Source organism: Lepisosteus platostomus, chromosome 6, assembly GCF_059453375.1.
Source record: "Lepisosteus platostomus isolate fLepPlt1 chromosome 6, fLepPlt1.hap1, whole genome shotgun sequence".
Taxonomy (NCBI): Eukaryota; Metazoa; Chordata; class Actinopteri; order Semionotiformes; family Lepisosteidae; genus Lepisosteus; species Lepisosteus platostomus.
Window position 1 is genome coordinate 52569792 of NC_142616.1, and position 66259 is coordinate 52636050.

At 38.4% G+C, this 66259-nt stretch overlaps 1 long non-coding RNA gene across 1 annotated transcript; it reads right to left on the minus strand.

Annotated features, from left to right (window-relative positions):
* Positions 1-16339: 16339 nt before the first annotated feature.
* LOC148661884 (uncharacterized) lies at positions 16340-46080 on the minus strand. The gene is made up of 4 exons (XR_015939638.1): positions 45558-46080; positions 36963-37054; positions 36618-36693; positions 16340-19061 (listed from the first exon to the last, which is right to left on the minus strand). It is a non-coding gene; the product is annotated as an uncharacterized LOC148661884 (long non-coding RNA).
* Between the last annotated feature and the right edge of the window lie 20179 nt (positions 46081-66259).

Genomic DNA, 66259 nt, shown 5'->3' on the forward strand with positions numbered 1-66259 from the left:
ACAACTTGTCCGTTCCTGAGTGCCCCATCCACAGAGCACGAACAAGAAGCACCGAGCCTGCTTTGCTAAAAGACTTGACATCTGACCAGTGGGGGGGGGGTTAACCTCTGTGTTTACAGTTACTTTAACAATCACGTTTTGCAATGAGAGAACTGCTACAACTGTAGTCATTAACAAGGGGTATATCATTCAGAACATTAACAGGCGGCCAACGCAACAGTGCCATTGGTAGATTCTGCGTTGACAAAGTTGTGCTTCCAATGCAGTTTGCTTAATATTGTACTCTCAGTGAGGGATTAGGAAGAAAATCGTGAATGTTATCTGTGTTAGGACAGATCACTGTGTAATAACATGTATAATTATAGGCACTTGTGAACACTGAATTTCTAATCAGTAACCTGAAGGCTGTTCTGAAATCGTTCATTTCAAGGATAAGATCATCTGGAAATAGTAGTAGTCTCTTCAAGTGGATTCACAAATGTGAAACACAAAGGTGAAAGATAAGTTTGACGAGTACCTGGGCACAAGGAGATCGCAGGTTTATGTGTCTCTCATAAGTATGCCGAAAATGTGTAAAACATTTTGTGATGTAACTGAAAAAAGCTAGTGGCTGAACAAAAAGGTTTGCAGATTATTACTTCTAACAAATTGGGCAATCAGAGGGCTGTACAAACAAAAAGAAATATCTTATGATATTAGTACTGACACCAGGATATTGACAATTTAAATAAGTGTAGAAATTTACATAAGGTCTGATAGAAGATCCTGGACTGTTCATAAACCTTTATGTAATATAATTGTAGTTGGGTGAAATCAACACTGAAAATGTTGCTTATTTCCCTTTTAACCAGTTTATATCAGAAATTTACATGGGTTTCACTGCAGCATTTATTTAACCGATTATGATTGCAAATTTCTAAGCTTACAGCTATGAACTTGTTTTGACTTCGCTGGACAAATCTCAACATGCTGAGACCAGGGAACTCTGAACTCTGAACTTAAATTAACAACTGTTTTCCTGTGTGCTACATTTTGTATAGTACAGTATGTCATCCTAGTTGAATTTATAAATGTAATATTTTGAAAGGATGTTTCTGTAAGTATATATTAAAGTGTTGAAGAACACTTTGACTCTGGCTTTAATGCCTTATTTAAAATTAAATGTATCATACAGTTTTTGGAACATTTGTAAGCATTACAATAAGTGTCATGATATAGTGGTTTTGATAGCCTCTGTATGCTTGCATGTACTGTAGCTTCCAAATTTATTAATACTCTTACATAAACTTTAACTGAAGGTTCATGCTTGCAGTAAAGACAGAATGTTAAAAATAAGTAGATTTAAAAATCAGCATTTTGGATTCTTCTTATCTATACATGACAGATTTCAAGAAACGATCAAATGCTTTTTTGTATACCTTTATATACAGTATGTTGAGTTGTGGACTTCTGCTCTAATTAATCCCAGCTCCAATGTAGTTGTGCTCTGTTGATTGTGCACTGCTGCTTGGGGAAAGCCAGCTAGTGAGCAACAAATCCCAGACATGGATTAACAATGTCTGGATCACAGAGATCTTCCAGCACTCAGAGTGAGCACCTTTGAAGATGGAGCCATTTGGGGGCATCCAAGTGCTGGCTGATAGGAAAAAAAAGCTGCTTATCCCTTCAAATCACTTTTAGAGAATTCAATAACTATCTTTCCACATTAGTATTCCACAATGCAGGCATTGAATTTTGGAGCATTCGCTCCTGGTGTGAAACATTATTTTTGTTGAAGGATGAAACTAAGGATAAAGAGCTTTTTGATGGCAATAAAAAAATCTTCAGTTGAATGCACAGTGGAATGTTCAGTCGAGGAATACGTTCTTTATGTGGCTGTTTTCAAGGTTTTGTGCCCCATTTCTTATCTCTTGTGTCCAAAATGTTAATTTAATTCAAAATTTATAGGATCATGGGAGTGAGAAACATTTGAGTTAAAAAAGGTATTTTAATTAGGCATAGCTCTAAATAATGGCTTCAATATTACATATTTAGATGACGGTGAGCATAAACAGTTCTGAATATAACATTGTACTGCACAGCATTCTTTCAGCTCTCTTCATTAGAATGTTTTGGATGCAAGGGACAAAAGGTCATTTACACTGGAATTTCTCTCTCAAACATGATTGTAGCTTGGCATCTACAATATTGTAATGTTTAATGTTTTGCTGTACTGCATGAACAAACTGTGGATACCTTTTATTAAAAAATCCAATGAAGCATCATTAAATATTACTTACAAACCACCCCTTCTTTAAGAAAATGGTAGGGCGTGTTCATTATTTGGCTGGGTAGAATAGTTTAAACTTTTTTGCCATAAGAGTATTTTGACATTTGAAAATATATATTGCATACAAATCTGTAAACAGATTTCATTCATAAGATAGACTTGCAATATTAACATGCTTATCAATAATTTAAACGTCAGTGAATAAATTAATTGGGCAGCATAAAATGTATCTACTTTTACATAAACATGCATACAGTACCTTCTGTATATGAGGTATACATATTACGGTATATAATGTAAATGAAAAAAGAACATTACATGATATATTGTCTCAATGACAGACTTGTTTTTGTGTAATCTTCTCTATTCACATGCAGGTTTCGACTTCTCACCTCTCTTCACCTCTCTCCACTTCGCATCACCTGAGTGGCCTCTCTGCCTCTCCCCTGCTCCCTCCTCCTCCACTCTCCTAGTTTTTGTTCTCCTACAGTATGCTATTTAATCTTAGCTGTCTGCCCTGTCTTTCTCACACCCGAGAAGGCTCCACAGCCGAAACGTTGTGTTTTCTTTCTTCTCTTTTCAGCATGCAATAAACCTATTACTTGTTCCTTTGCAGCCTACACATGCTGACGCAGCTACCCACCTGAACTACTTCAATATTAAATGCTTCTGCAGGAATCCTTTAAGACATTTGTTAATGCATAGCAGTTTACCATAAAAATGAACGATAAAGTGAAAAAATATCATATATAATGTAGATTATAGTTTTTCTAGTTGCTAAAACAACTGCAAAATTGCTGTGGTCTTTAAGAATGACAGACACAATATATAAAAAATAGGTATTACCTACAATACATTCTGATCTTCATATTCTTCATGTACAGAAATTATGATTTTGCCTAATGGTATTGATTGGCTGTTTCCTGTACAATACTTATAATATAAAAATAAATATGACATATTGCTGGCTGACAAGCTAATAACTCATATTAGAAACTCATATTTTCAATGTGCTCTGAGTCAGTCAATGAAATTGTAATTAAAAGGCTATAGTTGTTCATAGTAAATGCAGATAGAATTGTTTATTTAAAGACAGTACAGTAAGAATAAGAAAACCCCCAGAATCCAGGTCCAGTATACTTTCAATAGAGTAAATTTTAAAATTCATTTTCTTGAACTTCCATTCTGAAGTACTGTACTGGAAACATGTAGTTCTAATATAACCCCATAAAGTGTTATCATCAATACTACTACTTCTAATTGCTACTAATAAAAATAATTGGGGGTTTTCTGGACACTCAAAGCGCTTTACAGGTAATGGGGACTCCCCTCCACCAGCACCTGGATGATGCAACAGCAGCCAAAGTGCAGCTATACGCTCATCACACATCAGCTATCAGTAGGGAGGGCAACAGAGTAATGAAGCCAATTCATAGCAGAGGATTATTAGGAGAATATTCTTGATAAAGGCCAGTAGGAAATTTGGCCAGGACACCACGGTTAATACCGCGACTCTTTTTTCAGAAACACTCTGGGATTTCTAATGTCCATGGAGATTCCAGACCTTGGTTTTACTTATTGTCTGAAGGATGGCACCTTTTTACAGTTTAGTGTTGCCATCACTATACTGGGGAATTAGGAGCCACATAGACCAGGGTGAGCACTCCCTACTGGTCCCACTAGTTTAAGTTCAAGTTCATAGACAGGTATATGGTATAACGAAATGCTATTTAGCTAGCTCTCAATAGCTAGCTAGCTCTCTAACACCTCTTTCAGCAGCAAAGTTTGCTTTCTTAGGGGGTCTCCCATCCAGGTACTTGCCCGGCACACACTTGCACGATGATATGTGTTTAATGCTCAAGAGCACATATGGAATACAACATTTACTGGCATATCCCTAAGGATTCCACTTTCAATTTCTATTTGTGTCACTTAATTGATGCATTGCAGCAGCCATATCACCCTGCAACTCACACCTGGTAACCCACTGAAGCTAAGCAGGTGTGAGCCTTAGTCAGTACCTGGATGGGAGACCTCCTGGGAAAAACTAAGATAAGGTATAGTGACAGGGACACTATACTGTAAAAAGGCACCTTCCTTCGGATGAGATGTAAAACCGTGGTCCTGACTGTGGTCATTAAAAATCCCAGGGCGTGTAGACTAGGGAGTGTAATCCCGGTGTCCTGGCCAAATTTCCCATTGGCCTTTACCAGTCATGGGCTCCTTATAATCCCCATCTATGAATTGGCTTCGTTACTCTGCTCTCCTCTCCACTGATAGCTGATGTGTGGTGAGCGTTCTGGAGCACAATGGCTGCTGTCGCACCATCCAGGTGGGTGCTGCAGATTGGTGCCGGTGGAGGGGAGCTTTGAGTGGAGTGTCCAGAAAAGAGCTCTATAAGTGTATGTAATCATTATTATTTTTATCATGGTGTGTCAATCATTTTTAAAATTTAAAATGCTGTGAAGTGGTTGATGAGGCAGAAACAGTCTACCAAATGAAAAGAGCAAGACTATGTAATGGAGATTTTATATGAGACGATAAAAAAGTGTACAATGGACAGGACACAAGTCCAACACAGGTAACAAGCTATGTCTGGCTCTGAGATATCAGTTAACCTTCTCTAAAGGATCTTCAAAAGGAGAGACCTGGAGAGAACACATACTGTACACATATAGGAGGGACATACAAATTCCACACAGAAGGCACCCCAAGCCACAACTGAATCAGTATTGTGAGGCAAAAGTGCTGATGGTCATACCATCCAGTTTTGTTGTCTTGTAGCATTGCATCTCTTGAAATACTGAGAATAATCAAGTTGAACATATTACTCTACAGTTGTTCCCAAACCTGATTCTGGACAGAAACAGTCTCTTGTGTTTTTTGCTCCAGGCAAGATCATAATCTCATGCTGTTTGATCTCAGTTTTCTGTCTGGGACAGACTTTTAAAAGCTAGCTGAGGCTGAATTGGATTTGTGATTGGTAACAAGCCTGTACTAATTTCTGAGTTACTCATTTGGGTTTGTTGCCTGAAATGCAACCAGCTGGACCTCTGCAGAACCAGTCTGATCTTCATCAATTGATTAACTAGTAAGAGTAGTTTAGTTAGAAATAACAGTTAGCAAATTGAGGAGAGGCTGTATGAGGTTCTGTGAATTGATGCTGTTTGAACCAGTACCCCGAAGTCAGGTATTTTTTTACACCCCAGACTGCCTGAAGAAACAACTTAAATAAAAGTCTAAAGAAGCAAGCAGAATTTAGTCATCATTTAGAACGGGAAATTTAGAGCTCAGGAAGAATTAAAATGAACATAGTGTACATACTGTAGTGTTCCTGTGGGATCACTGCACTATGAGTTGAGAAATCCTCGACAAAAGAGAGACATGCTCTCTTTGTATGTACACTGGAGTCATTTCCTATTCAAACAATTCCAGAAACTATTTTCTGTGCAATGTAGTTAAATTGGGGATTTTCTCTGCTTGACCTCTGCCTGACAGGAAAATGAGCTATAATGTCTCCTATATCAACCCCTGTCTTGAAAATACAGACCATCTCATAGCACTCATTCAACAAAACTAAAAAACCTCAACAGCAGAGTCAGACAGAATGTTTTTACAATATGAATCTGCAGAGTACAGGTATGTAATAATGTCTAAAAAGTCAGGTGTACAAACTATAGAATTACACAATTTGTGTTTGCTATTGTTGTGGGAAATTCTTCATCAGAGGTGCTTATTCAGTTTTATTGAGCTCGATAAGTCCAACAACGCTGCCCCAGTTGGGTCTGCCCCAACTGCAAGGGTTTCCCAGCTCTTATATACAATCAGAAGAAAGTTTGTTTCACGATCTGAGTGTTTGTCCTGTTCTTTGATATGTAATTACTACTTGTCCTACTCTGTCTTGCTCTAGGTTCTGTCCTTTGATATGCAGTAGACATTGGTCTGCTTTATCCTGTTTGTGGGTGTTGTTCTTGTCTTTTACCAGGGGCGCCGTACAATGGAAGACCCTGTGCTCTGACCCCAGGCTCTCTCCCTATTTGTGTGTCTGTGTGTCTCATGGAGAGCAAGCTGGGGTATGCGAAAAGATAATTCCTAATGCAAGAAATTGTAAAGGGTTAATTAAGTGATGTTATTATAATTATTATGTAGTGTTGTCACTGGGGCTGCTAAAGCAAGTCAGCTTTATGGCATCTTAGCGTAACTTTTGGTGAAGGCTAAATTAACAGACCCCATCAACACCTCTCACAATGTGCTTAAGTGGTGACATTGTGATGCTGGATAAGTGAGATATATACATGTCCCACTTCACTATGTAGAAGGTAGAGGTATAGAAAAAAAATATTTAAAGGTTAATCCTGATATTAAGTTCTAAAAAGGCAGAGGGACTACAGTCTTTACATATATACAATACTGCAATACTACTGTTGAACAGATTTTGAAGGTATTGCTACAATTAAAATAAATTGCAAAAAAGGTACCATTCCAAACAGTTACACAGTTCCAGACTGCTACAGAAGGCAACTGATGTTAAAATTAGAAACATATGGAGACATAATAACAGAAATGAGTATCAAAATTAAACCATGAAAATACCATCTGAAATCACTGATCAGTTGGTGCTCTTCTAATTATACCAGTTTAGACTATTCTTCATATAACTCATGTTTACATTGTGGTTTTTAGGAAGTTATTGTGAAGAAAAGCCAAAACAAATTTAGGTCGCTGGAAATGTGGTTTTTAACATACCCTTCCTGCATTGAATCCCACTTAATGGGATTAAGTGGGCGGAGCGATGGCTCTGTGGCTAAGATCTGTGCCTGCGGCTGGAAGGTTGCCGGTTTGTATCCCGCAACTGGCAGAGGAATCCTACTCCCCTCCAGGCAAGGCCCTTAACCCCAGCTGCTCCAGGGGCGCCGTATAAATGGCTGACCCAGTGCTCTGACCCCAAGCTTCTCTCCCTGTCTGTGTGCCTATGTGTCTTATGGAGATCAAGCTGGGGTATGCGAAAAGACAAATTCCTAATGCAAGAAATTGCATATGACTAATAAAAGTGATCTTATCTTAAAATATGGAATAACTCCCATTACCATGGCAGAAATAGGATTTGAAAGTGCCTTTTTTAATAATAAAAACTTACTACCAAACAGTTCAAATACAACATGCACATATGTTGTGTACTTTGTATGTCAGCACAGCTGAAGAAGGAGCTTTGTGCAGAAGAATCCTAGGGAGGCTTTCTTCCAGGTTTTTGTTTAATGATTTATAAAGGGTGAAGGTGTGAAATCAATCTGTCCTTTAGAATACAAAGCCTCTTATCACAGTGAAGTTCAAAATAAAGTCAGTTATAAAGTCAGCACAACACCAGTCCATCCCAGGGACATGTGAATAATGATTAAAACACCCACTCAAACTTGTCCAGCATATCTTGGGGAGATGGAAAGAAACTGGAGCGCCTGGAGAAAACCCATGAGATTACAGGGAGAAGAAGAATAAAAATGATAATAATAATAATAATACCGCAACCCTCACTAGGAAAAGCGGAGTGAAAATAGATGGATGGATAATTATTATAATAATAATAAATAATCAATTACACAGCAGTTTTCTGGACACTGAAAGTGCTTTACAGGTAATGGGGACTCCCCTCCACCACCACCAATGTGCAGCATCCACCGGCAGCCATAGTGCGCCAGAACACTCACCACACATCAGTGGGGAGGAGAACAAAGTGATGAAGCCAATTTATAGATGGGGATTATTAGGAGGCCATGGGTGAAGGCTAATGGGAAATTTGGCCAGGATGCTGGGGTTATATCCCTACTCTTTTCGATAGGTAACACCCTGAGATTTTAAATGACCACATAAGTTTAAAGTCTCATCTGAAGGACAGCGCGTTTTTATGGTATAGTGTCCCCATCACTATACTGGGGCATTAGGACCCACACAGACTACAGGGTGAGCACCCCCTGCTGGCCCCACGAACACCTCTTCCAGCAGCAACCTTCAGTGGGTTGCCAGATGTGAGTTACAGAGTGATATAGCTTCTGGCTACATCATTCAGAGAACATTCAGACTTTACAAATTAAATTAAATGCATGCCACAGTGTGGGCAGTTCTTTAAAAAAACAATGCAACGATTAACAAGAACAAAAAAATGAGATGTTAAAGTCCTCAATGAAAGCAGCAGGGCTCTATTAAAACTACTTGCAGCGGTTTTCTTAATGGGGTGAAGTACTATATGAAAGAAAGTAGAAAGCAAAATGAAAATGGAATCAAAATTCACAACAGTAGCAGCATGTAAAGGACTGCGATTATTGCGGTATTTTATCTCTCACTGGGGATCTTCTTACAGGAATTAAACCCTCATCTTATCTCTGCCCATTAATAACCTCAAATTTGATATCAATGACAAAATCCCCCGTGACAGAGCGAAAGGAAATCAGCTCAGTCCTTGTAAGTTTCCACCTGCTGTGATAATGCAGTTAAAAGGATTAGGTGAGGAGTAGCGGATAATGCAAATCCATTTCTGAAGGGTAATGCAGCCCTAGGGTTCCCTGAACTTGCATATCATTTGTTAATTAATTACCTGGGTGTTTTTTGGGGGTGAGGAACAGGGCAAAGAATCTGCCTCTCAAGGTCTGAACCCCCTGAGAGGCACAGACACACTTCTCTTCAAGGACAAAGACCGTGAAGGAGCTGCTGCAAAGCAGGGGCACTAACCATCCAAGATTCAGATTTGAAAAATCGTCAGGAGAAATAAAAGTAGAACAAATATTTTGCTCATTACAGAGAGGCAGTGCACCATTAGTATCTGGTGTAAGCAAATAAAGTATATGGTGAACAGAATGGGTGATGTAAAATATATCAGATCCTGAGGTGTAGTTTACATTTTATGCTCATTAATATATACAAAACTGAAATGACCTGAAGTTGGTCATATAAATATTTCACATATCCAGCACAACAATGTTACTATTTAGCCACATTGGGAAGGTCTTAGAATAATTGCTGGGATCTGCTAATTTATCATTTATCAAAAAGTATGTTAAGACAGGATAAAGGTGTTTCACTTTAACTGCTGCAGCAGCTAATTTCCTTCTATAAGGTTTTAAGAGTAGGAGCAATTGCATCTAAAAAAACAGGATTCAAACGTAAAGAGTGAAACACCAGCTCCTTTCTGAGACTTTATATGAAAAATTGCAAGTGTGCACCCAACACAGTATTGCTGTACTTATTGAGCTCAATACAAACTGAATCTGCACGACGGTGTCATGCTCATCTGACGAATGCTTTCCCACAACAATAGCCAACCATTGAGAAGCTCCTTATCATTTTAAGACTCAAGAGACTGGGGGTAAAAAAAAAAACATTGAATCCCGAGTTGTGGCAGAGATTAGTATTTAAATATTGTCAGGTATAGTATAACATAAACCTTAAACTTCCACAACAATATATTTGTACTACTCCATGTAAACACCTTTGTATTCATAACTTGGAAACCCCCCAGGAACATATAAAGGCAATAGAATATTGGGTGGTCCTTAAGTGAGTCTTTAATGCTTATTATGGGCTCTCTTTTTCCCTGTACTTGTGCAATGATGTTTAGTTTTCAATAAAAGTGAAATACTGTAAACTGGATCCTCAATACAGATATACAGTAGTTGTGTCTAGAATGTATTTTTGTTATTTAAAGAGAAATCAACATTTTGAATGACTTTTCAGTTTTTGTTGATCTTTTTGATAAACACGCTATTACAATAAACTCAAATAATGGCTTTTTATATAAAATTGTAAAAAATCTTTCAATATTTCTCCTGTAATGTAAAAGGTGTTCTATGTATTACTGATAGTATAATGCATTACCCAATGCTTTTTTAGTTTTGCATCAGGTAGGTATAAGATAAAAGCACTGTATACAACAACACAGTTTTCACTTAGTGGTGCTATATTAATTAATTCTTCCTTTGAGTAATATACATGCTTACAATTTACGGGTAATGAGTGAAAATACAATAGTGAAGAGCTATGCTTGGCTAAACATGGCCTTTAATTAAGTTTCATAAGGTGACCCCAAAGGACAAATAAGAATCCCTTTTTAATTTACAGTACAAGTGGAAACTCAAAGTGCCTTTGCATTAGGTGGTAGGGTTCACATTCTTTATGACCGTGTTAATCATGTTCAGCTAGGATGAAGCTACTCTATTTAGCATAAATTCAAAGGGAGGCATACTGGATAATTGTAACAGTAAATTTAAAATGAGCTCTAGCCTAAAACATTAACCAGAGCTGTTGCTGTTTAACACTCCTGAAGGTCACCGTGTTGATAGTTTTCATTAATAACTTCTAAGAGTGAGCTTAAGCTTTCCAAATCTTATTTTGGGTCTGATCACACATCAGGTGACAGGTGTGAACAAGCCCGAGCCACTTTCTTTCTCATCTTCTGAAACTGCCCCAGGCTGAATTCTTAATTCCTGCTCTATGTTTGAAGCAATGTAACAGGCTCTGTACCTAGCTATTGAGTATGTATGATATCTCTTGACACTGCTCTGTCCAGTGTGACTACAAGTGAAGTTATGGTTGTCTTGTCTTGTGTCCTAAATTCCAAAAAATACCCATCATGTATTGAAAAATCTCTTGACCTTCAACTGGCCCTGTCCCACCTGGATAAGAAAGACTCTTATGTAAGAATGCTTTTCATTGACTTCAGGTCAGCATTTAATATAATCATCCCCCAGAAGCTGACAGAAACATTGAGGTTGCTGAACCTTAACACCCCCCTCTGTAACTGGATTCTGGACTTTCTGACCGAGAGACCTCAGACAGTCCAGATCGGTAATAACATCTCCAGCACTATCACAATGAGCACGGAAATCTCACAGGGCTGTGTGCTCAGTCCACTGCTGTTCACATTGATGACTCATGACTGTACTGCCAAGAACAGTTCAAACTGCATCATCAAGTTTGCTGATGACATGACAGTGGTGGGCCTCATTAGCAACAATGATGAGTCACCATACAGAGAGGAGGTGGAGCAACTAGTGAACTGGTGCACAAACAACAACCTAATGTAATGTATCTTAATGTAAACAAAACAAAATAGATAATCATTGACTTCAGGAAAGCCCACGCTGATCACTCCCACTGTACATCAACGGCTCCCCTGTGGAGACAGTTAGAAGCACCAAGTTTCTTGGTATACACATTACAGATGACTTAATAGAATCTTTAGATGACTAAACTCACTTGGTTCCTCAATACCACCTCCCTAGCCAAGAAAGCACAGCAGCATCTCTATTTCCTGCAGCGATGTGAGGAGGGCAAAACTTCCCCCGCCCATTCTTACCACTTTCTACAGTGAGAGCACCTAGACCAGCTGTATGACTGGTTAGGGAATTGCAATGCTTCAGACCGCAAGACCCTGCAGCGAATTGTGGAAACAGCTGAAAAGATCATTGGAGCCTCCCTCCTTTCCATTTCTGTCACCTACCACAAACTCTGCTTACACAGGGCCTTCAGGATAGTAGATGACCCCTCCACTCCTCATAAACTCATTGCCCTCCTACCATCTGGAAAAAGATATCGCAGTGTACGGGCTAGCTCCACCAGACTCCGTAACAGCTACTTCTGCAGGCTGTCAGGCTCCCCAACACCCTGGAATCTACTTGCACCCACTCCAAATCCAGAAACAGGGTTTAAATACCCAGTGTGTTGTGTATATTGTGTTTGCCTTGTAATCTGCACTTTGCACTATGTGTATCCCGTCTATAATGTCTTTGTTAGTGTCCTGTCTTTCCTGTCTGTATTTGCACTGGGGACGAGGAGGAACGATATTTCGTTTCACTGTATACTTGTATATGGATGGAATGACAAATAAACGTGAACTTGAACTTAAACTTGAACATGAACTATTGAATCAGCACAGGGCGACTTTTGCTTTCCAGTATTCCAGCATGTCAAAATATTAATTTAATATAACATACAGTATTACTTTACTACACATATTACACATATTTCTTAATTTCATATTTCATATTACTTGTCTATGAAGGAGCTCACTACCTGCAGGACACCTACAGTAGTAGTACAATGTTCTGGTACACTTTTGTTGGGGACCAGCTCAATCAAAATGCAATCTGGGTTATACTATTTTGTAATTTACAAGTAGGAAATCTTCAGTAGCTGACAGGGATTTCCAACACACTGAAGCCCAAGGGAAAAAAGGTAATAGGCTGTAGTGCTATAGTCATAAATGTGAAGAATCATAAATGAGCCTCCAATTTGTACAAACGTTTAGCTGAACTGTAAATATTTCCTGAGTGATTAACAGCAAGATAAGGAAATGCCAAGAACTCAGCAAGAAATATCCTTGGTGTGCTGAGTAAAAACTGAATTGTAATATTTAGTCTTCTTACAAATCTAATTTTGTATGTTACTGCTCTGTTCCTAACAATACTAATAACTCAGGTGATGTGGTTGTTGCATATAGTAAAAGCCTCTGGGTACGGGCTGCTATGGATAGGAGATAGAGTGTGAGGTGATTCTACAGACATCTGTGCTGTATATTTGATACAAAATGTTAGAAACCCTATACCTATTGACCAGAGTTGGTTCAAAGTATTGGCAGATGTCCTGGGGTTGGTGACACTACTGTCTGGATTTCAATTGTTCTGAACAAGAAGTGAATTGCTCTGCCCAGTCACATGTGCTGGATCAAAGATCATACCCCTTTTCTAACCCAAATTATCCCTCTCCAACCCCCACAGATTCCCTGATAAACCAGCTTATTCTGGCTGCTACTTCCTAAACCTTGCTTACAGGGGACTGCTCTTTCTTTCTTTGCTTTTTTTTTTCTTCCATTTCTTCTCATATATATCAGCTGCCTCTGGCTCCTGTGCAATATTGATGGGAGGACTCATTCTTGTGGAAACAAAACAAAAAAATACCTTGTGTTTGTGAAATGTTTAATTTCAGAGGACATCAGTTATTATCTTCTGTGTGAGCTTGTTCTAGTCGCTGCTATTTGGTCAAAACATTCATTTTATGACTAGTCAAAGCTGTCACAAATGTTTATTTTAATTATTTTAATGTATTTTTTATTTTTGTAATCATTTTAATTTATTAGAATGTAGAACAGTGAATAATAGAATAGTAAAAATGTAATATTTAACTGATGTATACAGAATATTAATAAGATTCCTCAATCCCCAGACTTATTTTGAAAATTCTTTTAGATGTCTTCCAGACCTTGTGCTTTTTAATACTGTATGTCAAACAGCTATGAATAAAATACACTCGTTGACCTTAAAATTAGGAACCCTCTGTCAAAATGAATGAACTGTTTTAGTGGCAGGCAGCGCAGGATGGATTTGAGGCAGTTCCATTAACTTCTCTGGCCAGAACAATCCTTAGATATCATAACCCATTGAAATGTAGTGGAACCAGTGGAATATGATGTCACCCATCATTTTCCTCACAGCACTCAAAACTTAAGGCAGCTCTGCATGGACAATGATGGAACAATGATTGTAGGATTGTGCTGTAAGAACTTCAGAACCCCCTGAAACACACAATTGTTTTTACTGTTTGCAAAGATTCAAAATAGTTGGTTGGTGGAACTGCTTGTTATTTTGTACAGTATAGGTACCAAATAACTTACCAGATTGTAATGCCACTTTAATGTGAAATTTACCTGCATGTGCTTAGTGAAGTTTGTACTGTATACACTGTGCACTGTGTCAATAATGTAGCCATGTCAAATTCTAGTCTTTTTCATTTCTCAAGAACAACTCTTAACATTAAAATTTTAACAGGCATAAAATTCACATTATGTTATTTCACCTGCACGCTTTCTGACATAAAGGACAACAGAATGACAGAATACTGACTACAAGAAAGCAAATCACATATACATATAATTTGAATCACCGCTTTTGATTAAAATTGTGTTCTACAATGAGTGTTGGTACTGAGCTGAAAATATTTACCAATGTGTGTAATATTGTTTAGAAATTGCAATGAATATTGTTGAGACTTAACACAAAGTCATATAAACATCTCACAACAACAATTATTCAGGAATAATTGGAGTTATGAAGATTAACAAGAGTGATATTAGGTCCAGGGTGTACCCTGTCTAGCGCCCATTACTTGCCAAGCTCCAGCTCCCCAGTGACCCTGATTTGGATGAAGCAGTTAGAAAATGGCTGGATGGACAGAAGATTAACAAGCTCCAAAGGATATTTCAATTTAACCTGACAATTGTTAAGCATCTTCATTACAGCTAGATGCCATCTTAAAATTATTAGTCATAAAGATAACTTCAATATTTCTTAACTTTCTATGTGTATAAAAGTCTCCAGGAGATGTTGAAGAGGCAGTCACTGCACTGAGGCAGTCACTGTGAATGGGTTTAGAAAGATTCACAGATTCATCATTTCTGAGCCTTTCACTCTTGTTTCAAGTTTAGTTGTTTTTTTCCAGGAAAAAAGGTCTACTACCAGTATTCACAATGCCACAGTAAGGAAGTGATACCCAAAGCAATTTCAGAGCTGAAAACATGCTGTTACACAAAAGAAAGGTAAGTAAATATTACATTTGTGCCATGAAGCCTAAGAGAAATATTGTTATTTCATTATTTTTTCAGTTTTAACCAGGGTTAATGCCATCCCAGCAGCCTTGCAGATATATCTATATATATAGGAAGACAAAAGAGAAATTTAGTGCTTCATTAAGTGCATCATTCATTAGAAACCTCAAGTATTGTTGCTATGAAAATAGCTCCATTGGTGGCACCTCGAAAAAGTGAAGACAACAGCCCCAATCAGTCCTTAATGCAATGTGATACCCAATAAGATATTTAATTAGAAGAGACCTTTGCTGTTAAAGATGTGGTACTGATGAGTTGGGACTTGTGGTGCTAGACTACTGCTTTTCTCTGAGAACTATAAAAATATCTATCTCACATCCCTGTGCTTCTGGGAGACAGCCTGCTAAAGTTTACAGCATTCAAGTGGCTGTGCATATATTACCACAGACAATATATTATGCTGCTGCATATGTGCACTTACAAAAATAGGACTTCATTTAATGTGTGACAACTTTCAGCATGTGCCCGTCTTACAAGTTTGCTTTGGTAATATTTTGATTTACCATACTGTGCAGGGTATGTTGTTTTTTGGTGTACAATATTAATGATTAGATGATGTTTAAAGGTTTTTTTAAAGGTAATGAATATATTCTGTAGGGATGTTACTGTATGTTACAATTGTATACAATTGTAATTGTTACAATTGTATAATGCACTAGTCAGGCCTCATTTAGAATGTTGGATATAAATTTGGCCACCACATTGTAAAAACGAGCAACTAGATACTTTCTGGAATTTAAAGGATTGTCCTGCACTAATAGGCTGAAAGATCTATGCCTTGTTAGTCTTGAACATACAGGACTATAATAAAATTTGATATAAATAAAGTTCCAAAGTCACTGAGAGTCAACTTGGACTAGTTCTTAAGAATGAACAGCAGAAGATGAACCAGAGGACACAAGTAGTAGCTAAGTGGAAATTCATTTAAAATGCATACACATATAGCATGGTGGGAGTATGGAACAATCTACCAAACTACGTTTTTGATATCCTGTGATACCCTGACACCTTTCAGGAAACAGCTGCATGAAATCCTTGGATTAGTTACTTACAACCAAAACAGACTAGAAGAGGTTGTATGGCCTCCTCTCTTATTCTTACTTGCTAAAGTACATACTAAACTCTTACAATACAGAAAAAAGAAAATGACACGAATTAGGCTCCATTCGCAGATGTGGAGAGTAATTTCAACTTTGTTACTTATACTTTTACATATACTTCTCTGTAAATTGAATTGGCTTGTTTCTTATAAACTTCATAGTGTTATTTTACTAATTAGTGCTCAGTTAAGTTTCTGTGTGCAGTAGAAAAACACATCTAAGACCTCCCAGAGAAAAATGAAGAGGCTTAGTTTTCAAAATTATTCAATTGTAAAAAGAACCTAAAAGCATACAATTATGATAATAATTTACAATACTCCAAAACTATTCTTGCCATCCTGTAATTACTCATCACCTGTAATTGACGTAGCTTTTATCAGTGTTTGATTGGTTTCCACTGTGGATTTTTCAATATCTGCTACTAGAGAGATTCCCTTTAAATGTTATCCCCACCAAAATTACAGAAACTGTTTTTTATAGCATATTTTCTAATTCAAGAAAGCATGGCCTATGCAAATCCAGCCTTCAGAAAGAGATCCTGAAATAAGAATCATAGTAAAAAAACTGCAACAGCTACCATTCTAAATTATATCAAATAGAGATGGCAGTATGATTTTTTTTCATAATTTTCTTGCTGATTCCTCTTTATTTTGCTAGATGGAAATAGTTAGGAATTCCCAAAGGTTGGGACCTGAATGTATGTCTAGTGTTCAGGCTAGCATTTCCACAGATGATATTCAGGAATGACCTTTTAAGAGGCCAAAATCCCAGATACCATTTTTGCTATCTCTTTGCTTTAGAGAATTGACTCTAGAGTGGGCCAGCTTCACTGAAGCTTATGATCTTAAACAGCTTTAGGCTGAATTCTATCTGAAAGATGTGAAAAAAATATATTTGAGATCAAGCTGCCTTTGGAAAAAAACATTTGTGTCCTGGGTTGGCCTTGCTGAATATTAATGCTGGCATTTGTGATGATACCGAATTTTCAACAGTTCTTTAGTTATTCTTATTAGTTTCCAATTTTGATTATGTTGTAACTTCCTGGTAACATTACCATGCAGAAAACTGAATTGGAAGTTTCCTGATAAACCTATAGGACACTATGTCTAGAAAGTCTTACGGACACATTTCTTGTGTCCAAAGAATACATATTTTGAAATGAATGAAGTTTTAATCATTTAAACCTTTAGCACAACATAAAAAAACTTCAAGTAGGTAGCTGCGTCAGCATGCGTAGGCTTTAAAGGAACAGGTTATGGGTTTATTCCATGCTGAAAAGAAATGAAAGGAAAGATAACTATTTCTTTTAGAGACATAAATCTAAATGAAAGATTTCATGCTAACAGATGGGGATGATTTGATCAGAAGCAATTATGTACGACTACGGTATAAATCTGAATACCAGGCTAGCCAATGCATGTTTCAGAAATTCAAATCATGCTTGTGGTCAATAACATGCAAAGGCGCATATTAAGCAGTTGGGGTTAGGGGCCTTGCTCAGGGGCCCAACAGAGTAGAATTCCTCTGCCAGCAACGAGATATGAACTGGCAACCCTCCAACCATAGACGCAGATCCTTAACCACAGAGCCACCACACCGCCCGGCTATCTATCTTGGGGAAACCGGAAGGAAACTAGGAGACCGCTTCAGAGAACATGTTAGGGCTGTGAAGATTAAAGATTTCTCCAAACCAATTGTTTCTCATTTCACCTCAGACAGCCATGAGCATACTGATCTCTCCATCTGCGTTCCCAAAGAAGGGTTTTTTAACTCCCATAGCAGAAAGACATCAGAAATAAAAATTATCCTGAAACTTGGTTCACGCCTTCCCCCTTCTCATAATGACAGACTTTCTGTGTAATCTTCTCTATTCACATGCAGGTTTTGACTTCACACCTCTCTCCACTTCGCACCACCTGAGTGGCCTCTGCCTCTCCCCTGCTCCCGCCTCCTCTACTCTCCCAGGTATAATAATAAACGTATACTATAAAATAAACGTATAAATAAACCTATTGACACCTGAAGAAGGCTCCATGGCCGAAACGTGTTTTCTTTCTTCACTTTTCATTATGGAATAAACCTATTACTTGTTCCTTTGCAGCCTATGCATGCTGACGCAGCTACCCACCTGAACATATTTAATTATGTCTATGAAATTAGTAGAATTTAGTATTTATTATATTTATTGAGATATGCATTTAGATAAAGAGACGTCTGCAAAATGTAAAATCCTATATTTGTAAAACATTTAAAAATCATTGGTAGTATCAGCCAGGGAAGGACTAGGTAGGTTGGTCCCTTTCCAGGCCATAAAGGCCCATGGGGAATGGGGGGCAAGGGCCATCATTTTTCTTGACCATCTGACACTGGAGGTGGAGGTGATGTGGTCAGCATCACGCTCTGGCTGGCCTATTACCCCCAGAAGGATTAACCCCCAGTATTCATTTGGAAAGCAAGCTGAGTGGATCTAAGAGCAATCTGGAAGGAATCAGAGCAAGCAACATCACTTGCCCTTACCTGGGTTTGAACCTGGGACCTTCTGGTAAGGCGCTAAATATCTTTGCCATCTGAGCTACCACAGCTCCAGGGGAAAGACTAGCAAAATCAATATTTGTCAGCTTTAGGAACAAGATAATACATTAAACAAATCAAATTTTAATTAAATACTTAAGTGGATTTAGTGGGCAAGATCCTGAAAACATGCCCCTGGTCAGAGGTTGTCCATTCACTGCATTAGGAATAGAGCACTGTTTAATCTGATCAGAGTTCAAAGGAAGGAGCACAGGTTTAAGGAGGGTCCTTAGCTTTAGTGAATGCAGCATCCCTGAGCCAAGTGATCGCTTCTGGTCCAGCTGTGTTGAGAGTGAGACGTCCATCACTGAATCTGTGGATTGGCAGCCCTCTGGTCTGCCAGGGTGTGGTGTGCCGTTGGCTTCATCCAACAGGAACAAAGACGGCTTGCACAGGTAGGGTAGGGCATGTGATGAGGTGCTTTTTAAGTCCAGTGATTCCCACTCTTGTTCCCAGGTGGAGTCTGTGTTGAAGCCTTGCTGGGGAGAAGGAGGGACCTGAAACAGTGGACTGGAACTTCATACATCAATGCTGTTTGCCCTTTCAACTGAAAACATACAAACACACTTGAGAAAATGGTTAGTTCTATCACCCATGCTGTGACATCATTTACAAGACATACCTGCTGTTTTGTGTTGAAGGATCAAAGAAGATTATTCAAAGACGTAAACTGATTTATCAAAGAGAAGAGGAGCACATGGGCTGCAATCTCTACAAGCAAAAGCAGAGACCAGTTCAGCAATGACTTCTGAGCAGTAATGCTGAGCTCGGTCCTACTCCTTCACACCAATAATTCGACTAACTGCACAGCCACAATCTGCTTAGCTCATGATGAACAGATTGCAATAAGTATATTATCTGTCAAATATGGTTTAGTTTCATTTTTGAAAATAGCCTCAGGTGACCTAGATACAGTAATCAGCAGTGAATGTTAGATGTAATTGCATTACACACTGAACAACTCACTGAATGGCTTAAAAAGTTTGCAGACATATATGGATTGTGTCACTGGTTTGAATTCTCTGAAAATATCTTTGTGTATATGCCTTAAACCAATATTTTGCCTGCATTATTATCAAGGTATATTATTGAATTTGTATGGTAGATCCTACATTTAATGTTAGAATTGGAGTAATGTCTGTTGCTTATTTGTTAACATCAATCAAAAATATGCATGGTCGCATTGTTTCCACTGTTCAATGATTGTTTTGAAAGTCATCTTTGAAAATGGCATTAAATGAGTAAAATGTATTTTATGCAAGCACAAATTTCCTGAACAAGGAAATGGCAAATGATTTTTTAATGCATAACTTTGATAAAAACTCTTTGGAAAATGTAAATATGCAATATCATATTTCAATGTCAATTACTGCTTTGAAGCAAGACCTACCTCTTCAACAACCATGCCGACTATTCCCTGCAATCCTATCACTAAACAGATCACCCTCTAGTTTAGTTCTAATTCCAGAACATTACATAGAATAAAAGTGAAATATTTTAGATGGTAATGACTTGCTTAACATTTGTGTGTGGCATGGTGGCACAGTGATTAGTATGGCTATTTTGCAACACTGGGGCACTGGGTTCAATTCCTAGGGTATTATTTGTGTGGGGTTTGTTTGGGTCTGCCAGGTGCTCTGGTTTCCTCCCACAGTCCACAGATATCCTGGCAGGTTGTTTTCTGTAAAAGCTATAGCTATATGTCCCACCCAGGGTGTATCCTGCCTTGCACCCACTGCTTGCCAGGATAGACTCTGGCTCCCTTGTTACCCTGTAGTGGATAAAATGCTTTTAAAATAAATGGATGGTTAAGTTTTGTAGTTGTGCTACATTTGCCATTTTCCAGCCATTGAGCATTGCCTCTGCTGCCTGTTGGAAGAGACTGTCGTGTGCGTCCATCCAAGTGCTCAAATCGTCTGGGGGTAAACCTGAGAAGGACCAGCATTCCATCTGGCAGGAAGTCATGTACTCTCAGTCTGCTTAAGATTACAGAATCTTTTTGAAAGCTCCAGTCTAATTAGCCTCTTGCCTGAAGTATTTTACTTTTTTGAATCTTTGAATCATTTTCGATTTACAGATATCCTATGCATTAAGTGCTTATTTGATGCATTACAGGGAAAGAAAATGAGTGTTTGAAAAGTTATCATGTTCTTGAGCCCCTTAATGTATCTGCTGCAATCATTGTGATTGAAGGTTAGGGTTTGCAATAATATCTAAACCCTTTCTTTCACTGCCTAGTCAGTATTGTTTTGTCTTTGTCCAGAGTCATAACATGGTGCCCATCAATTTTATAAAGTACTTGCTGAATTAAACAAAAAACACTAATTTTTAGTTGCATCTACTTTTATCTTGATAGAAACGATATTCTATTGGATATGTAGGAATCCTATAAAATACTACATTTCATACCTTCCAAACACTTACAGGTTAAGACAAACAATGTGCCTCTAGCCATCCAAGTAGAGTACAAAGTTATAAGTGGAAGAGAGAATCTGAGTGAGTCTCTGGGGCAAATTAATGTTTACATTTTCCACCCTAGAACTAAAGAGTATTCCAGTCAACGGACCTGTATGAGTGAATATACTGTATATTCCAGACCTGGGATGTTATGACTTAATTAAGGTAATGATTCATGCTGTAAATAATAATAATAATAATAATAATAATAATTGCTTAATGCCATTTTCCAGCCATTGAGCATTGCCTCTGCTGCCTGTTGGAAGAGACTGTCGTGTGCGTCCACCCAAGTGCTCAAATCATCTGGGGGTAAACCTGAGAAGGACCAGCATTCCATCTGGCAGGAAGTCATGTACTCTCAGTCTACTTAAGATTACAGAATCTTTTTGAAAGCTCCAGTCTAATTAGTCTCTTGCCTGAAGTATTTTACTTTTTTGAATCTTTGAATCATTTTCGATTTACAGATATCCTATGCATTAAGTGCTTATTTGATGCATTACAGGGAAAGAAAATGAGTGTTTGAAAAGTTATCATGTTCTTGAGCCCCTTAATGTATCTGCTGCAATCATTGTGATTGAAGGTTACGGTTTGCAATAATATCTAAACCCTTTCTTTCACTGCCTAGTCAGTATTGTTTTGTCTTTGTCCAGAGTCATAACATGGTGCCCATCAATTTTATAAAGTACTTGCTGAATTAAACAAAAAACACTAATTTTTAGTTGCATCTACTTTTATCTTGATAGAAACGATATTCTATTGGATATGTAGGAATCCTATAAAATACTACATTTCATACCTTCCAAACACTTACAGGTTAAGACAAACAATGTGCCTCTAGCCATCCAAGTAGAGTACAAAGTTATAAGTGGAAGAGAGAATCTGAGTGAGTCTCTGGGGCAAATTAATGTTTACATTTTCCACCCTAGAACTAAAGAGTATTCCAGTCAACGGACCTGTATGAGTGAATATACTGTATATTCCAGACCTGGGATGTTATGACTTAATTAAGGTAATGATTCATGCTGTAAATAATAATAATAATAATAATAATAATAATAATAATAATAATAATTGCTTACACTTATATAGCGATTTTCTGGACACTCCACTCAAAGCGCTTTACAGGTAATGGGGGTCTCCCCTCCACCACCACCAATGTGCAGCATCCACCTGGATGATGCGACGGCAGCCATAGTGCACCAGAACGCTCACCACATATCAGCTTTTAGTGGGGAGGAGAGCAGAGAGTTAATGAAGCCAATTCATAGATGGGGATTATTAGGAGGCCATGATTGGTAAGGGCCAATGGGAAATTTGGCCAGGACGCCAGGGTTACACCCCTTCTCTTTTCAAGAAACGCCCCGGATTTTTAATGACCACAGAGAGTCAGGACCTCGGTTTTGCCGAAGGACTGCACCTGTTTACAGTATAGTGTCCCCATCACTATACTGGGGCATTAGGACCCACATGGACCACAGGGTGAGTGTCCCCTGCTGGCCCCACTAACACCTCTTCCAGCAGCAACCTTAGTTTTTCCCAGGAGGTTTTTCCCATCCAGGTACTGACCAGGCTCACACCTGCTTAGCTTCAGTGGGTAGCCAGTTGTGAGCTGCAGGGTGATATGGCTGCTGGCCACCCATATCACCCTTGACAAATACTACAAAGTCAAGAAATAAATAAAGAAAAAAACACTAAACTCCCCGGTCCTTGAGCCAACACTATACCTAAAGGCAAACTCACTGAGAAACAGAGATAGGGGCTAGCTCTTAAGAGACTATCACTGCATTGGGAATTAATGGGGCACCTGAGATGATTGTGGGGTAGAGACCTTTCGAAACAATATGAGCTTCTCACTGTTTCCTTTCTGGATGACAATTTGAAGCACTATTTGTTTCAAGATAACCTGTGCTGAGCTTGAAACCATTTCAAGCAAAAACGTTCTTCATATGGGCAGGTTTAGGAAGTTGCTAGCATTAGTGTTTGTAATCTGATTTTTGAATGACAGTAATCACTACTTTAATGTAATTTGGTAATGGTTTATTTTTGTAGAAGTTTTTTTTTAATTAAAGACATAATGAAAAATGTATGCCTCATAATCTCTTCAGTTTAAGGTAAAATTGTATACTGTATAAGTAAAAGTATCTGGAGAAGTGAATATTAAGTTATAAAGTTAATTTGCTTAATGATGAAATGCAAAGGCGATTCAGCTATTCAGAGATTTTTTTATTCAATTTGATCATTGAACAAGCTGCATTTCACATTATCATATACAGTAGATAATGTAAATAATTTTTTATTTAGTAATTCTTTAAGGCACATTGGTTAGTTTTGCAGCCTCATAGCTAAGTTCTATGTATGATTCTGGCACGAGGCACCTTCTGTGTGGAGTTTACATGCTCTCCTCATGTCCTTGTGGCTTTTCTCCAAGTGCCCCAGCTTCCTCCCATCTCCCAAACACGTTGGCTGGGTTATTTGGTGTCACATAAATCCTCCTTTTATGCTTGTGTGTCTTGTGATGGAACTGTTTCCCATCTAGCATGCAGAGTTTGCCTTCTGCCTGTGCTTCCAGGACAGGATCAAGGTTAAGCAACATCCATCCAGTAATTTACAAATTACTGTCCATTACCCAAATGGTTGGGTAATGCTTTAAACCATTATCTATTGCATTCTATTTGATTTTAAACTTCTATATCTGCTGTCATTATACAATTACAGTAGTTACCCTTGCTTCAATTAAGAAATAACAATAATCAGCATATTTTAATAATATACCCCCAAATATTAGAATATGTGAGAACAAGATGTAATTAATTCTAACTGTACTGACCTGTTAGGATGTTTGTTCGAGTAACTTAGAACTGTGCTGCAGCGGATTTCTTTTTAAATTTAAATTAACTAAAAACTACGAGTGGGGAGGGTGCTCACTCTGTAAAGAATACACTGTATCTAAATATAATCACGGTTTCCCCAGTGTGCTCCATACACAGTTTACTCAAGGTAAAATTCTGGAAATCTAATGTGATAAAAGCCATTATTGCAGTCTCAATTCTGCACTCAATTTTAAACACCTCCTTTTTGTGTAATAGACGTTTTGCAGAAAAAAATATTTCTGAGCAGTGTCAGCATGTCTACAGGGAGTAATATCAACCACTGGATGAACATAATTATGAAAATTATTGGTAGACTGCATGAATAAATTAAAAACTGCATTTCATGCATTAATCTGTTCCAGCTACATTTAAAACATGCTTTTACTGAGACTAGATACACACCACCCACTGGATACAAGTTTTCATATGGGATTTTATCTAATTCAAAATCCTTTCCAGTATTCAATATTAAAGTTATTTCAACAGATAGTACATGTTACCTTTTCTATCACAACCTCACAGAGTGCTTAACTTTCAAATGTTAACTTCCCCTTTCTGCTCTTTGTTGGATGTTAGCTAGGCTTTAAAGAAAAATCTACATCCACTATAAATACTAAAAGCTAAAGAGGCCTAACTTTATTATGTCCATCAGGAAACTACTGTCTTCACAGATTCCAATCCTGCTTCAAACAAAGCATTAAAGTCAGTAATTAAAACAAAAAACAAAATTATAGACATTAGAAGTAAAAATAGTACCAAGTAAAAGTGCCCATGACATCAGCTTATATGAATTTTCGGCAAATGGGTTCCAGACCAGGAGAAATACAACAGGACTGAAAACCACATGTGCTTTCCCAAAATGACAACCCATTGAGAAGAACAATCTTGCTCTTAGGGTTGCTATAATAAGCCTTGCTTATCTATGTAATCCACTGAGAGGATTACCAATACAACAAATGAGAATTGGAAACAATATCCATTATTTCGATTTTAATTCCCTTCAGTATGTTTTGTATATTCACACATCCTTTATGAAAATGGCATCATCCATTTATTCACCAAGAGGCCCCAGCCTTTGGTCATTCACTCTCTCCTAGCTTAGCTGCCTGCTTTCCAATGCTAATTAGTATTGATTCCCTGTGCCCATTTTCTCCATCTCTGTTTTGCAGGTGGGCAACACAATGGCATTGCACTCAGAATTGCTGCCTCACAGCTCCTAGGGCCTGGATTCTATGCTGGTCTCCGGCACCTTCTGTGGGGAGTTTGTACGTTCTCCGCAAGGCTGAATGGATTCTCTCTGTATGTTCCAGTTTCTTTCCACAGTTCATACATTTGGTCCAGGTTAATCCTGGTTAATCTCTAAATTTGAACTATTATGTGTGGGCACGCATTCCCTGAAGGTCAGGTTGTATTCTGACTTGTATCTGTCGTCTGTCATTTTACTCTCATTTCATTGCTGCCCTGTATTGGACAAAGAGGTGACTGAACTTGGATGGACAGGTGTTTATGGGCTGCCCGTAACATGAGGTAATGTTCTACTCTGCTGGCTGTCCATCACAGAAGACTACAGCTCCGACCTTCAGTGGCTCTTTGGGATAGTAGTAAAGCTTCATCAGATTGTAAAATTAACCCAGTTCTAACTCTTAAAACCATTCTCTCCTTGACTCAGTACATTATTTTTCATTTCCTTTATGTGCAAACACAAAGCAATATTTCTGGTGCAAATGGGAGACAAAGAAACTCTATGATTCTTTTCTTCAGATGAGACTTGACACTCACTGGGCTCAAGGTAAAATGCTGAGCCTCGTCTCTTGCAATGCTTCCTTTCAGGATTTGTTGACAGTGACAAAATCACGATGTCATATTTGACATTCAGCACTGTAGATCAGTCCTTGAATGCAAAATAATAGGAAGGCCTACTAAAAGATTGTATTGCTGTGTCATATTGTTTCATGGCGCAAACAGTCATAGCTAGCAAATTTAGTTTTTCCTTCTCTTTAATAAATCCCTTTTGTAAGATCAACAGATAGTGATAGAAAATTATTTCCTTTAGGTTCATCTGTCTGGCATCTGCAGAAAATAAATGGAATAATACATCTACTGCTTGCTACAGACTGTCAACATTTCAACTGAGGAATATTGTTCCACGTAACAATTTTTCAAACAGAAGTTACAGACCTATCAAGAAATGTGAGTCTGAATGTTGTGGTGCTTGGTCTTAAATACATGTCAAGGGAGCCTCATACTACTTAAATTCTATACGAGAGACTTCCTATGCAAAACAAAAGTCAACGGTACTAATATTTAACCTCCTGTTTTATAAAAAGTAATCACATTTTGTTTTTACACTGATTGTACAGTATCTTATGTGCATTAAGTTGTGTAATTGTGCTGGTTATGTGTTTATTATTGTTGCATGCCAGCAGAGAGAGCCTCATGCTGGCTCTGGAACAGGAGAGAGGGGTTAAGATGGAGGCTGGGAGGAGATAAGCAATGACTGGCTATCACTGCTGACCCTCCAGCAGGAGGATGTTAAGGACAGAGGTTTGAGAGGGTTGAGCTCGGTTTCATATGATGACATCGTTTCATGACCAACTGCAATAGTGAATACAACTATTGACTAAGGAGAGCATCAGTAGATGTATACAATATGGTCTTTGAAACCTGCTTGAGTGAAATATAAGCAACTTATCAATTTACTTATCCTAAACGTAAACTTAGTTTCTTTATCCTAAATGTATAAGAAAATAAGTTTTAAATGTCCAAATTCTAAAGAAACAGATATAAACATAATACAATTTCTGATTTCTGCGATACTGCTTATTGAAACATGGAAATTTATATTGTTTTCAGAACAATTTTAATTATTATGGAAGGCAAATTACTTTGTGATGTGGAGTGAGAAAAATTCAGGAACTTGTAAGTTAAACATTGAAAATACTTTTTTTTACAATATCCATGGTCTGTTCTTAAAAGCTGCCAATTATTTTTTTTTCCGAATAGATATAACAAGCTGGTTATAAATATAAATTTAGTTTGGGAAGCTTCTCAAAAACACAGTTGATGTATAAAATTAGTTCCGTGGTCACAGTCTAGGTTTGGCACACAGTGAGGCAGAACTTTAATGGCATATAAAAAAAGTTAGGCTGAAATAAAATGCAGTATTGCTGACAAAACTGGTAGAGTGTGGTGCTCAGTGAAGTGCATTAATGTGACAGTAATACAGAAAGACAGTTGAGGCAAGGATTGCCTTGAGCATGGAAGGGCTGTCAGGACAGACAAAATGTAGGAGATCATGTGGGACCCTGAGTAAGTGAGCTGCCAAAGCCAATTAATCTAAGCCTGTCTGGGTAGCCATCAATGCCTCGTTATTGTAGATGAGCCTTTGCCAAAATCTCCATGGGCATGTTAATGTCAATTCTGGTAATCTCTGTAAATTAACACAGTGTTTTAGTTTATTGTATTCTCCTCCAGTTTCTATTAGCCTACAAATAGAAACATATTCTATTTAAATATAGATTTCAGAGCAACTAACGAATCATGAAGAATTCTTAGGACATGCCAGCACAGTTTAAGATCTCTGACACATTTATTATTAAGCAGCAAAGAGGGAGCTCTCTTGCAGTCTCTGGAGGCTCTTGGCCCAATGTGAAAAGGAATATAACACTGTACACTGGGTAAAATGACTTTAAAGCTCTATTTTTTTCATTCCAATTGTGTTATAAGAATGTTTGCCTTGGCCACAATACAAACCTCAAAATAAATACACACACTACAGCATCCAAAGACGCCTTCCTGACCCACAGTAATGAAAACTGTATGTCATCTGAAATTAATCCAGTCAAAGCTCATCTTTCAGTCTCTGACACTAATCTGTAATGATTAACGGTGTTCAACACCAAACAAACAATCCCGTCACCGAGAGTATCATTCCGACAGGTACAGGTAACATAAGATGACTGCCTCTAAATCACAAAAAAATGCTTTGGAATCGAGATAAATTAATATATAATCTTGCTTATTCTATTCTTTGTGCTTTCTAACAAATTTACTAATATTTTGAAGGGTATGTGACATGTGAACTACAGTATAATATCTGACATAATAACCAAAAAAAGAAGTGGAACAACTTTTTTATGACACCTTACATAGAAAGATTTGCCAGGCAGCTAAGAAGGCTCCCGTAAGCATTGGAAATGAAAAATACAACAACTGAAAAATGTGAAGCAACCATGAGGGAATTTATAGAATCAACAAAGGCAAAAAAAACTAATCTGCTACTTGACAAATACTATGGTTCCTTAGAGTATTTGAACAACATATTGAATTAAGTAATTATAAAGGTCAGGATGCTACATGTTAAAGCCACAGTATATATCCTAATGTATTTATCCTCATCTAACTAAAGTATTCAATTTGTCAGATTAAGATAAAGAAATACAACATCGCAAAGGATCCCAAAGAGCTTTACAAAGCTCAGGGATGGTGCCATTATACACTAGCAGCCCCAGTACAGAGTACATCAGGCTCTTCACCAATTCAATTAAAATGGAAATTTAGCTTGTATGAGTCTGGAGTGGAAATGTCAGAACTCTGAGGCTAAGCTCCTGGTGTTTCTGAAATGTTGTCATGGGCTCATTAATTTCCCAGAGGTCAGGACCTTGGTTAAATATCACATCCAAAGGATGACACCTCCCACGTCACTTGCAACTTCCATTTGCTTTTCCTTGGTCTTCCATGGAGGTCTTCCATCATTGATTATCTTCTAATATCTGATGAGACCAGGTGGAAAAGCTGCTTCAAGGTAAAACTTAGAACATAAAGGTTACAAATAAAAAGACATTGTTGAACACATCTTGCTCCTTTGGTAGATAATTCATCCAAGGATCCTGATGTGAAGGATGTCAGGGATCAACAACACAAATGGGTAGCTTGTTCTGGACTCCCACAACCCCTTGTGTAAAGAAGTGGTTCCTGTTCTCAGTCAATAATGCACTTCTGCTTGGTTGCACTTGAAGTCGCTTATTCATGTTTCATTTTTGATCCTGAAGATGTCAATTGATACTTTTAAGGATTTTGATTCACACTCCTAATAATATTTGTTAAAGGCTGAGATAGGTGAGAAGGAGGAGTCTACGAACCTAGATAAAGTGTGACACCTGGCTGTGTAAACATTTTCAGCTTCAAAGCAGGGGGATGTTTGCTGAGATTGAGGGGGTCCAGAGTCCAAAGCTTACTTTAGATCTCTTTAATTAATTATGTCCTGCATATATGATTAAATATCAAACAACAGTCCAAAATGATACCAGATCAGGACAGAGAAAGACGAACAAGGAAACAAAAAAGAAAAGGGGAAGAACACGAGAGAAGAGGAGACAGGAGGAAACAAAATGTGAAACTTGTGCCAGGTAAGAGTTCTTTGTTCAAGATCATCTAAAAAAAGACTTGATAGGTGCTAAGCTTTTAAATCTTGCTATTCTGTGTTTTTAGGGAACTTGGATTTCTTGAGTGAAGAATACCTAGGTGAAAAATGGCCTTTGCTGCTTTGTGGGTCCATTTTTATAAGACAGGGAGATAGGATCCCACTGATTTTGTGGCATTATGATTTGTAGAGAGAGATTTAATTGTAGGTTGTACAGTACAGTCTCAATTATCCGACCTTCGATTATCCGCCATTCCGTTTTAACTGACATAGCAATCAACATGCTGTATACTTATATGCTATGTACTGTATGCATGTGCATGCATAATATTTTGCCCAATACCATTCTGCTTTGTCTCTCAGTGCATCAAAAACTGCCATTGACGTAGCTTTGCTTGTTCGCTTGCGCTCGTATATATCATTTTATTATTTGAGAAACATGACAAGTGTGAAGAGAAAAGAAAACAGTTCTTTCAATGGTACAAAAGCTCAAACCGTTAAAAAGACTAGACAAAGGCGCGTCCATGCAGAAAATTGCATCTGAATTTGGTGTGGGACGAGTTACAGTTGGTGACTGGAAGAGGAAAAGAAAAGAGACAGAGAAGTAGTGCTCTGATCGGGTCTCAATTGAAGGACTGAGGGACAGAAAAACAATGAAGAAATGTGAATATGAAAAGGTCAGTGAAGGTTTGTTCTTGTGGTTCACGCAGCAAAGGGATAAGGGCATGCCAATCACAGGTCCGATACTTCAAGAGAAAGCTCTGATTTACAGTAGAATAATAAACCAGATTTCACACTTGATACACCGCACTTCCATTAAGCTATGATTTGTCTACTCAGTTTCCACATTATCTGACATTTTCAATTATCCAACATACTATCAGTCCCGTTTAGTTCAGATAATTGGGACTCTACTGTATTACATTTAGTTTAGAAGGCAGCTTATCTCTTAGTGTTGCCCTCTAGGCATTATTTAAGAGTTGAATATTTCTTAGCAGTCTGGGGTTTTCCCTGGTGGTCTAGATGTAGGTCTCCTTGTCTACTGTATACATAGAGAAACTTGTGTGATGTATATGTTGTCTGTTGTGTAATGTATGCATTGTCATTGTTAATAAATATTTGTTTAACCCAATGTGCCTGAGTGATTACTCTTTTCACCAAAGCTGTGCCAGAGAACATAGAATTCACACGTCTCTAATTATACCAACCTCTTGGGTATATTCTTTGAGAAATCTTTACATGTTGGGATAATTTATTTTACTTATTGGCTATGGTGCTTGGTCAACTCCTGTTATTCATTATTTTTGTAACTCCCATTTGTAACAATATTGTCTACTTGAGACTAAATAAAGTCAGTAATCTTTTATGAAAACAAACACAGAATACTGATCTGTTTTACTCAAAATTATAAGTTAATGATGTTACATTGCATGATAATTCTGAAACATTACAGTGATCAGCTTACATAATTAGAACTAGTGATTATTTGCAACACTGGCAATACTGTATGAAGTTTGTGCCTGTGTGTCATCTAATAAAATGATAAAAGACAGTGGCCCAAAAGCTTTATAGCAGAGCAGAAATAAACTTTTCAAGAAATGCAGAGCTTTTAAAATGTTTCAATATAGGAGGCTGTTAAACTACTCAAAAATGCAGTGAGTGTGGACGAGAGATGCAAGTCAGCACTCCATTTTTTTCTTCTCATAAAAACTGTTATTTTTGGTATCTTTCACTTGTTCTTGAAATTTATGTCTTAGCTCAAATTGGTAGAAGCGTGAGACTTAAAACATGAAAAAGGTTCAGCATTTTTGAGTGATCTACAACAATTTTGAAAACAATGACAAAATGTTATAATTAACTCTCACAGTGATGTCAGAAAACTGACAAACACTGTAGCAAAACACGTAGTGTGGAAGGGATATCATGCAGATTAAATCATTAAGCCTGGGAATTTGCTTTAAAAGATACAAACACGAAGGGACTATGTCAGGATCAAGCAGGAACATATTCAGATATTAAATAGATTAACTTAAGTGCTCTGTACAAAATGCAAAAAAACACCTAAAAACTGATTATCCATGCAAGACCACACCATCTTGCGCAACTACAAAAAACAAACATTTCAGAAAGTCTGCTCTCCTAAATAAACCTCCTGTCTCACTGGTTTGAATGCATGAAGAAGATTTTCATAATGAACCTCTGGCTGTACAATTCTCAGATGTTGCTGAATCTTTAATGGCATTTCGGGAGCAGTGCCTGACTGCACAATTACAACCCCACTTGCCCGAAAGGCATAGTAAGAGCTTATCATTGAGAAGGGTATTCTGGTCACATACTGTATATCAATTAAATACTGTTGTCATGTTTTGTTGTAATTTGTTTTACCAGCAATTTTATGGTGATGTAACATACATTCGTGCTTCATGTTACTACCACTGAGCACTGAAATGAGCACGAAAGGGCAAAATTCATGAGCAAATTTATTATATATGACTAAATTAGAAGATTGAACGTTGATTTCCTAGCCTCAGTACTCTGGGATAAGTGTGAATTCCAAAAAGTATTACCGTGCATTAGTGGGAAAGGTGTTGAGCTTATCGGTCTTTTCTTGTACAGTATATACAGTGTTCTCCATAAGTATTAGTACAGTGGAGTCAAAATAGCTTTTTTTTTGCTGTGTATTTGAGATGAAAAGATGAATATGAAGCAAAAGTTAAATATGTTACCTTTTATTTCTGGGTATTTCTGTGCTTATATGCTGTAAATTTTTAGAATAATAGCACTTTTTGTGTTCAATCTCTTATTTCAGTTGAACAAGTACTGGGAAAATTGGCTCCCAGGTGCTTTTTGTTGGTCAGGTGTTTCCGGTTGCATCGATTGTTCACACATAAAAAAGCTGCAAATGTGTAGAGTTAGATTTAACCTTTGCTCTTCCCTTTGGTGTCAATATACCTAAATTGAAATGAAGACTAGGGAACTTTTTATGAAAGAAAAGCAGGCAATTTTGGATGCTGAAAGAAAAGAATTAGCTAGACATAGTAGTTTTGACTTTACTTTCCCATTACTTATGGAGGGCACTGTATATATATTCTTATCCCTTAATTAATAAGGAATTACATTTGTCACAGCTCACTAACACTGCATAATTAGTGTGAAGAAAATGTGAACAGATGGAAATTTGCTTGCAATGAAAGTGCTAATAGTAGTAATTAGTTTTAGAAAAAGCTAAAACTCTGGAAAGTATCCAAATGGTGTTATAAAATATTAATGTCTTAGTTACATAACTTCACAATGGAAGTCAAGGATTACTCACAGAACAGTCCCAACTTATGAATGAATAATGTTTATTTTAATTTTAATGGATAATACAACAGGAAGAAAGATGGCCACTTATTGCAATTTTAAGAGTTTTTAAGCAAATATACCATGGGTCTTAATCACAAGATGTATGTGGTTAAAAGTCCACAAAGCAAAGATCAAGGGTGTGACAGGAAATGCTTTATTCATAAAACATAAAATGAAGAGTCTGAAAGTCTTTCATTTACACATACATCTACTCTTATAAAAATAGAGAAGATGTGCACATTTCTCAGGACAGAATTAGCTAAATGCATACAAATGATGTGGACAAATCCAATTAATGATAATAATGTCATGAACATGGTCTTTCCAAAACTGTCCTAATTATTAGGAGTGTCTAAATTACATGTTACTCTAACATGTTCCAGTAACATTTTCCAATAACTTACATTCAAATGATCTATATAAAATGCACTCACCATTACTTTTACTTCTTAGAGTACATGTTGAACAGGATCCTGCTGACAGACTAGTTTTGTAAATGCTTAATAAATGTTTGTGACTGAAGCCCTGTATTTTTAATTTTCAGCCATATCAAATGACACTACAGGATACTCACTTACAGGAGGTTCTTACAGTATGTACTAAGGTGTAACCTTTCCATAGATATTAAGATACGTGTATCTTAAACAAGAACTTATTTTGCATTGTGCCCTTAAACTCCGAGTGAAGGTACAGAACTGCCTCTGGGACATCAAGGGTTTCTGTTAATTAAGGAACTAAATGTCATCTTTGCTTCCCTTTCTGACCTCACTGTCCATCTTAATGATCTGAATATTCAGCTTCAGGGACAGTTACAGTTTGTGTTTGTTCTTAAAAGCTAGCTCACCTCTTTTCAGATTAAGATGAAATTGTTATATACGTAACTTGATTTCTTTCACTTTGCTGACTGCCAGTAGATTTATTTCCAGTGACAGTAGTGATATTGTAAACTTTGGCAGAAGCTTCAGTATTCATTTGAGAAACAATTTTAAGACTTCTGTGAAGGCACATGAGTAGTGGAGTTTACTATTCATCTTTAACGTACTGTATAGACCTTTGATGCTCCGGCTCACTTCACAGCTAATACTGGAAAGGAAACTTGCTAAGGTTTAACCACTGCTTTAATTTTGAAAAATGTTTGAGAATTCGTGACATTTAAAAGTCTTTTTCACGGTACATTCATTAGCACACATACCTTTTCTCTGTGTATTCTCAACAAATCAAGACAACACAAACAGATAACAGAAGCTATTATGAAGCCTGCAACATCAGAAATAAAGCTTGACAGTCAAAACTCAAACTGGTTACCTAGAAACTGTGCAGCATATAATACTAATCCTCAGAAAACACGGTGGTGTTACCTACTTGATGTCCCCTTCTCCAGTCTTGTTTTGATATTAACATTTCAGGTTTTGATTTTTCCAAATAATATTAAGTAAACAAGAGTAATTACAAACTGGTAATACAAAATCAGTAATTCCCACTGTCCCACAGTTGTCTTGGATCCTAAATCAACAAAACAGCTGCACAATGACCCAGTAACCAATGATCATGGGCTTGATTTGGATTTCCACAACACTTTTTCGCAGCCATTTGATTTATTTCTGATGTTATAATTCCATTTTTCTATTCTCCTTATGATGTCACAAAGAAACAAACTCATGTTGATGGAGAAAAGGCTTAGAAATAGGTCTCCCAGATAAATCCCATGACAAATAACTAACCGTGTCTTACTTACAGTAAATGTTTTAAAAACTATAATAATAACCATTAATATCCACAGGACTATAGTAGTTCTAGGAGATCTTCAGTGTCAATTGTCAGATTCCATTCATTGTTTGGCATGTTGTGGGCACCAAAGTGCCTTATAGGAGAGTTAATATGGTCTGGTGGAGAAATTAGTCATTTGCTGATGTCACTGAAAGGCAGCAGGCTCAGAGTAAGTTACATGAGTCACTGGGTGGCCACAATCTGAGAGAGCTCCATCTGATAGCTGCTCACATTACCCCTGCAGCACTCTTGGGGAATCCCAGCTGCACTTGACATGACCCAGGCTCCTGAGTTACTTTAGGGCTTGAACTGTGATATAAATACTCCACATTTAGTACTTTTTTAGAATTGTATAATGTTAGCATGCCCAGAGGTGTCGGGCAGCCAGTTGAATTTGGACACCTAGAGGTTTTTTTTTCTTCTTACAGAGGAGTTTTTGGTTCCTTTTTTTAAGTGCCTTAGGGCAACCTTGGTGTGAAAGGTGCTATATAGGAATAAATTCAATTGCAATACATTGAATATGTACTGGATATCAGTAATATTTCCTGTAAAATGTCTACCCCCCCAAAAAAAAATCAAGGCCACTATGAACCAATGCAGAATATCATGGAAAATACAAAGGTTAAAACAAAATGAAATGTGTATAGTTAATTTCACTAGTATGGTTTTAAAACAGAAGAGAAAAAAGCAGTTAAGGCTTGTGACCATGCATTTCAAGGGCCCACAGAGTGCCCCAGTTTTTCTAACTCTTGCACATCACCTTTTCTTTTTTAGTGCATAGTAATAAATCTGTACTTATCTAATAAGTCTGTGCCATGGGTGTGTGGCTCCGCTAAGCTTCCCTTCCTTCATAACTGATTCAGTCCCATGCAGGATGATTAAATAGCTTTGTCATCTCCACAGGTACCTGTCAGACTCCATATTTCACAAACAGGAGGGAGGCTTTATTGAGCCCAATAGGTTTCCCTATTTCATTGGTGGTAACCCTACATCCTCCTTTTTTGTCATTGTCAGTGCAACAGTTTTACTTCCATTCATCAATTTCCAGTTGCTAAGCATTGCCATCAGACAACAGTCACAAGCTAAATATTATACAAAGACATTTCCTGCTGTTGTTCTAACTTGGACATTTTTATTGTGAGGATTCTGAAATTAAAACAAATTGTGGGCTCTCTAGAGTGTCTTTTAATGGGCTTGTGTAGGCGTCAAAATTAAGCAAAATTTAAAAAATTAAAATGCAATACAAAATGAAATAGATGTGGATTATGAATTTGCATTGTGTGTTCCAAATAGATTTGCCTCGTAGATTGTTTCACTCTATGAAACATCAAGGACAGTGCCAAGGCTTTTTTCAGGGATTACAAATGCACGCAAATCGAATACATCTGCATCATTTCAGGAAGCTTTTACAATGCCTGCAGCTCTTCATTGTCAAAGTCAGGTATGTCAGGGAATGTAAATGTCACAAATGCATTACCTAGGCCTTCTTTCAAAAGGCCCAAAGAAGTTCCAATTTAATTAGTCCTCACTTTCAATGCAGCAGTAATACAGGCTGTATTACAATATGATAATGTTGGATTTTGCGATATCTTCAGAAATTAACCTGATCATGTTTGGCAGAAGTATGAGAACATTTAAGATAGTATCCTTTTCCTTTTTATCCTTTTTCAGTTTTCATTTTATATTGAAATAATTTCAATATAAATTATTATTAAAAATAATAATGAAAACATTTATATTTATATTCCTCCTCTCTGGGATCCCACATCACTTAACCCCTTCATTCTGAATGCTTGAAAACTGTCAAATGTCACTTTGCTAAGACTGACACCCTGCTGGCCAGACAGTGAACCCTAATTCACAACAGCTCTCCCCACAGGCTGATACTGACACTGTTGTCAAGCCTCTGTATGTGTATAGACTTTCACACATTTGCTTTTTTTCTTCCTTTTATACATTCATGTAAAACCTAAAATCACAATGTTCAATTTGATAAATCTGCCTAGAGGAGCAAAAAGACCACGTATCGGAAAGAAGATTTTTTTTTTAATAAATGAGGGACAGTTACAGAATCTGTTGGATATTTTATAGAGCTTAAGTCAAAAAGGTCAAGAGTTATTTTTTTTTACTTCAGCTCTGAATTTTTTTTGTTACTGCACTTTAGACTTACTAGTTTAGATCCAGTTCTAGTCTGTATCCATTTTCTGCACAATGCAGTCCACAACCCTTTGCAGTTGACAGTGATCCTGATGGAAGAATGGGATTGCATTACAATGCAAAGAATTCTGAATCTTATGGAACACATTCCATGTCTGGTTCATGCTATTTTTCCTTCTCAAAGAGGTCCAACATGTTATTAAAGCAGATACTCAACAATATAATAATAATAATAATAATAATAATAATAATAATAATAATAATAATAATAATAATAAAATACAATTCAAATAATATACTGCTCAAAATGGACTTTGCCTTATGACTTTATTTTAACATTGTAATGCACTGCACTTACTGTACTTTAAGTGTAGCACTCTGGAGCTGAAGACAATGGCAGGTGATCAGCAAGCTGCAGTGCAGAGCAAAAAAGCTGCCAAGAATTCAATTCTGTGAAAAAACAAACCAAGGTGCCTTAGGAGATCCAAGGACAAACACGGGGGCACAGATAACAAAAACAGAAAAACATGTGCGAGAACATGAAATCCAAAAAGCAAAGAGAAGAACAAGCAAAAATCCATAAATCAAGAAGCACACAAGGAAAAGGTAGAATATTTTACATTGTACACAATTACATAACATTGTAAAAAGCAAGTATCAAAAGCGCTCAGTTGGGATTGATTTCCAGTCATATCGTGTTGTCACTGTGATTGGCAGGTCTGATACAGATTATGGTGTTCTGGGGTTGATTAATTAACAATAATTATAATAATTGCTTACACTTATATAGCGCTTTTCTGGACACTCCACTCAAAGCGCTTTACAGGTAATGGGAACTCCCCTCCACCACCACCAATGTGCAGCATCCACCTGGATGATGCGACGGCAGCCATAGTGCGCCAGAACGCTCACCACACATCAGCTACCAGTGGGGAGGAGAACAGAGTAATGAAGCCAATTCATAGATGGGGATTATTAGGAGGCCATGATTGGTAAGGGCCAATGGGGAATTTGGCCAGGACGCCGGGGTTACACCCCTACTCTTTTCAAGAAACGCCCTGGGATTTTTAATGACCACAGAGAGTCAGGACCTTGGTTTTACGTCTCACCTGAAGGCCTGTTTACAGTATAGTGTCCCCATCACTATACTGGGGCATTAGGACCCACATGGACCAAAGCGTGATCACCCCTTGCTGGCCCCACTAACACCTCTTCCAGCAGCAACCTTAGTTTTCCCCAGGAGGTCTCCCATCCAGGTACTGACCAGGCTCACACCTGCTTAGCTTCAATGGGTTGCCAGTTGTGAGTTGCAGGGTGATATGGCTGCTGGCTGATTAGTGATTTTATGGTGCAATAGGGCATGATAAACATCCAATTTCACGTCATTTTTTTTCAATACTTCAATGGTTCCTTTAGTTCTTTCAAAAAAGATTTTTGCTGCATTTTGTATTACTGTAACATAAGATAACATAAATACCATAAATACTATATCAATTTTTTTCCATTCATGTTCACATTTTAAGTATTTTTAATGCCATTTGAAATGTATCATTATCACTTTCACACAATACAAGATAAAACCCATGTGATTTTAATCATTTCTTAATTAAGCAAATAATTGCAGCCGTGGTCGCTGAAATTCAGCTGATGACAGAATTTCCTTTTAATTAACCTTCCAAGGACACGTTAATAATGGCTAGTAATGGGAATCACGCCCAGAGAAGGTTTAACTGACAAAGAAAATATGTGGTGGAGAAATAATGAGCTTCAACTCTAACCTTGGTGTCAGACGAATTATCAGTTTTACACTGGAACATGCACACTTGCACATTTTGCAACCTTTAATGGATGAATCCCCTTTTATTTTATTACAGTTTTGATCTCAGAATGAAAATAACATGGAAGTGCAAATGAAGCACAATTGCTGTGAATTATGTGCAAGCTCTGTGGAAAGAAACAGGGTTGTCAATTATTGTAAATCAATGAAAGCACTTAGCACAATCCACTATACAGTATATGCATCTGATAGTTAATAGGAAATGATTAGTAAAAGCTTAGGATATCATTACATGTCTATGCTAGGTTTAATGAGTTTAATGTTTTCACCTGAATGGTTTACAAATGGCTTTACTCAGAGACATTAGTAAAAGAGATACTATTTAATTGGTTTTATAGTAACATTTTCTAAATAAAAATATTTAACAGCCCCATCATTGATCTGTTTTGTGCTAATATTAAATGTGACAATTATGAGGTGTATCGTTTGAGACTGTAATAAACTGCGTTTTAATGCTTGCTTCTGGAATGAACACTTTCAGCCTTTTATTATAGTTTGCTATGAAGGAATGTTATTTAATTTGATAAAAACTAACAAACTGCTTATCTTTTAGTTTTCTAACTGCTTATGACATTGGCAAATGGAAGCATACCAGCTCATGTCTTAAATATAGTAAAAAGGGAAGTAGAATGTCTTGTTTTGCAAATGTAAGCAATAACGAAGTCTCAATAAGGAGTTGTTTTCCGTTATCCAAGCTTGACTAAGAACTAATGGTTTGTTTTAGAGATTAGGTCATCTATGGTAAAGGTAGGAAGTTTGTCTGTTACTGTGTATAAAAAGCGTTGAGCAACATCTTTTGGAGAGACTAGCTTTTACAAGCTGATCTCCCGTATGCATACGAATAAACAGCTCTTCTTTCACCAACACCCGGACTCTAACATTTTAATGTTTCTACAGCTATAATAACACAAGGATTCATAAGCATTATGCTAGATACTGCTGCAAAGATTACAAAAAGAAGTGATGCCGGGCTTCAGCTATGGGAAGGATAAGCCTTTAATTCTTCTGGATTTGAGAGCCGCAAGGGTATCCATTAGAGGTGGACAAAAAAAGAACACAAAAATAATCCACTGCAAACATCAGATATGGAACATCTCAATTAGCCTTTCATACAGCCAGAAGGAAAGGTTTTAAAAAAAGACCTATAGAGTAAGCCATGGTTTTAGAGAGTACCAATGGCATCAAGTAATAGATTGGTCAGTTTTAACATCTCAAGCATGTTCATTAATTTTTTATAGGATATAACACCGAGGGGAGGTAAATTCTCATTCACTGTTCTTAAAGTATTTCCTGACCACACGCAAATATTTTACTAAAATTGAGTCTGCGACTGGATCTTCTGAATCCATGATTAATTGCATTCCAGTAATGGGCATTTGGGAGGATTTCCTAAATCAATTATCTCTGTACCAGGAAGGCTTGAACAACTAGTCTAAAGAGTTCATGGAGCTGTCTTTAATATCATGATCAGAGACTTGGATCAACAGCAGAAACACCAGATTGTACAAATATGACTGGAAAGTACACAAGTGAATTTCTTTTAGTGTTAATTACATAAGAACATGAATAAATCAAAAAAATTATCATTACTGATGTACATACTGTATACCATACACGATAAGTAAAATGTCCTTCCACAATGAACAAATTATCCCCTGTTAATTCTGATATGAATATGATTTATTCTTGGATATTAAGAAATTTGTGCTATTGGCTTAACAACAGGCACGAAACACAAGATGAGTTGTCTTCCCTAGGTCATGAAGTATTCTGAGTGTTGAAACAAACACAAACCCACTTTATCGGAATAGATCACATTCCCTGGAGAGAAACCATAAACAGGGCAGCATGCTTACAATGCTTTTCTGTCTATTTTTACATTTATATATAACAGGCATCCAGTCAGTTCAGTAAAACAGATATAATACCTTAGCAGAGTGGCAGTGAACCACACAAAACTTCATGAATTAGAATTAATAATGCCCACATACTTACAATGCACATGATACTGCATTTCTTAGTATTTTCTGTTTTTTCTGTTGTAAATAAAGATGCAGTTCAAAAATATTTTTTTTATTCAGCAGTTTTGTCTGGCATAGGGTCATGTTATTTAGTTATGCTGTCTTATTTTATACCAGAAGCTTGTGATTTCCATTTGCAAGCTTTCTTTGGAACATTACATGAATAATCCCGTCGTGACAAGATGATGGAAAGGTACAGACTGTCTTAAACAGGATGGCTCTGTCTTGTTCTTTTTTGATAAGGGTGTAGAAGTCTTCTGTACAGAAGTACAGAACATTTAGCTGTGAGGAGGTCTAGGTCAAAATGTATACATCATTAACTGCTTCTGCAGATGTGAAGCCTAAAGTCAACTTTAAGGCAACCACCCAAGCAGACAAAATGTGAGCTACTACAGCATTTTATTAAGCCAAATTGCAAAGCCACTCTTCTAAATTTAGACTGCACAGCTGAAAGGCTCTGGGGGATGAAACATCAACCTAATAACTTGATGCAGTTTAGAAAAATATCTAAAGATTCTTTGTTCAACAATGTACCAGGGGATTTTATTTAAAGTTAGTTAAGGTCTTAGGAAAACCATAAACCATTAAAAAAACTAATAATTTAAGTCTAAGCCTCACCTTCAACCACCTCCCATGTAATTTGATTTGATTTAATTTGAAGCCATAAAACATGAATATTGCAAACACAGTTAGTGGGGTGTTAGTCAATGGACATCTTTCAGAAACAGGTCTGGTTGATAAATGATAGTAATTTATAATCTTTATAACCTATAAACAAAAGGAGGATAGAGTGTGTGACCTGCTTCATCCATTTTTTTCTGGACCATTATTCATTAGTTGATTTTGCAGGATGGTAATACTGTGTAATGATAATAACACTGGATCGTAAACAGTGTATAATTGCCACACTAGCCAATGTACATCATTCAATTATTTCTGAGTTAAAAAATAACTTAAAATGCAACTTATCCGATGAATCAAAGATTAAATATCGCATGACATGGGTGTGAAAAATCAAAAAGTGTTTCTAAAATTACTAACCTTTTATCTTGGTATTATTATGGTAAATGTAGTTACAAACGCCAAGGCTGTTTCCTTGACATCTGGCATTTTAAATGCAAATGAGTGCAAAGTGGCCAAGTGGAAAATGCATGTGCAATGTCTCATACAACACCAAATTCTCCTGCAGGCTTTTTATAAACACCCCCTGGATGTTATGAAATTTGCTGTAGAAGAAAAGAGATCTTAAGTGCATTCCGTCTCGTATTCCTTTGCAAAGTTAGGAAAGGCTTTGATGTTGTTATCTGGATTTCAAAGAGGTGAAAGCACATTACGTCGACTTCAGGTGTTTGCCAATTAACAGGAGAAATAATTAATTTTATTTATCTTCTAATATATTTGTTAATACCTGCAAAGATCACCTGAAGAAGGAGCACTCTGTATCAATCTGATTTTGCTAATGCTTTGATTATACGATTTGATTATTATTATTGTTATTGGGGGTAAACTGTCAGTTTCATGCAGGCTTACTAAAACATTCTTCCAAAACTGCTGCAGGTGGGAAAATAGAGTAGCCGTCCGATCCTTTAGGCACAAGTGTGTTTGAAAAAGTGACTTTAAGGAAACAAGAGCTCTGTGTGTAGTTTTTTATTCTATGGAAATTAAACTTTACTACACCTTGTACATAGAAGCACCCTAAGGACAGCATTTGAGTACTCTTGCAGTGTTTGCCTTACTTCTCTCACTAGAGGGCTGGCAACAGTGATCAGCAACCCCAAACTGTCACAGCTCATCGAAACAGTCTGAGCTGTCATGTTTTGCCAACAGACTTAATGGTATAATTTTAGGAGCAGTGTGTGGGCTTTTGAGAGGTTTTGAGAATTCATTAGGGATTCTGCTCTTAGTGGCTTAATGTGAAATTCTCATACTGGCTTCTGGAGAATCTCGGCACTGATACAAAATGTAGAATCCATTCTCCTGATGTTAATATAACAAAATGTTATAGAGCTGCTTTGGGTGATGTTGGTGGCTGTGATTCCTTGGCTTATCAGGTTCAATATGAAAAAAGCAACTATGGGTTAGTCAATATCTTCAGCTTGTCCTTTATAATGTGATTGGTTTATTAACCAACAATAGCAGGAATATAAGAAACCCCCAGTCACACTAATTGACTCTGTGGTACCAGAGCACTTTGTTGTTTGGCTTTCACTATCTTCCCTGATACATGTAATCCTCAATTCTAATTCCTACTGGGAAGTGTTAGAGCTTATTGCTGAGATATGAAATTCAGTCACTATTGACACAATTCTGGTTTTCACAGGCTTAGTTTGAGGCAGTTCTTCTGGGGAATGGTATGCAATTGGACGCCTAGTGCTTCAAAGCATGTCCAAGTGTCACGAAAGCATTCTTTCCGGAATCTATGCAGGCGACACAATCCGGGAATGAGTGGGGAAAACACGGGGAAAAAGCATGCAGGATACGGGGATGAAAACAGGGGGAGTGTCCTTGGTGCTCTGGTGTTCTGGTGGGTGTGGCCATGGCAAACAATCCAGGAAGAAGTCCAAAGGAGAATCCAAAAGGAGGCAAAAGTCCAAAGCCGGGGGGTCCATCCTAGACAGACGATTAAAAACGGGAACCAGGTCGGAACGGGAACAGGAACTAAAAGCATAATGGAGCCAGGCGCATCCAGGTCCCAGGCTCCCATGATGTGGGAACCAATGCAGAGCCCGGATTAGCGTCAGCGTCTGGCTTTTAAGGGGGAACTGAAGAGGGGCTGGAACAAGGAACAGGTGCGGGGAATGAGGCAAACAAGGAAGGGCTGGAGCGCCCTTAAGAGGAGGGGTTTGCGATCGTGACACCAAGCTATTCCAGCTGCTCAAGGAGGCCCAATATGTTATTTAGTGAGCATTCATAACATCTTGTGTCTGTAAAACTAATATTAAATAGATCAAACATCACTGTTTTATCTGACTTTTAATCAAAATAAACTATAGCATATGAACAATAAAGATCTATTAAGACTTAATTATCAGGATTGGCTATATTTGTGAATTGGACTTATTATTTATATTTATATTATTTATAATATTATTATTTTATCAAATTACAGTTAAGTCTATCAAGTCTACTGCTGCTGTCAGATTGTTATCTACATTTATGGGTCTTGTGCCAGTCACAATAGACCACTTCACTTCTCCCTCAGGAGATACCAGTAACCAAATTGGACTGTTTTTCACTGTGTATCCTATGGGAAGAGCTTCATGTACAAAAACAGAAATAACAATTAATGAGCTATCATTCTGTATGTTTACAACAGAGTGTATGTATCTGACTTTGGAAATAAGGCCACTTATGTAAGGGACCCTGCATGCAGTAAAAATGAAATGAGGTTATTCATGCAAAAAGAAATGAGGAAAGCTGCTTGCATAGAAGTCCTAGAATAAGTGTTCTTTCCAGGACTGAAAAGCAAAAGGTTTATGTGACCTGTAAATAAACCTCTAGCCATGCTCATCCTTTTTTCTGCTTTTCTCTACCACTCTACTCTCCCATTTTAATCTTGTCCTCTTCCTCCCTTCTTTTCAGTTGAGGAAGGCTGCACTGTTGAAATGCTGTGTATATTACTCGTTTCTCATTTTTTCTGTGGAATTGACCCCTGTTTCTCTGCAGCCCATATACTGAGGTAGGACGCTTCAGAATATCTTTGCTATGGTCCACCATAACTTCTACTAAAGCTTTCCCCACTCCTAGCACCTCAACCTTTTTATCAAGCCTATTAACCCCTTATGTAACATTGACATTAACATTTTCTCAAAGACTGTGTGACCACTTTTTATTTCTCTACAGATGCTGTCAACACAACATCATCCCAAAATAATGTCATCCAACATTTTATGCATTTTCCTTCATTTCTGAAACTGACCAAATCTATACTCAAAGGCTTCTAATCCAATTAATGCCTCTTACTTTTTTCTGTTAAGAAACAATTTACGAACACTGCCAGTGCTGTCTGAGAAGCAAAGAGCTTTTTGCAACTGACAGCTCCATAACTTTCCAACTGACTCCAACTGACATCACAAACTTTATCATACAGTATGTCTAAATGTAGAATTTATGAGTTCCTTGGCACCAGTAAGGACCATTATTACATATGGACAATTTATTACATGAACCCAAGACAGCATCTGCATTTACTTTGTCAACGAGAGTCTTTTTGTCACAACACTTTCTAACCGTTTTCTTTCACTGGTTGAGAGATTGATTTTTCACAGGTCTATGGCACTTTCAAAAGTGTTGGACTTCCACAGATTTATCTTGCCCTCACAGCACATTTACTGAGCGAGGCTCCCTCATTAAGAGCTGAGAGCAAACCTGTAATTGATACCATCAACAAACTTAATCCCACCTCAGACACATCTGTTGGACTCTCAGTTCAGGCTGCTCTTATTTAGTTGATAACTTTATTAAATACTTTAATAGAATTCACAGGTCTAACCTCACCGGAGGAGAATGCCACCCCAATCACCCTACGAAAGAGAGGATATTATGAAAGCTGTAAACAAGGGTGGTGTTGTCATGGTGTGATAAAAAAACATACTATATATTTCTGAAACCTCAAGGCAATATATTAATTTTAACACGTCTGCAAACTGTATTCTTTCACAATAACACCAAGTACCAATAGGAGGCTATATCCACACTGTCTCCTTTTATAAACTAGAATTACTAAGAATTAATTAAGACTGACTGACATTCTTATTGTTGATCGCCTGTAGGAATCCCAAGTCTACCTCTTTCTGTAGATCCACAGAATGACAACCCAGAATGCCCTATTACATCTTTTTCGAACTGTCCAATTACATACCTCTTTTTTACTCACCTGCTTTTCTGCACAGCTTAATGAAACCACTTGTTTAGGGTCTTCTTTTATACAAAACAAATGGTAACCATGCTGTGCAGTTGTTACACAGTTTCAGACAGAATGCTACATCTTTATCTTTTTATCTCTGTGTGCTGTCAATCCCCACGATAACAACCTCACAGCTCTCGAACGCATTCTACTAACATGCAGTGCTTGATCCCCAATGTACACCCTTACCTGACAAGCTGAATCGGTTCTCTTCCTGAAGGGACATTTTTTAGCTGTCTTTTGTCATGGCAGCATGTCAGGCTCTCAGTGCTGCCATGGGTTCCAGAATAGCTTTGCTAAATACGTTGGTTGGCTAGATTCTTTACCTCTTAATTTAGCTTTTTCTCTGAGCTCTGCAAGTGATATTAATGTCTGTGTGGGCATTACCTCCTGCTTGAGAAGTCAGACAACGGAATTTATACATTCCATTTGCCAACACCACCTCTTCAATTCCACCTCCTTAACCAAATTCTTTTTCCAACACTCTGGACATGAGTCTTCCAGTATACTGCACAGGAATAACCTACTGATTTACAATTATCTTTACAGCTCCTTCCATCCCATGTATACTAAATACTCTCTTCCTTTTTTATAGTCACACAACACGTTGTTTATGCAGCGACGAGGCTGATTTTGAAAATGAAGCTCTCAAGATGCAATCCTTTTTTTTCTTCCCTTTTAATGAGCCCTCATGAGAGTCAAAAACAACCCTTGCAACTTCTCTCCTTCCATACTGACAGCCTTTCTATTTCCGCAGGTCATCAAACAGAACTTTTCCATTTTACAAAATGATCCAATAATCGGAGACCTTTTTTTCCAGCCACACCAATCCTCTCACACGACAAGCCACTTATTCCACACAGTCTTCTGGATCATAGTTCCCTATAACAAAACCAGTGGTACTCTACATTCAAGCCAGGTTAATAAAATAGTTAGACTGTAACAGTTTTTATAAGATGTTTTTTTATTTAGTTCTATGGGATCTATGGGGTTCATAAATAATTCTTTCTACTAAGCATAATTTACTGTGGTGGAAAAAGTAAAGCTGTTATGACTTATTGTGAGCTGAAAGTTTCTATTTTACCTCTATGAAAAGTTCTTAAGCACCAGAAGTATTGAAATAGTATATTAGTATATTGAAATAGTATACTAAAACCGACAACTGAATCAGCCATTCAAATGGAAAGCTTACAGACACAAGGTTAAAGTGTTGTAATACAGACCAACACTATCATATTTGCCATTGTTTCCCACTTAGCTGCAGCTTTTATCTGTCCTGCAGTTTAAACAAAATGCTGATGGCAAAGTATGTCCAGGTTTTCATTTTTAAATTAATTTTGATTATATTATTGGCTAAACCTCTTCAGACTACTTAAATGACTTATACTCTGTGAAAGAATGAAAATAAACCGTGTTAGAAAACAGCATTCCAAGTCTACATTTTTATTTAGTAATGACAGAATCATTCCCGGGTGTGACGCATAAGAGCCCACGCACAAGGAACCAGAGAGAGGCGGAACTCTCAAGGAGACCCGACTGACCGAGGGTTAGGATGCTACGGAAGAAATGAAAAGTGAGAACAGAAGGACGAAGAAAACCATGTGCAGCGCAGTGGTCCAGGGGATGCTCACTGTCTGCATCTCTGGGTGGGATGGTGGCTCTGTGGTTAAGGATCTGCACCTGTGGCTGGAAGGTTGCCGGTTCGTATCCCGGGGCCGGCAGAGGAATCCTACTCCTTTGGGCCCCTGAGCAAGGCCCTTAACCCCAACTGCTCCAGGGGCACTGTCTTAATGGCTGATCCTGCGCTCTCACCACAAGCTCCTCTCCCTGTCTGTGTGTCTCATGGAGCGCAAGATGGGGTATGCAAAAAGACAAATTCCTAATACAAGAAATTGTATATGGCCAATAAAGTGATCTTATCTTATCTCTGGCGACCAAAGAGAGAGAAGTGCCAGCCTCTACTTAGAATCTAGAACCCTCGCTTCTGAGATGGGTCCGGTTACCAAGTCCCCGGTGGGGAAGGGGGCCGCACAGGTCTAGGAGGCAGACCTCCAGGTTGCCAGGGGATCAAACAAGCAAACTCTCTGGCCGATGGGCGGGACAGAAAAGAAGTCTCATCGGAATGCAGCTGCGCTGCTCCCAGGATCTTCGCAGAGGAGGGGTCTCGCTGGGCAGGTGAGGCAGAGAACCCCCACACAGCGGTCAAGTCAGAGGGCCCGGGAGTACGCCCTTAATGGGTGGCCTCCTCCGAGACCAGGCCAGGCGTGTGCCTTCAGCCTGGGAGTACCGGTCTCTCAGGTACTCTCTCTGACGGAGGCGCCTGGGTGTGATCAGGATCAGATACCCAGGCGTCCTCTGGACCCACTGAGGAAGATGTCTGCAAGAACGGGAGGCAAGGACCCGTCCTAATGTCCTTCTCAGCTCTCAGAGCCCTGAGTAAGCACAGCCGCAAGGAGCAGTCCCCGTCAGAGCCTGGAAAATGAGAATCGTCAGGGAGACAGGCCAACAGGGGAATGCTCTCCACACAGAGCTGACACAGGGTACCAGGCTTCCCAGGATGGTACAGAAGGCTCTGCTGGGACACTGAGAGGAGACTGGAAAAACAGGGAGAACAGGACAGAGCAGAACCCAGACAGCCCGAGAAGCAGGAATGTGAGGGAAAGGAAGGAGCCCTGAATCAAGGAAAGAAGCTGCCCTGAAGAACAAAAAAAGGTGAAGAGGGACAGGGCAAACCAGGGAACAGAAGTGGGCTGTGGGCAAGGAGGTGAGGGAACTTCACAGACGGAGCTCTGGGATTCTGGACGACGGGAGCTGCCTCCTAATTGCGGGAAGGAACCGCCAGAGGAGGGGGCCAGCCAGGAGGAGTCCAGGGGTCCCAGGGTGGAGACCAGGAGACTCGTTACAGTGCAGTTCAAAAGGTTGCAGTGACCAGGAGCATAGTTTCGGCCACGGGAATCTGAAGACAGTGTTCGGGCAGGCCGCGGGAATCTGGAAACAAGGTCCGAATAGGTTGCAGATGTCTGGAGCAGAGTGCGAGCAGATCGGTGTATACTGTTGGGTGCGAGCAAGCTGCCATGATCCGGGGCAAGGTGAGAGCAGACTGCAGTAACCTGAGCGGACTGTGATCAGACTGTCTCAGCACAGAAAGTGGGTAATCAGCGTCTACCCTGGGGATCTCTACCCTGGTGAGACAGCCCGTCACAGATTTGAGCAGCCGTGGCTAGGAGTGGGATCCCTTTCCAGGCTTCCAGAGCAGAACAGGACATTCAACTCTGGAGCGTTATCCTGGAGTCGAGAAACAAAAGGCAGGAATGCTGACCTGCTTTGGGATCCAGGGTGAGACGATCACCCGGAGAGACTGCTGAGGCTACAACTGGGGAACTGGAGTGCAGAACAGACCAGAGACAGAGATGAGGGAAGAACCCGTTCAGACAGGGAAAGGGACAAGAGTGAAAAAACAATGATGAAGCTCCGTTGAAGTGGGGCCTCGGCTTTAAATAGAGAGCGGTTAATTACGGAGAAAATGCAGATCACCTGTAGTAAACCTGAATTGCACAGTGAGCCCTGGAAAACCGTAACCCCTCGTGAAAATTATTTTTATATATTGATAATCATATATTATAATTTACACATTGCACATTTTGATTTTCCCATTAGATTTTCTACAAATTCACATCCACAGTTTTGACAGTCTTCAATTTTTAAATTGATCATCTGCTTAAACTCATTTTACCAGTATCTATCTTTATTGTAACAATCACCTAATGAATAAAATAATACAATTTTAAGTAGCATTGTATTTAAAAAATAAAACAAGCAAAGTGCATTGGTGTCCTTTTCCAATAGCTGCAAGAAGAACCCCAGCCATTGAAAACATGAGATAAGCTTTAAGACACTTATACTGTCATAACTCTTGCAGCCTTAATTTCACACCTTGAAAAGCACCCTCCTAAACATTTTCAATTAATATTCTTAGCATCTCTGCTAATGCAATTAAGCATGACGATGAGTCATAAAAATTTGTATTATAACTGCTACTGTGGTTACTGACATTTTCCAGGAACATTCTGCCTCCTGTTAATTGAATACAGAAATTCTCTTTGGATGTTCTGACAGCCTCTTCAATCCCTGTTAATGAAATCATTTTCATAGGTCACTAAGTGCAATGTGAAAAGGACTGTTTCAAAAAGGTACCAGAGAAGAGTTGCACACAGTACCAACTTTACAGATATTGATTAAATAGACACAGAGCAATCAGGATACAATGTGTGGATTCTGCTGAATGGCGACAGCATAATCCTGTATGTGCATGCTTATAATCCTAACATGCATTTGGAAGTGACTATAGAATAATTGTATAGTGATTTTATTGCAATCGTGTAATAATATATAGTATCTTGTGATTGGGATAGCTTCTTCAACCAGCAGTAGGCCATTTTGCTGAGTAAGTGATTCCAAGCTGTGTGTGTAAAACTAAAAGCTAAAAGTATCCATTAACCTTTTTAAAAAAAATATATATATAGTGATGGAAAAAGAAACACAACACCTCCTCCTCCACACTCTGGCCCTCCCATCTGTGTGATACAGGCCGAAGAGTGACTCATTCGTGAAGAGGACCTGACGCCACTGCTGAAGAGTCCAATGCAGCCTCTGACTGGCCAAGGCCAGTCAGGTATGATGTCTAGGAGGTGTGAGCAGAGGGCCTCTGACAGGTTGCCTTGCTCTAAGGCCAGCAGCATGGAGCCTCACTGTCCTGTCACTGATGCGGGCATTGCGTCTGCCGGCAGTTTCAGCAGCAGTATGGGTGGCAGATCTGAAACGATCTCTCAGATGGACCAGTCTGATGTGTCTGTCCTGCTCTGGTGTGGTCACTCGAGGGCAACCAGATCTTGGAATGTCATCTGTCCTGCCGGTCTGCTGAAACCTTCTCTGCAGTTGGGACACAGTGGAGGAGCTTACTCCATAGTGTCTGGCAATGCTGGCACATGACATGCCTGTCTGCAGCATGCCAATGGCCCTCTCCCTTGCTTCTGGTGACATTCAAGGTATTTTGGAATGCACCGAAAACTGACTAAGTGTGGCTTTTTTCTTGCAGCGACCTATGCTTTGAATTAAGGCATTCCACCTGTTCCACCTGGACCTCATTGGGTAAAAGTGCACCTATTGAGCTTTCGTGTGATTGGCAAGTTGCAATGCCACACTGCACAAGCTGTATTGGGCAGAGGGCATAAAACAAATTGACAACTTTTTGTGAAAGTACATAAGCTGTAACTATAGTATTCTCATTCCAGAAAATGTTGCGTTTCGTTTTTCCATCAGTATATATTGCTGTTGCTAGTTATTTGTCTTTTCATACACACACCCATCTTGGAATTACAAATTATTTAATCAGCTTGGCTCTGCTGCTACAACCCACATATAAAAAGACACCAGAGCACTCTGATTGACTCATACTCTGCTAAAGACTGCAGTTGCCCTGACTGGAACTTGTGATTTCTGAACAGTACAGAACAGTAAGAATTTTACTTTGCACTAGATAAGTGCCTTTAAGGGTTGTAACAATGCCAAGTTATTTTTAAAGCAGATCTTTAACTGGTAGATAACTCAACTAGAACTGATTAGAAAATTACAGAAAAAAAAACAAAGCCCTTACGGCTCTTTTGTTTCATGGAGGTGCAGTAGTGCATTTCAACAGGAGTGTGGCTAACATTTAATTTCTCCTCACACAGGGGCTTGGAGAAAATTACTTCTGATTGCTTTCACCTGACTTCAGAATCACCTTGGTCCTTCCTGTATCTATGATATGAGCCATATGCAATACTGCCCAAATGGATCTTAAAATGTAGAGAAATCATTGCAATTTACTCTGTCTGCTCAGTAACAGATTAAAGATAAAACTCTCAATTATCTGAATGGTGGTGACATGAGCTTTCGTATAAGCTTCAAGGACTAGTAAATTGACATTCTATATAAAGTGAATATCAGCTTGGCAAGGTGGATTGATCTGCTGCTCCTCATTTTATCAAATAAGCTTATACCTATATCAAATTTTAACTTATATCTGTGGTCAGTGCCTAATGCAGGAAACTGTCAAACCACATTTAATGAAAATAGTGACAAAATTATACTATACCACAAATGCAAATGTGTACAATTCTGCACATAAGTGCATTTCAGGACAAGAGTTCTGTTAAATTCATAAATTGCACGTTAGCAGCGATCCACATAACTTTTTGAAAGGAGATTAATTTCTACATAATTCATAGCATAGATAGTCAGGCAGCGTCTTAAATAAAACATTTAGCTAAGCAAAGTTAAGATCAGAAATAGACCCTCCATACTAGCAAAAAAAAAGCTCCTAAAAACACCATATAAATGTTATTTTGCAAGCAAAGTAAAAATAAATTTAAGGTAAACATTATTTACATAATGCACTGCCATTCTCTTATAAAATAATTGTTACTTGTAATATTGAATATTTCTACTGAAAACTTTCAAAAATTCAAGCAGCTAATTTACACTGTACACAAGAGCTGAAATCACACAGACTTGACCTAGCAAAAAGACTTACAGATACACAATAAACAAGTGAAGTCTTCTACACTGCAAATTCTTTTTACTTTTAATTTTGAAATGAGATTTTACACAGTCTAACTCAAAGTCCTTCACCATATAAGCAGAAGAACGCTTCATTTTTGCCAAATTAAAAAAAACAGTAAAGGATGTACAATGTTCAGTGTCCTTTTTTCTGTCGGCTCCATACATTCTAATGGTCTCAATGTGCTTTAGAAAAAAGAAATGAAAATGCTATTGAAGTGCCATCCATCATCCTTTAGAAGAAAGGTGTCACAGCAAATCAGGCATAGGGCTCAAATTGGGACAGAGGGCATGTGATTTCTCTCGCAGGCTGGAATTCTTGAACAAAACAGGGTCATGGAGAAAAAGACAATTTAGAATATTTGATCAATTGTAGCTTCCAAGTCTTTTTTTAAATGAGAGGCAACCTACAGTATGCAAACACAAGCAGAACATATAATCTCTATACAGAAGGAGCCCTAGCCTGGAATCAAACTGAAGACCTCAGAGCACTGAGGCAGTGGCGCTAACTACCACAGCACTAAATATAATTGGATATTAATTTTATAATCTAATATTGTAAATCTCATTGTAAGTATGTTTATTTAATGAATTTTGGTAAGATAAAATATATTGTTGGAGTACAAGCTACTTTAAAAATGCATTAATACATTTCTACATTAAATTGCTGTCACGCAGTTGATCATTTTCCCTTGAATAACATTATGGTTTTATTATGCAGAAAAAATGTAATCCCGGCTCTAGTGTGACAGACCATATTAGTTCACCCTTTTTTCCTTATTCTTTATTCTAGCATAATGGTAATCTGTGGCAGAAATGAACATATCAGGGTCAGCTTCTACACATCTTTGGGCATTTATTCAAATAGCAAATGACAGACTGAACAGCTGAGAGTAGGAATGCATGTGTCATTTAGCATCCATTCTGTTTTGTGTCAGTCTTGTACTTGAAACTATCCATCCAATGTTCTCCTTTTGATCTCCACTGATTTGGACTGACTGGGATTTAATTTGGATTCTGTCATAGCCTTTAGGCAATGTAGCAATGACGAGCCTGGGAAATAGATGATCTAGATCTAAGTCTAAACCCTTAGGCCTTCTCTTCCAGTGCAAAAGTGTGATGTTCTTTCAAGAGTTTTTATTCAGATATTTTTATACCCTCCCAGTTTAGGATGTTTCTTCTGCGTCTTGTCTCACAGAAATGACTCCTATGCCGCATGTAAACAACAGGGATAAGCAGAATAGTTCTTGCCCACCAGCCTAGCCATCATACAATTCTTTTTTTACATGCTGCAGGATGTTACAGGAGAGGAAGTACCAATTGGATGGGTGAAGCATCCCTCATTGACGTCACAGCAAGCCCTGAACATGCCTGAGAAGTTGCGGGAGTCATTTGTTTTCACCAAGAGAGCGATGTTGACTTGTCCTAACAATCCCAGGCAGCACTCTGCAAGCTGTGCTGAAGCTTGGGGGCTTCCCAGTCACAAGGCCACTGCCATGAACCTGGCTCAAGCTCCTTACATCCAAGCCTACTGGCTGAAGAAGATCTTCGGATGAACTAGCTACTAGCAAATGAGAAATACAGGACAACATGCCTAATCTCATTTGTAACCATTACTGTATGTTCTCCAGTAGATACAATACAAACATTATCTTTATCACCGAGACCGAGTTTAAAGTAAAAATAAAGATTATCAATGACAGATGTCTAGTCTTACCATCTGGAATAAAAATCTTTGAATTGTAATGAGCAAATGCTAACCTATTTCTTTTTTAACAAGGATTCTATCTGTCTTTGTTGAGTGAGTAGTGCATGAAGCCAGACCTCCTCTTCCCTCCCACCTCTAGGCACCTGGCCTACACAGCCCAGACAGGTATGTTAGCCACTATGCCAAAAGACCATGCAGCTGTCTGTGGGGAGCTGGAATACTTGTAAGCAGTAACACGATGGCAGTCTCATCTTACATTATGAATCCTGAAATCATTTCTCCCTCTAAACTGCACCGCCATTTCAGTGATTTACAGCTCCTCTGCACTGTTTGCAGACAGATTCCAGATTAGAACTGCCATCTCAGGCTTGATGTTACTGTAGTGGTTTTATCTTGCAGTAATGATGTCTGCTAAACCTGTTCATTAAGGTTCCCAGCACCTGATGGCTCATACTTTATATATCCCTTTTACTGACAACCAATGTGTCAGCATTCACATTACATTCCCCAGCATGGGTACAACTATAATCTGAATTCGAGTTTGATTCCTCTATGTGGGACAGGAATCAAACTATCACAGTGGTGCTGTAGTAGCCCAATTATGAGCTAATTCTATTCGAACATCTTATCGTGTGGTTCTCAGATGGACAGGGTGTTTCAGAGATTTTTAGATCAATCAGATAGGGTGGTTGTCAGAACACAACCTTTAATCTCTCAAGTCACTAAAGGGCTTTTTGACAATATCAACACCTCCACACCAAGATCAAATCATTTCCACATGCATGTTCACATGCACATTGTATGTCTAGATGAGCAATTTTGTGATTAATTAAAATGGACAAATATTTGGACAACTGATCAAACGAAAACACTTCAAATACAAAATATGTTTCCTGATTTTTTCCTGATTCTTTGAATGTACTGTAACAAAGACTGGAATTATGTTTTGCCCATTTTTAAACTCTTAAAGACAATTATACAAATACAGTATGTTCAGCGCAAAACTTGACTTCAATGTCATTTTAAGGTGCAGATTCCATTTGTATATACACAGAACCTATTTTTAAAGCCTAAATTATTTTGAATTCTCAAAAAATGTAAATACTACCCCTTTCTGTTAATGCCATTATGAAGGTTCCCCTCTGTGCAGTTAATAGACACAGATGTCATGAATATCACTTGGGTTATTATTGACCTTTGTATTATGCAATTGAGTTTTCAAGCTGTGCATATTTGACTAGCTTAGTGTTTGGGACAAAAAGGTTAAATTTCAAAACATTAAAATTCACATTCACTTTTATATAGCACACATGCCCAAATTCTTTTTCAAAGACATTTTATACTCACAAAAGAGGCTTGCTGGGATTATAGAGGAAAAGAGGCTGTCTGAGGGCATGTGATGAAGTCTCATTAAGTGCTGTGTGTACAAAGGACACTAGCCAGACATTTAGCACATTTACATAATTACATAAAGCCATTAGAAACAAGGAAGACAGGAAGCCAACAGCTATATTACTAGACACTTTTCATAATCTGACTTACCAACAGAAAATACAAATCTAAATGTGATCCATACAAAAAACAAAACCTAAGATCTATACTCAAATACATGAACATTATTTAAAATTATTTTTAATTTTACACGTCGTTCACTGACCTTGCTATGATTCCAACTAAATTAACAATCACTTCCAATTTAAAAGAGAAGACACCTAAATTGAAGGTAGTGCCTTTAAAAACAACTTCTTAAAGGGCTTTACAGAAAAGTAAACAAAATGTAAAACAATGAAATCACTAACAAAGATAGGAGATAAAGTTAGCAGAAAGAAACAAAAGTATTTATAATATAATTGAAGATGCAAAGGGGTAGACAGACATCAGTTAAATAAAAGCCTTTCTAAAGAAGAAGGTGTGGAGTCTGGGTTTGAAGGCATTGAGGAAAGGTGACTCTCCTTGGGGATAGAATTCCAGAGCTCTGGGGCATAACAAGAAAAGCCCTGTCACCCTGTCACCAACAATGAAGATGAGTTTGGGGACAGACAGGAGACTAGAGTCAGATGAATGAAGGGTAAAAGTTGGGGAGTAGGAAGACAATACGTTAGACAGGTGCCAAGGCATGTAGAGCCTTTTAGGTGAGCATGAGGATTTTGAAGTCAAAATGAAACCTGATAAGAAGCCAGTGCAAGGACTCCAGGACAAGAGTAATGTAATCACTTGTACGTGACCTGGTCAGGACTCTGGCTGCTGAATTCAGGACATACGCAGTTTGTTCAGAGTGGATTTAGATACCCCAGCACGTAGGGCACTGCAGTAATTGATTCTAGAGGAGACACATGTGTTTATTAGATTTCCAATTACAAGGAGAGATAACACAAAACACAGTCTGACAATATTTCTGAGAATAAGAATAATGTATTTACAATGTTCTGCACATGTAGGTCAAGTGTTAAAATGTATCAAGCATTAGTTCTAAATTATTAGTTCTGCTAAAGCAGAAGTTAAGAGAGAGCAAGGACGCCTACAGGAGGAAGGTAGAGGACAAGCTCCAAAGGAATAGGGTGAGGGATGTATGGAGCTGCATGAGAGAGATTTCTGGCTTCAAACAGGCTGGGGGTGCAACAGAGGGGAACCTGGCGATGGCCAACGAGTTGAACCAGTTCTTTAACAGGTTTGATTCTGGGTCCTCTGTGGCTCAACACCCATCCCCCCACAGCCACACACTCCCTAACCCTTCACAGCAGCGACTGCCCAACACCTCCGCCATCCCCCCACAAACATGGCCGCCTACAGCTACAACCCCTGACAGCTACTTACTCACCCATCCCCCACAGCTGCCACTCTCCAACACCTCCGCCATTAACACCTGCAGCACTGAAAGCACTATGAGCACCATCCCCCAGGCCAGGCTGACCATCACGGCTGACCAGGTGAAGAAGGAGCTGAAGAGGCTGCACCAGGGTAACGCCACAGGACCAGATAACATCTGTCCCAGAGTTCTGAGGGTCTGTGCTGATCAGCTGAGCGGAGTGCTCCAGCGACTGTTCAACCTGAGCCCGCGCTTGGAGAGAGTCATAGTGCTCTGGAAGACATCATGCCTGGTCCCGGTACCAAAGAAAGGGTTCCCCTCTGTCCTCAACGACTACAGACCAGTTGCACTGACTTCTCACGTCATTAAGACACTGGAGAGGCTGGTCTTATCCCACCTGAGACCCCTGGTCAGCTTATCACTGGACACCCTACAGTTTGCCTACCAGCCCAGTGTTGGTGTGGAGGATGCGATCATCTACATGCTGCAAAGGGCCTACTCACACCTGGACAGGGCTGGCAACACTGTAAGGATCATGTTTTTCGACTTCTCCAGTGCCTTCAATACCATCCAGCCCTTACTTCTAAGGAGGAAGCTGGAGGAGATGCAAGTCGATGCCTTCATGACCTCATGGATCACTGACTACCTGACAGGCAGACCACAGTCTGTGAGACTTCAGAACTGTGTGTCTGAACAGGTAGTGATTAACACAGGGGCACCTCAAGGGACAGTTCTTTCTCCATTCCTCTTCACCCTCTATACTTCGGACTTTAAGTACAACTCAAAGTCATGCCACCTGCAGAAGATCTCAGATGACTCTGCAATTGTGGGATGTATCAAGGGTGAGCAGGAGGAGGAGTACAGAGGACTGGTCAGCAGCTTTGTGGAGTGGTGTGGGGTGAACCACTTGGACCTGAATGTAACAAAGAAAAAGGAACTGGTGGTAGATTTCAGGAGGAAAAAGGTCAAACCTACTCCTGTCTACATCCATGGGAGTGGCGTGGAGATGGTGGACTCGTACAAGTACTTGGGAGTGCACATCGACGATAGACTGGAATGGTCTAAGAACATTGAGGCCATTTATAAGAAGGGACAGAGCCGACTTTACTTCTTGAGGAGGCTCAGGTCCTGCAATGTATGTAGTAAGATACTTCATGTGTTCTATCAGTCGGTGGTAGCGAGTGCCATTTTCTACGCAGTGGTGTGCTGGGGCTCTGGGATTAGAGCAGTGGATTCTAAAAGGCTGAACAAGCTCATCAGGAGAGCAAGCTCTGTCATTGGGTCTGACCTGGACCCCTTGGAGGTAGTGGCTGAGAGGAGAATGGTGTCCAAACTAGAGGCCATCATGGACAACATCTCCCATCCCCTCTATGACAGGCTTGCAGAAATGAAGAGCACGTTCAGCAATAGACTGATTCATCCACGGTGCGACAGGGAGCGCTACAGGAGGTCATTCTTGCCTTCTGCCATAAGACTGTACAACGCATCCACCTTGCGTCTGGGCAGAGGCAACATTGACAGTGACCTGTTTCTGGACTGAATGCATCTACACATCTACTGCTACATCTGTTCTCTTTCTTTTCTTTTCCCGTTTACAACCGTTTTTTGTGCAATATATGCCAGGGACCTGTGCAATACATTTATATCTATATTTATATCTATATTTACGTCTTTATTTCTATTCATATGTGTGATACGATTTTTCTGTGTAATGTGCTGTTCTAGTTTGTTCTTTGTGTGTCCGGACTGTGAGTAACTCTTTTAGTGCACCCCTCACTGTACTGATTGCATTGTATGTATTGTACTATTATTATTATTGTATCATTTGTTACACTGTGGCTGTGTTGTCTGTGTTAAGCTGCTGTTGGACTGCAATTTCCCTCACAGGATCAATAAAGTATCTATCTATTACCCCCAAATTCTTCAATTTAGATTGAAACCTAGGTAAGTAAAATCTACAGATGACTGCGTTAGCTTTACATTGCTGATGTGGGGTGCCGAGAAGTATGACTTTAGTCGCAGTTTAAATGAAGGAAATTTCATCATCCTGGTTTTTATGTCATAGATGCAATTAGAGATTGCAGAGTCAGCCACCTCGCTGTCAGGTTTAGTGTGGATGTAGATCTGGGTATCATCAGCATAGAAATGATCATTCAGACAATGTTATCTTATGAACTGACCAAGTGGGAATATGTAAATGGTGAATAGTTGAATTTACTGTTAAGAATCATTTGGAAATTTAAGTATTGACTTGTTTCCTGGCAATTATGTTGTAAACTGAAGACCAAGAGCACAATACTTTATTTTTTATTAGAGTGATGTCTAGGGCTATTCTTGGATTTGATATGTCAACAACCCCAAGGCAAGGAAGGAGTTGCTTTCTCTTCAAAGCTTTCCACAAGCCCAAGATTAGTTAATTACTGTTATTACTGTTCCAAACATGTAAAAGGATTTCTTGTTGCTTACTGAGAGAAAATGTGTGTTAAATAATAGTGTAGTGCAGGGTGTTGCGTACTGGCAGCATTACAAACTGCAACTACAAAATGGGAAACATCAAGTTTGAAGGGGCTATGGTTATGGCAGTTATGTAGACAAATCATTTTTACCTTTCAATGAAAATGTGGGGAAGAATAAAAAAACTAGATCAAAATGTTAGGACATGCAATTAAAAGTTCAGAATTTAAATCAAGTGCAGTTTCTGTATATTACAAAAGACAATGCACTAGTAATACCCTATTTACAATATGTGGTACAATTTTGGTCACCAGGATACAAGATAGAAATTTCTTCCCTGGAAGCACTTTAGAGAACTGCAACCAGATACATGCTGTGATTCAGAGGAATGTCCTAAACTGGCAGAACATTGAGGACCTGATTCAAGTATTCAAAGCCTTAAAAGGTGCGGCTGAAAAGCAAGAAATGTCAGTTCAGAATAAGAAGAGAAACATCCCAGAAGTCATACTGTAGGTGGAAACTATGTGGAAGTGTATTTTAAACTGAGAATTGGAGGCACTTTTTCACACAAAGGCTGGTGGGAGTGAGGAACAAGCTGGTCGGCCATGGTGTTGCAGCCAATAGCTTGGCTTCTTTCAACAGAAAGCTGGAGGAGCTCATCAAAACATTTAGCTACTGAAATGACCTATTCTGGGTAATCACAGCTAGATGGGCCAAGCAGCCTCTTGTTTGTAATCGTTCTTATGTTTTACTAAAAAGAATATTGTTCCCATGAAGATGAGAGGAATGAAAACCCTGCATGGAACAATATTATAAATATAACTACAAATATAACTGGACTTTCATTAATGCAATTGTAGTGTGAAATTGCTAAGATTGATAAGTTTTTTTTCCAATTTCCATTAACTACCTCATACATCCCTCCATGTTTTTTAATGTGCCTATACCAGAATGTTTCTTTCATGAGTCTAATGGACCTTTCAGGTATCTAGTTACAAGCAGCAGACTAAAACACTGCAAACTATAGATGAAATTGACATTAATATATGGTCTCTTATGACATGATACATAAGGTTTAATTTAAATCCAATATGCTAAGACTCAGATCTCCGCAATGTCAGCAAGTCACTATTAATCACATTTTAAGTTGTCTGTTTTTGTCTTTAGGACTCTCTCCAGGATCCTGAATCTAACATGTTTGCCCCTTCTTGTTACAGACTGTTTGGTCATCTTTCTTCTTGGAGGAAAGGAAACTTTTTTATGCTTGGTTCCATTGACACATCCAACAGCATCCAACCAGCAGCCATATCACCCTGCAACTCACAACTGGCAACCCACTGAAGCTAAGCAGGTGTGAGCCTGGTCAGTACCTGGATGGGAGACCTCCTGGGAAAAAACTAAGGTTGCTGCTGGAAGAGGTGTTAGTGGGGCCAGCGGGGGGCGCTCACCCTGCGGTCCATGTGGGTCCTAATGCCCCAGTATAGTGACGGGGACACTATACTGCAAACAGGCGCCGTCCTTCGGATGAGACGTAAAACCGAGGTCCTGACTCTCTGTGGTCATTAAAAATCCCAGGGCGCTTCTCGAAAAGAATAGGGGTGTAACCCCGGTGTCCTGGCCAAATTTCCAATTGGCCCTTACTAATCATGGCCTCCTAATAATCCCCCTCTATGAATTGGCTACATTACTCTGCTCTCCTCCCCACTGATAGCTGATGTGTGGTGAGCGTTCTGGCGCACTATGGCTGCCGTCGCATCATCCAGGTGGATGCTGCACATTGGTGGTGGTGGAGGGGAGTCCCCATTACCTGTAAAGCGCTTTGAGTGGAGTGTCCAGAAAAGCGCTATATAAGTGTAAGCAATTATTATTATTATTATTATAACAGTAGTGCTTTATTTTACACCCAGTTACAACCAGTTTCTCTCATGCCTCAACTTAACGCTTAATCTCTCTCAAACAGCAAGCTATTAATTAAATTCAATTTAATTAATCCCATGTTGCTTAATTGTAATATTCTCAAAAATATTTACTTTAACTAAAAAAAACACTGGAGTATTAAACTAAAGTAAAAACCTAACACCCAGTTCTCTTGCTTTACATTAAGAAACACTATAACATGAATCTTCTTTCTTACTTTTCACAAAGCACCAGATCTTTATTAGAAACCGTACTTTCCCAGCCAATCCTGTTTGGCCTGAGAACCTCTTCTTCAATCAAATATTATGGCCCTGGCACAGCAGCAACAGTTTGTGGTTCTCTCTAATCACAGTCTTAGACCTCCCATCTATCTGCTCATATTAAGGTACAGGAAGTATTCAGGAAGGACACAACTTGTGTCAAGCCTCACTCCTTCAGATGCTAAAAACTCCGGTCAGCCCTGGTTCATCAGGCCAACCATGTTCCTCAGCAGCACATTTCAACTCCATTGCTACCAAAAACTACCATGGAGCCTGCCTGTTCACTACCTGAGATGTCCTCTATACTGACTTAAATGGAGTTTTCTGCATTTCTCTAAAGTCTCAGAGGCCTGTAAGACAGCTTAATCCATTATGAATGAGAACTCTTCGCAGTACCGCTCTCATTTAATCTCTCTTAAAGGGGAACTGTAACATTATTTTTTGTTATAGAAGTTATAATGAATCAGCCATGATGAGTGCATTTCAAACTACAATGAAACCACCAATAACATGGTAATGACTACAACCTCCAATTTATATCACAAAAGTGACAAAGTTTCAATGTATGTGTAGTGCCATATTGCCTCCATTATCTGCGATTCACAATGAGACAACAAAACGTCTGGTGACAAGAAAGCGATAAACATGCTTTAGACCAAGCAAATTTAATAGTAATTATTTCATGAACCAATACATACATGGTGATATTTTTAGATACTTTTGAGTATTGCAAAAAAAGAGCAACATGCCAACCAACTAGAATACACTAATAATATTTAATGTTGTAAGGAGACTATGTTTCTAATTTGCTTAAAGCAACTAGTGATCAGGAAGGGCCACGTTTCTCGGGAGCGTTAGCTCTCACCCATGGCAAGACCAGCGGTTTCTTGTCAGCCTGTGACAACATGGCAACCATGCAGTACTTTCACAAAGTTCATCATTTTCCACTTAATTCAAAATCTGTAAAACTTTGTGGTACCATCAATTAATTTATCTTGATACCAGGATTTAATAACCATTCTGAGAAACTTGTACAGACGTTCCCCTTTAACGCTGTCTAGAGTCTAGATACAAACTAAAACACTCCTAGCTGTTCTAATAAGCCTCTAAATTGCAAAAAAGTGGCTAATTCCATATAGAGCCTATGATGACAGTGCCTTTCCCTCCCTTTCCCATGCATTTTCTAACCCCTTCATCCAATACAAGGTTGCTGGAAAGCAGAGCCTATCTCCACAAGCAATGGGCACAGGCAGCATACACCCTGGATGGGACACCAGTCCATCAGATAGCACATAGACACACATATGCACACATTCATATCATTCATATCATCTCATCAATATCCAAATCTGCTTCAATTTTCACCACTAGAGTTACTGTGATCATTTTATGTTTACACTCCCTAGCGAGATTCAACTTGCTTTATTACAGTATTTCAGGGTTTTTAAGCACCGAGTGAGCTAAAGAAGTAATGTCACTCCCCTCCTCTGAAATCTAGACTGTGTAAAACTCTACCATGGCAGAGGATCCTATATTTAAGTGGAGGAGTTATCCACTGTCCAGCAGGTGGTGCTGTCCATGCCAGGAGCCTGTGAGCAAATGGGATGAAATCTTGGCAAGGAGAGCTACACCAACTGTATCACACAGACACAACACATTTTTGGTGCATCAGTTTTCAAATTAGTGAGGAGACAAATCTGCCTTGTACATTTCTTCTTTTCTACTAACATCTATTCAATTACATCCTTACAGCCACATTGCTTTACTGTAGTGTTTCACGACTTGAACGGAATACAACTTTCTTGAAAGCCTTCAAAACTTGCAATTCCAGTTTTCATGGAATTGATTTACCGTGATGAATTTGAACTTTTTAGACCGTTACCTTTAACTGTCTTATAAAATAAAACTCAGACATTACCTCTTGTGCTTCCAATGAAGAATGATTTATTTTTAGAAGAATCATTTCAATGATTAAGATCAAACTATTACAGTCACATTTGTTTTACATTTCTTAATAGATGGTCTAATTTTTAGAACAATTATAATCCTCATTCACAAATTGGAATGGTATGATTCAGTGCCGACATATTGTCATGATTGTAAAGATTTGCCCTGGAACAGATTTCACTTACCATCACCATAAACATTTATTATTACCCATTTTTTTAAATGTGCCTCAGATCTGTATTTTCATTACTGAAAAACAACTTATCAATGATAATTATAAATGTAAGTTATGAAGTAACTTATACTTAAAAATATATATATATATTACAAAACTGTTTGATATCTCTGATGGCTATGCATAGTTATAGTAGGTAAACAAGAAAGTGTTGTAACTTATTTAAAAAAAACAGGAAATTCCTCTTCATGCAATTTGCATTTTATAGATAGATACTTTATTGATCCCGTGAGGGAAATTGCAGTCCAACAGCAGCTTAACACAGACAACACAGCCACAGTGTAACAAATTATATAATAATAGTACAATACAATACAATACAATACAAGAGTTACTCACAGTCCGGACACACAAAGAACAAACTAGAACAGAACAGTACACAGAAAAATCGTATCACACATATGAATATAAATATAGATGTAAATATAGATATAGATATAAATATAGATGTAAATGTAAGAAAGAGAACAGATGTAGCAGTAGATGTGTAGATGCATTCAGTCCAGAAACAGGTCACTGTCAATGTTGCCTCTGCCCAGACGCAAGGTGGATGCGTTGTACAGTCTTATGGCAGAAGGCAAGAATGACCTCCTGTAGCGCTCCCTGTCGCACCGTGGATGAGTCTATTGCTGAACGTGCTCTTCATTTCTGCAAGCCTGTCATAGAGGGGATGGGAGATGTTGTCCATGATGGCCTCTAGTTTGGACACCATTCTCCTCTCAGCCACTACCTCCAAGGGGTCCAGGTCAGACCCAATGACAGAGCTTGCTCTCCTGATGAGCTTGTTCAGCCTTTTAGAATCCACTGCTCTAATCCCAGAGCCCCAGCACACCACTGCGTAGAAAATGGCACTCGCTACCACCGACTGATAGAACATATGTAGCATCTTACTACACACATTGAAGGACCTGAGCCTCCTCAAGAAGTAAAGTCGGCTCTGTCCCTTCTTATAGATGACCTCGATGTTCTTAGACCATTCCAGTCTATCGTCGATATGCACTCCCAAGTACTTGTACGAGTCCACCATCTCCACGCCACTCCAATGGATGTAGACAGGAGTAGGTTCGACCTTTTTCCTCCTGAAATCTACCACCAGTTCCTTTGTCTTTGTTACATTCAGTTCAGTTTATATTATACATATCGATTTACTGATTAAAGAATAAAGTGATTATACCAAGTAAAAGATTTTTTTTAGGAGTGAAGCCATGGATATAAAAATTTGCTCAAGGAGTCTACAATTGTATTGCTTCCACAGGAGGTAAACCCAATGAACAGTATTGACTGTCAACCAATTAAACACTCCCCTGTGAAAAATAGCTTTGTGTTCTTCAGCTTCTTTCAACCATATCATAATTGTGTTAGCTCTAGCTAAGGCATAGTAATAAAAGGCTAAAATAAAGATTGTTTCTGTCATCTTTTATTCAGATGAAGATGTAGGGTTGGTATTTGTTATTTTTCCTTATCCTGGATTTGCTGTGCTTAACACACATTATATTCAAAACATTTATTGTAGATGTTAGAAAGTAACTTTCTCTTTCTTACATTTTGACAAACACTTTGAAATATTTTTTCATTAACTGTAAAAAAAAACATTTTGTCTTGGATCATTACCAGATGAATGTACAGTTAAGGAAACCTTTAATGCATTAGTGCTAAATCAAAGGGATGACTGTGCCTAATGAGTGTATTCATTCTGATTAGAAGTTACAGGATGATAATTATCCTTGGCTTTCTGCATCTTTACTTATCAATAATTTAACAGAACAAAAGGCACCAAGATTCCGATTAAAGCCTAAATTTAATCCGGCCAATGAATTACACATTATTATCATGTTACCTGTTGAGTTCTTGATTTCCAGAGACCTATTGCTTTTACTCAACAGAAATTTGCCACCAGGAACAGCATGTAAATAAATTGAGTAAATGAAAAAAATATATATTTGGGCACCAGTTAGGCCTGTAATTATCTTCATAATTCTGAACTTGCCTTTTATTTATATATTTATATTTTATTTTGGTCTGAATTACTTTAGGTATCAGTATAAATACCCCATACAAACCGCAGAACACATTTTGACTAGACATCAGATGCTTCTAAGTGCTTCTGCTTTGAAAGACAACTGTTATAATCCCTTAGAAACCTTCGAAAGAGGGACAAAATTGAATGATCTGCACCAGTGAATGCTTGATTATTTCAGACAAGTGAAAGCTACAGGAAAATCCTTTTTAAACTGAGAACAGGAGACAGTTCTTTAAAAAAATGGTTGTGGAAGCAATAAACATGCTACCCAAGCACAAGCGTCAAGAAAACGTTTCTCAGACCAGCTAACCAATGAGTTACATGGGATGGATGGCCTTCTCTCATTTGTTACCCTTCATAAATTCTTACAGCTACGATTCTCAGATATATCAGGCAAGAATATATATTATTGGAAACAAGTTATCATTAACAAACCCCTTATGAAAACTGGACAAAGATGTTTAGGGAGATCTGTAAATTCAGAAGAGGTTTCTTATGAATACTAGAATATTTTTAAAACATATCTAACCTTTCATTTGTTTGTTCCAATATCTTACTATATAAACAATAGTTTAGATAGTTCTTGTCTGAACGTTATTAGCTATCAACTTATCTTATTATTTTATTCTTCCCAGCAAATGGCCAGTTTAATGATATTTTGTGATGACTTACAATGGATCAAAAGATTTTATATTGCTCTAATTTGTACTGGATTAAATGCTGGAAAGGTCTAAGGTATACACACAAGTAGGCCTTTGTATATTTCAATACAGCTACAGTATTTAGATATAGACACTCAATCATTTTTATTCTGTATATTAAAATGTGTGTGGTCCCCGCTTGAGTATTTTCACTAGGCTGAAATAGCTTCTATCACACGGTGGGTTATGGGATTCTGAAACTGGATGCCTAGCCATATTGTTGAAACCAGTTTGTGGGCTCTTTTT